We start from the raw sequence: 66951 nt of genomic DNA, 5'->3' as shown, positions 1-66951 counted from the left end.
TTAGCTAAACTTTTTCCAGCCCAGTGAAGCACCCCAACATCTCTTTCAGGCAATTGACAGCAACACAGCTGTAAATATCAATATGAAGCAGATTTTTATTGTAGATCACACAGAGAGAACAAAGGGTAAAATATTTAACTGTAGCATTGTTTGACTATATCCTAAACAGAAAACCGGAAGTTATTTTCAAGGTCCACCATTTCTTACTTCTTTTCAGTTGGGTCAAGTTTCTAAGTTTTCTAAATCTCCATTTTCTGACTAATGAAAAGAAACTAGGATTCTACCAAGTCCCTCTCTACCTACTCCAGGACTTCTGTGATGGTCAAATGAGAAAATGCTTCACAGACATTTGGTTAAATTGTGAAATGTTTCCACCTGGCTATAAAATTAGTCAAGTTCCTGAGCTGAAGAAACTCCAATTAAGCTAGTCACTAGGGAGAGGAAGCTGGGTGTTGCTACATGACATCATTATCCAATGGTTGGACACTTAGCATATTAACCAAATATATATATATATATATATATATATATATATATATATATATATATATATAGAGAGAGAGAGAGAGAGAGAGAGAGAGAGAGAGAGAGAGAGAGAGAGGAGAGAGAGAGAGAGAGAGAGAGAGAGAGAGAGAGAGAGAGAGGGAGAGGGAGAGAGAGAGGGAGAGGAGGTAGTGAGAAAGAGAGGGAGAGCGATAGATTGCGAATATCTATCGTACAGAGAATCACTAGGTCCTTCAGAGCTAGCGGCTCGATTAGCTGGCTATATAGAGTCCGTTATCTCAATGTTTCAGCTACTTATTCGCCCTCTCGTACTTGCTAGTAGCTATAAGCTTCGCGCTCTTCTCTGTTCTCTCGCATATCTCTAGTTCTCCTTATGCTCTATCGACTTTCTCTCTCCTACTTACTCCGCCCGCGTTTGCTCATCTCTCGAAACTCATCGCTAGGCTCGCTCTTCGGTCATTCACTCTCTCTCTCCATCTCTCTCTGCTCTCTCTCTCTTCCTCTACTCTCTCGCTCTCATCTCCTTATACTTCTTTCTCTCCTCCTCTCTACTCTCCACGCCTCTCTCTCTCGCTCTACCTTTCGCTCCCTTCTCTTCATATCTCGTCTCACTCTCTACTCCTTCTCACCCATCTATCTCCGCCTCGTTCCCGTTTCTCATCTACTCTTCTCTACTCTCTATCTCGCACTCCTCTCTCTCTCGTCATACTCTTTCTCTCTGTCTCTACTCTCATCCCTACCATCTCCTATCTCTGCTCATCATTCGCTCTCTCCTCTCTCTCTCTCCTCGGCTCCCTCTCCTTACTCTCATCCTCGTCTCTCTCTCTCTCTCTCTCTCTCTCTGCTTTCTCTCCTCCTCTCATTTTCGGCTCTCATTCCCTATCATCTTTCGCTCATATCCTCCACGTTCCCTCTATCGCTCTCCTCCTCTTTCTCTCCCTACCTCTAATCTCTCGCTCCTCTCTCGTCCCTGCTCTCTCTCTCTTTCTCTCTTCCTCTCGTTCTCTCTCTCTCTCTTTCCTCGCTCCTCCTCTCTTTTCTCTCTCTCTCTCGGCGTCCTCTCTTCATCCTCTCTGCTCACTTCTCACTCTCTCTCTCTCTCCTTTCTCCTCTCTCTTTGCCTCCTCTCTTTCTCTCTCTTTCTCTCTACTCTCTACTCTCTTTTCTCCGTTCTCTATTATATTTCTCCTGCTCCTTTCCGCTTCTCTCATCTCTTTTCATACTCTTACCTCTCTTTTCTCTCTCTCGCTCTCTCTTTCTCTTCGTTACTTCTTTCTAACCCATCTCTTCGCTTCGCGCTTTCTCATTCTCTCCGTCTCTCTTCCACCCCCCCCTTTCTTTCCCCTTTCCTCCCCTGCCTTTTTCTCCTCTCTTCTTTGTCTCTGGACCTATCTTATTTGTCATTTCCTCTTGTTCATTAGATTCTACAGATGAGTGAATCATGTGATATTGTCTTTCAATGTGGGTGGGAAGAAGGCACAGCTGTAATACTTTCAACAATAAAGATAAATTAAAAACAAATAAACATATTCTCTGGTGATGACTTTAAAAAAGAGATCATTCTGTAAATTCATGTCTAATCATTTTATGTGTGTCTATTATTATATCAGAAAAAAGTGATAGAGGAGAAATAAAATACAATCTCTTCCCTCAAAAAGATCATATTTGGAAGATAGATAAGTAATTTCAGATAAATAATTACAATAATAACTCCAATCTAACGAATGTTTGCTAAACATCTATTATATGCGAGGTATTTTCCTAGTAACTGTCCTTGTTACTTCATTTATTTCTCTGTAACTGGATAGAGCACTACAGGTGTTGAGATTGATTGTCATTGGATTCATGAAATGTGATAGTAGCATCCCATGGGGAAAGACAGTTTAGTTGGAGAGAGAGAGGCTGGACACATGAAGATCCTTTCTTGTGTGGTAAATGCCAGCAAGGTATGCCCAGCAGACCATGGGGAAGGGCTCCTGTGTGGCCTTGGGACTGAGTCTGGGAGTAATTCACAAATTTTCATTAATTTTTGTCTCTAAACTCCAGTGTAGATGGTTAAATTGGTCATCAGTAACATCTTCAGTCTCTTCCATAGACATTCATTTACGTACCTTCCCCCATCAATTGCTGTTGGACTCTCCCCACAACAGTTTCTTTTTAAATGATGGTTGTTTTTTCTCTCAGACCCTTCAAACCACTGATTTCTCAGACATTATACCTTCATCCATCCTAAAAATCCACAACTTTGAATAGGATGGCCTTTATCACCCATAACCTGCCTTGCTGAGGCTATTCACAAATTCTGGGTCACTTTATTCCCTGAAGACATTAGCACCCTACTCTCCTCAGAGGTCTTCTTGTTCTTATTCTTGCCAATGTTCGTATTTACACGGAACATTTCCATGGAACATCCCATTTTCCTCTTCAAAATGTCTTGTTCTCCACCCCCAACCTCAGGTCACAACATAGACTCATCATTAATAATTGTTAGGCCTCTATAACCTCCATTTCAAGTGTTCCTCTCCCTGATACTTGCCTCTTATCAGCTTACTACCTAAAATACAGTAATTTTAATTACCATTATTTAGTCATAGAAGCTCATACTGATCCTATCAAATTTTCAATTATTCCCCTCTACACTTGCATTTTCTCACTTAAATTTTATTATTATTCATTATTATCACTCTCTTGTATATGACTTTAGTACTTGCCAATCTCTTTGTTGTACTAACTCTATTCCCTAGTTGTACATACACAGCTCAACATCACTGACAAAACACAGCTGTGCTGATTAGCCTCACTCTCAAAGGAGAGTTTAATGATTCTTGACAAGTATATTATATTTCTCTAGTCCATTAAGTTTCCCATTCTTCTTGAAAACAATTTCTTAGTGTTTCCTTTTTACCTATAATCTCCTCCTTCAAACTCATTCTCAGATGAAGACTGGAAAAAACTTCAGCAAGCAGGAAACAACTTTTATGAGTTCTCTACAAAGCACCTACCCACCTGTCTTTGCAAGAAATAGTAAGGGATATATAGGTAAGGTAGTCACAAAGCTATCATAGAGAACATAGGACCCAGGTAGGACTTATCAGCAGAATCTGAGAAAGGACATGGAAGAAAGAGAATTGACATATAACAATCTCACCTTATGCACATGGAACATGTTCCAAGACACACAGTAGATGCCTGAAACCATGGATAGTACCAAACCCTGTATATCTGATGCCTTTTCTTATGTTTATATACATACCTTTCATAAATTTTAGTTTGTAAATTAGGTGCAGTAAGGAATTAACAATAATAATTTATAATAAAATAAAACAACATGCTATTATGAAAGTTATGTGAATGTGGTTTCTCTCTGTGTATTATAATCAGATAGATACTGAGAGACAATGAACAGGTAGCCTGTCTATACACTGTGGATACACTGGACAAAGGGATGACTCACATGCCCAGCAGAACAAAGTGGGAAGGCACAAAATTTCATAACAGCACAACAGCACATAATTTAAAATTTATTAATTATTTTTTTAAGATGGTGGCTGGCAGGATGGCAGTGAGGGAGTGAGTGTGAATGAGGGAAGGAGCAAAATGGGAGAGTGTGGATGTGTGGGGTATCTGTGTGTGTGAGTGAGGGACGGTTAGATCACAGGATATTTAGGGGTTGTGCAACTGGGCTCGCATAGCTGGATAGCCTCTGCTACTGCTGCAATTAAATCTAGGGTGGCTGGCTCTGCCACCACAGACACACCATTTTGAAGGACAGAGCTGCTGTGACTGGGATCCCAGCCTGACCACAAGCCAGGGTGCCCTCAAACACCACCTGGGAACCTATAGACACTCTGGCCAGGGACCTGGACCTGCAGACACTGAGACTCGAGGCTCCCTGGCTGTGGGCTCCTGTAAGTTCCATAGCATGCTCCCCTATGTGGCCCACCACTCTAGCCTTGGGCGCCATGACTGCAGGAGCCACTACCAAGCCCAAAGCATCAACCCTGGACCTGGGACTGGGCAAAAACTACTACCAAGCCCTACACATCAACCCTGGGTTGGTGATTGTGCAAGTCACTGCCAAGATTGCTGCTTCAACCCTGGGCCTGCTGACCACATGGCCTGCTGCTTTGACCATGGACAATGCACAACTTGATGCCTAGATCCTTCAGTGAGAGGAAAAAGGGGAGATAAAGAAACAACCCCCAAAGGAAAAGAAAGGAGTACTCAACAGGAAAGGACTTAAATGAAACAGAGGTATGCAGTATGTTAGAAAAAGGATTCAGAATAAGAGTTCTACAGTTCATAAACCAGATAGATGAAAAAATCAACAACTTATGTAAGAATCAAGAGGAAATGAAGACTTATATAGCTGCAATAAAAAACACTAAGGAAGGTTTCAACAGTAGACTAGGAGAAGCAGAGAACCGAATTAGTGAATTAGAAGACAGGACAGAAAAACACATTCAATCTGAACTGCACTTCATAGTGAATTGTCAAGTGGTCGTTCTGGTCGGCCCGCTGTTAGAATCAATTTGCATGTTACCCTTTATCATATAGGATAGAGGCCTGGTGTGTGGGTGTAGGCCAGCTGGCCTGCCCTGATGGGGAGGCCTGCTTCGACTCTGCCTCGGACAGCTTGCCAGGTCCCGGCCCAGACCAGCACGCTGGCTGGCACGCAGGGGAGTGGGTCTCCTCGCTCCTTGCAGACAGCCCTGGTCAGCCCCTGCCCCACCCTTTAGCATTGACAGAGGAGCTGCTGGCTGTGGGGTCTGCCTCCCCTCCCCAGGCGGGTGCCACAGGGGGCAAGCCCAGCCAGGTGCTCCCGGGTCCTGCAGAGGTCTCCGTGCTGCCCGGCACCCTCCCGGGGGTGCCTAGCAGAAATCAAGGCTCTGTGCTCACCTGTCTCCTCAGAGCCAGCCCTAAGCGGCCACTTCCTCTCTGCAGGGCAGTCCCAGTGGGTGCCCCCAGGCAAGGTCCCTCAGCACCCCCCCCTCCCCCCAGCACTGTCCACAGGCAGCTCCAAAGAGAGAGCGCGGCAGCTCTGTCCCAGCCTCACGGGGCTGCGGGTGCCCCAGGCCGGCCCAGCACTCACTGCAGTTCCTGGCGCTGGCGTGTGGGTGCTGAGGGCCCTGCTCTGAGGGCGTGTGGGTCTGAGGGCCCTGCTCTGAGGGCGTGTGGGTCTGAGGGCCCTGCTCTGAGGGCGTGGGGGTGCTGAGGGCCCTGCTCTGAGGGCGTGGGGGTGCTGAGGGCCCTGCTCTGAGGGCGTGGGGGTGCTGAGGGCCCTGCTCTGAGGGCGTGTGGGTGCTGAGGGCCCTGCTCTGAGGGCGTGTGGGTGCTGAGGGCCCTGCTCTGAGGGCGTGGGGGTGCTGAGGGCCCTGCTCTGAGGGCGTGTGGGTGCTGAGGGCCCTGCTCAAAGAGGGAACTGGTTTCATTCCTGCCCCCAGTGCACTGAGTGCCCCTGGATTCCTCCTGTGTCTTGGAGAGCTGCCCTGTCCCTGGCTCCAGGGATGGATGCCACCCCCGAAGGGCATGCGAGTCACAGAAGAGAAGGATTTCATTCCATCGGTGGAAGCCATGTCTCTGTCCCAGGGGGAGGTGTGTTGCATACTGGCTGCAGGCTCACTAACTGGCCCTGCGCTGGGCCGCAGCTGCAGAGGGGGAGGCTGAGGTGCAGAGGCAAGTCCGCAGCCCGGGGGAGGGGCTGGGGGGGGAGGCGCAGAGGGATCATCCGGTCCCACAGGCGGGTCTTTGGGAGAGAGGCCTGGATCTTAACGACACAGACAGACCTTACAAACCAAGGCCACCAGATGAGTGGTGCATCAGCATTGGTACACATTAAATCACACACTGAGTGCACATATTTAATACCTTTACTGAAAAATACATCCAGTATATGTTAAAGCATACATAATGAAAGAGCAAAGCACAGTTATCCTAGGTGTTAGAGACAATGATGACAGCAATGAGGTTTCTCCTGACCGTGTGAGTTCACATCTAAGACCTGTAACACAGTTCTGTGCTTTCTGTGCCTGAGCGGCTCGCACACGCACTGTGAGCTCTGGGCGGTCAAGACTTCCTGACTCTGGACACCTGGGGATGCCGCCCCTGACCTCTAGCAGCACGCTGTCTGCCCGCCACACTCCCCCGCCGGTCCTTCTCTCTGGCTGTCTGTCCCTCCCTCTGGGCCTCTCCTGGACCCACTGACTGTGAGGCACCAAGAAGGCCCCTCTCAGCGCCTTAGGGAGACAGGCATGTCTCGCAATGTCACAACGTGCACACGTGCAGTGAAGAGCGACCTTTGGCCTCGGGTGCTCCTGCACATGCCCTCTGTGCACAGCTGTTGTCCAGGGCGACTGCCTGCTCCTGGCTCTTCCCCGCTGTGCTCGGCTCCCAGGGGACCCTGCAGCTGAAACATGGACCTAGCCCGACTGGGTGGCTCATGGGGAGCGCCATCCTGTCCAGTGCAGGCTGCGGGTTCGATTCCTGTCAGGGCATATACAGGAGGCAACCGACTGGTGTTTCTCACATCGGTGTTTCTCTCTCTCCCTTCCTCCCTCTCTAAGAAAATCAATAAAAACATATCCTGGAGTAACAATTAAAAAAATGATCTAAGTAATAAATAATAATAACAGTAACAGTAATAACAACACTAACAGAATGTTAAGTCTGGCCAAGAACTATTGTAGGGACTTTATTCATGTAGTGCCCCTGAAGTGGGTATAGTGATAATTTTACAGCAGAGGAAGCTGAGGCATAGATCCACTAGGAAAGGGTACAGGGTTCACAGAAGCAAGCAGCAAAGCCAGGACTTGGGCTCACGCATCCTGGCTGCACAGCTCACACCAAACCACCAGCCATGCTGCTCTCACCGCAGGCATGTAACATGTAACCTAACAAAGCGAGCAACTAACGATCCTTTTTTGTTGCCTAGCGGCTGATATGGTCTGGCACCCATCCTGTTCGTAAATATTTGTGTAAAATCAACAAATGTGTTTGACCAATTTGGAAAGATCTGGAGAATTATTTTAATTAAAACCTGTGTTTATCCTCAAAGGTAGTTGTTGGGGGTTGCCTTTGAGAAGTTCCTACAAACCGGCCCCGTGAAGCCTGCCCAGCGTAGAGCCGAGGCAGCTCCAACCATCCGGGCCTGCAGCTGTGGCCGGCCACACGCAGACACCGGAGCCTGGCCCTGCAGCGCAGCTCCCCATGCCCAGCCGCAGCCAGCGCCCCAGCACTGTCCCGGTGTTGGAGGTGGTGGCTTATGTGCAAGAGTGACATGTGGCACTGTGCCTGTCACGATGTCCCCTATTGGCTCATAGAAATGCCCTTTCATAAACTTAAAATCCGTTAGTTCAATGGGTAGCATTCAAAACGCTGACAGTTGTGCCTTTTGGTAAGGCACGCAGCCTGTTGATCATTCCCAGCCCCGTGAAGCTTCCTGGTGGAACTGGGAGCTTCATGGTGGAGCAGAGCATGTTGCATACCCAGTTGTGGAATAGGAAGAGATGGGAGAGCTACTTCTGTAGCGTCCAGAGTCTCCTGGGGCCTAGGAAGCTCGCTGGGGCCTCCTCCCAGCAGCCCAGCCCAGCCCAGCGAAGCTTCCTGCTGGAACCAGGAGCGGGATTTCCGTGGAGTGAAATGGAGGCACCACGCCCATGGCTGGAGCAGGCTCCTTCCTCAGCCCCCGAGCTGGCAGCTCGGCTACAGACTTCCCTAAGGGCAGTTTCCGGCAAGCACCGGCTCAGCTTCGCATTCACCTCCCCGTGGTGGGGCCGTTTTCGCAGGCATCAGGTAAAGAAGGTTTTTCCAGAACCTTGAGTTATATGAGAGAGACTGGTCTGCCTTCCACTTAAGAACCCTGTGAGATTTCAAAAGCTCTAGTGATTGGGGCAAGAATGTGAAGTCCCTGACGGGTGCAAATTCAATTAGGATTATTTTAATTTTCCTTTCCACCAGTGCTTCATGGAGTCCACTTTCAAGTTCATACCTCACTTCGTTAAACATGTAACTGGTACTTAGGACGATGATTAGTCTTCGGCTTTGCTCTATCAGTGAATGGATTTCATCAACAACAGCTGAAAATGCAAGGCATGGAATATTAATTTAAGAGAACTGAAAGAGTGAGCATGAAGCAAAAATCATTCCGCACAGTCTAACTTTGTATTATTTAACTCTGAAGCTCACAAATAAGTTTTTTCTTAAGACAAACCATGTATTCTCAATTTTATATGCCTATTAAAAGCAATTATCAGGTAACAATAATAATGAGTAATTTCTTATCACTTCCTCTGTGCCACACCCTTTACTACTTGTCTTATGTATATTAACTCATCTAATCATCATGATCCCTAAAGAAAATACACCCCGTTTTACAGATGAAGAAGCTGAAGCACAGAGTGGTTGAGTAACTGGCCCAGAGTCACACAGCTAGTAAACGGCAGAAACAGAATCTGAAGCCCCTGCTCTGTCTGGAGTACTGGCTTCTGACTGTGACACTGTCTTCCTTCCCCCACACCTGGAGGAGCACCCTGACATCAGAATTTGACAATAAAACCAAAACCTGCCATTATTTTAGACCAGAGGCTGACAACCTTTTTCTGTCCGGGACCTGATAGTAAATATGTCAGCTTTGCAGGTCACACAGCTTTTGTCACTGCTCACTCTGCTGTGGGCACTGAAAAGGCACCTGCTGCAGGAGGCGAGGTCTGGGGCGGCTGGGACATTGCCCTCTGCTCTAGACCTCGATGTCTTTCCAGACAGAGGCTGTAAGGGAAGCCCATCACCGCGGAGGACACACCTGCTTCATTTTCACAGTATTTAGGAACTAAGAAAAAAAATCAAATTTTCAAAACGGCTGCTAGAAACCAGTGATAAATAATAAAACGATGTGAAGGCCAGCTCCGATGCTCTCTACATTCTAGGATGCATTAACGCACAGGACACAGTATCCCTGTGTCTGCAGCTGAGGCTGCCCTTCCTTCCGGAGTTGTCTGCCAATACTGGCAGCACATCTTCGCTTCCTGAAAGAGGAGGGAGAGGACGGGCACTCTGGTTCTCACTATTGCCACGTCTGCAACGCCCAGTTCAGACCCGCACACCGATGGCGCCCAGAGTTTGAGAAACGAGGAAGGGACGGTGACCTGGTCACACTGTTGGTGATACAGCAGCACCATGGCACCCACTTCCAAACGCTTGCTCTTCAGACTTCAGAGAAAACAAGGAGCTGCTTCTCATGATCGTTGATTCTCACTGTGCTTTGCTTCAAGACATGCATGATGACCATTTGTATTCACATATAAATTTAAAAACTGCACTTTATAACTCAAACATGATGTGAGCCACCAATCTCCTTTTATCTATTTTTCCAACATCCCTATTCCCACCGAAGCACTCTGCCCAGGCAGCGCGGTGGGGGGAGAGCACCGCTGTCTGTGCTCACAGGAGCATGTGCTCCGCTCCGTCTACTGAGCCAAGAGTTCTCAGAGGCCCTTCTCAGTGGCTGCGAGACCGCCTCCTGAGGTGCCCACTGGCCTGCTTCTAAAGATGCTGCCCCCATCTCCACCCACCATCGCACGAGTGGCAGGTCCCCACAGGAGCGGCCAGCCTGCCTCACTGCTCACTACGCTGACTTTGTCGGTAACTTCTGGCAACAGGACCAGAAAAGACTGCTCGTTTCTAAGGAAAGCAGGGCTAGCCTAAGCTATCATCCTATAAGAGAAAGTGTCTCCACGAGTTTCCGACCTGCCAGGCCCTCTCTCACCTCCTCCGGGCGCCACGTCCCTCTCAAATATGCACAACTTGTACCCGAAGCGCCCCTCCAGCACCCGGGGCAGCACCTCCACCGCGAAGGCGCGCTCCTCCCCGGGCTCCGGCCGGCTGCCCTTCAGGTAGGACACAAAGGCGTCGTATGTCTTCCCATCTAGGAGGCAAGGTTTGTCCCTTTAATTAGTGCGTAAATAAAAGTTTAAGTTCACATCTGAATAAAAGTCACGAAAAACGAACATGAAGTTATTGAAAAAGAAAAGTTAAATATGGCATCCTTGTGTCCACACACAACAAATTGTAGAGATTAAATATGCACAGGCCTTTGTTTAATAATTATGCCTCAACAAAGCTGTTAAAAAAAAAAAGAAAATATTTTTGATAGGAAACAAATTGAAAAACAAGACTGTTTGGGTAATCCGTAAGGTCCCTACATAGTCTTTGGTTTTATTATTCTTTTTTATGCTTTACTAGAAACTCATGCACAGGGAGTGAGGGGGATGAGTCCCTCAGCCTAGCCTGCACCCTCTCCAATCTGGGACCACTTGAGAGATGTTCCATTGGGGTTGGGCCTTAAAGGGCAGTCGGACATCCCTCTCACAATGAAGGATTGCTGGCTCCCAACCACTCACTTGCCTGACAGCCTGATCACCCCTTAACCACTCCCCTGCCAGCCGGATATATGCCTATCTGCTCTGCTGCTGGCTTGATTGCCCCTAACTGCCCTCCCTTGCAGGCCTAGTCACCCCTAACTGTCCGCCACTGAAGGCCTGGTCCCCCACAACTGCCCTCCCCTGACGGCCATCTTATGGTGGCCATCTTGTGTCCACATGGGGGCAGCCATCTTGTGTGTTGGAGTGATGGTCACTTTGTATATTACTCTTTTATTAGAAAGGATTTTTTTTTAATCTCTGAATTTTAAAATGTCAATAAAAAATGATTATATTCAATTATCATTAAAAAACAAAAAATAGCACCCTCAAAGTTCATATGATAATTGAGCAATCAATTAGCAAGTGTTTTTACTTTTAAGCATATGCATTGAGACTCCCTGTTTGACATCACAGAGGGACAGAGAGAAATTCATATCACAGGTCAGAGAAACAGCAGAGTTTAAAGGTAACAGAGGACTAAGTAGCCCAAATTCTAGTATGTGCTGGGCCCCAGTTAGAAAGCAAATGTCACCTCGGCTTATTCCACTTCAGTCATTCAATTCTATAACCATCCCATGTACACCTTCATACCTCCCCAGGAAGTGGTGGTAATTGTCGTTACAAAATAGTCTGGGGTGTGAAGCACAGCTGGGGACGGAGTCAGTGATGCTGTATGCACTAGGGGTGTGCCAGGTGGTGCCCGGAATGTCGGGGTCACTTCACAAGGCATAGGATTGTCTAACCACGTTGCTGTGCTCATTAAACCAATCAAACCAATGTGATTGTAAACTGTGATTAAAAAATAAAACAAATTAAAAATCAATGCGGAGTGTTTACACTGGAGAGTGGGAGGAAACAGCTGAGCGAACGGAAGCTGAGGGAACCACGCTGGTACGGTGAGACGTTACAGAACGCCACTGCCAGTGCGGATACTCCGTCAGTGGGAAGGTCTGCATCGACACATCTGCTGCTCTTACCCCCGACAATGAAGCAGTGCTGTGGATGCGAATGACCAGAGACACATTCAAGAGGAATGTGCTACCTAGAAACTAAGACCATTCTACTCACTGCATTTCTAACAATTTATTTACATGTCTTTCTTCTACCTTTATCCATTTTGTCAGAGACGAGTTCGCAGACGAATGCAACAACTTGAAAAGTTTACAAATAACACATCAGCAGACACAACAAAGTGTAACACAAACAAAACAAAAAATAATCTGGTCAGAGAATGCGGAGTCCCCATGGACAAGTGCTCTGAAAGGACATGTGTTCTAAATAACACGCGAGTGAGGGGCCAGGAGAGGAGAGGGGGCGCTCCATCCTTATCCCAGGGCAACTGGTTAGCTGATGGAGGAGCCAGATGTATGCTCGGGTCCAGGATTGGGACTGATAAGTTTGCTTCTGAGTTGAAGACTAAGTAATATTAGTTCCTTTATTGAAATTTAATAGACGAAACCATAGAGCCCACATATTTGAGGCACCAGTGCTCAACAGCCTGGCCCCATTCCTCACAGCATCCAGGTTCACAAAGAAACCGTTTCTGGCAAAAGCTGCTTCAGTGCTGCCCGCAGCCTCCTGTCCTGAGTGTGAGTCAGAGCCCACTGTGGGTGTATTGCAAAGCAATCGCTCTTCAGAAGACATGCATGTGAATGACAGGGCATTTTCATCAAAGTTGCAAAATTATCATGCTTATCCAAAGTAGGTTACAAGTTGGAAAAATAAAGCCAGTTGTTAATAAAGTAAGTGGTCCCTGGATAGTTCTGTCAGCCTGTCTTGAACTGTGCATTAGGAGGAGAGCTAGTGCTTCCATTAGCAGAGCCATCATGTCAGTGAGTGAAACAGGCATCAAGATGCAAGAAATAAATGAGTACACTTTGTGACAAGGTATATTTTTTTGCATAATCGGAATGTACTACTTGCAATAAATTGGAAAGATACATCAGTCAAATTTATATAGTGATATAGCTTTCAAATTCATTTTTATGCAGTTCTCTTCTTGGTTTAGCAAATATACTAATCTATATTAAATCTTTTTTCAACCCAAGGAATGAAAGCTTTGGTGGCTGAAATAACTGATGAATACAGTGAGGTGCCACGCTAAGCAAATTGGAAGCTGATAATTTTGTTCTGCGTAAACGAAACCAGCCTGTGAGGATGTCTGGGGCCACGGAGAGTCAGGATGCTTCTTAGACAAGCTCTTGTGAACGTGGCCATGTTTTAGCTTTAGTTTTGTTGTTGTTGATTGATTTCTTTCATTTTCAATTATTCATAAACCAATAGCTGAACATGTTCTTGGGTAGTGCAGCAATATTAAATTGCTCTAATGTAAAAGACTTGATTTTCGCACTCATTTCTCCATTTTTATTTTGCAGGCCGCTCTCTGTCATGGAGCACGCTCTCAGCAGCACTGCCACGGAGTACGTCTCCGACTCCAGGCGCCACCCGGGCGCTCAGACCTGAGCTCTCCGCTCGGAAACAGGAGTTTAGAAAGCGATCTGTGCACTGGGTCACTCACAACTGGAGGGCAAATAGCACCTTAGTTGAAAACCGAAAGAGAGATATCAGTGAATGTCCATTCTGAGATGCATACTGGTCTGTGCCTGTGGAGACCTGGCGATAAACTATCCCACACAGACCATCAGCCCTGGCTCCGGTGGTTGGAGCCTCAGCCATGCACTGAAAGGTAGTGGGTTTGATCCCCAGTCGGGGTGAGTACGGGAGGCAATGGGTTGATGTTTCTCTCTCTCATTATTGATTCTCTATCATCAATAAAACATCAATAAAAACACTTCTTGGGTGAGGATTAAAAAAATAAAAACAGGCCCCCCAGTTTGTTGGAGCATCTCTCTCCATAGCAAAATCACACTCACATGCAGGTTCAAAGCTAAATTAATTACCTTTGCTAATTTTATATAATTTAATTAAAAGATGTAAATGTGAATAATTAATTTTTTAAAATCTCAAAAAATATAACAATTCCTTTGTAACTAGAGCACCATAAGAGAAAAATAAATGTGAATACATTAAAGAATATTCCACATAAGAAAGTCAAAAGACAAATAAACCTGGGAACAATATTTGCCTTTCATATTGTAGATAACAGGCTAACAACCATAAAATAGAAATTGCTCCTAGAAATAAGGGAGCAAAGCAAAGCAAACAACCCAATTAAAAAGTGGACCAGGAAGGAATGGCTCATTGAGAAAGGAAATACCTCGAGACTCTGAGAACTCGAAGCTGCCCCTGCTCCTGCGCAGGGAGGGACACGCAAGGAAAACCACCCTGAGCTACCCCTGTTACCTGGCGTTTGGCCAGATGCCACAGGTGGTGGGTGAGCTGTGGGAGCAGGTGTGCCCTCCTGTGAAGGCAGGAAGTAGGAGAGCAGCGGGGAGGGCAAATTGGCAATATTTTAAAAAAAAAATAACAACAGCATCTGAACTTTGTATTTCCAGCAATTCCACTATGGGGAATTTTTCCTTCAGTCACACTACACACTTATGAAATAATGACAGCACAAAGCCATCTGCCACACCCTTCATGTAATGACAGAAGGTTACAAACAACCAATGTCTATCAACACTGAGCCGGTGTTGCTCAGTGGATAGAGCATCAGCCTGGAGATTGAGGGGTCCTGGGTTTGATTCCAGTCCAGGGCACATGCCTGGGTTGTGAGCTCAGTCCCCAGTAGGGGTGTGCAGGAAGCAGCCGATCACTGATATTCTCATCATTGATGTTTCTCTCTTCCTCCCTCTCCTTTCCCCTATAAAATCAATAAAATATATAAAAGGTGACTAAATAAGCAGTGGCATATCCACAGAAATAAACTTTTGCAGGGTTTTATTTCTATGGATAAAAAATGAGAGACTTTATAAACTCATGGCAGGAGATCCTTAGAAGAGTGAAGCAAGTTCAGAGCAGTGTGCGTTATACAGCAAGACTTGTTTTTAACAGAAGAGCAACACTTTCGGTGAGGTGAGGTGCGGTGAGGCATGGAAAGGCTGAGAAATTTCCCTACAATTTGTTAGAGTGTGCTTTGAATGTATGTGTCCTACACACATCATATACATACACACACACACACACACACACACACACACATGAAAACAAAAGCAAGTACAACAGGTTAGACTGATATTTTAATTCAGTAATTATATGGAACCTAGAGGACTTTTTGCTGCTCTTAATAAACAGGGGAACTGTTTAGACAGAGTCCCAGAGAGAAACAGTAGTAAAACCTGCCAGTCCTTCAGGCACCCATCAGCCTCCTTTGCCGGTTAGAATAAAGAGCCATCATACAGTTCAAATCAACTTACATGGCCTTTATTGAGTGCCACATTGTGCAAGGTGCCTGGATGGTGGCAAACAGTGATGCTGAGTCCCTAGGAGCAGGCATCTCACAGGGCGGTTAGGAGGACACGACATACACATACATGAAACAATTAGAGGACAATTGGGGCAGCATCTAAGTACAAAGAAGGTGGCATAGACAGGAGGCATAATAATGATGCACTCAGAGCCATGTTCCCTCTGGAAACCCCTACCACACATTAAGTCACAACCTACTGTAAATAAGATGAAGGTTAATGTTTTTTTTATCAGGTTTCCTAATGAAACCATAGGATAAGAAATCCCAACATTCCGATATTTGTTACCTGTTAATGTTTCATCTCTTCTCATGAGATGTCTACAAAATAGAGCCAAGTCAACTCTACAAATAACAGCCACAATCACTAGGCTCAGAACTACCCCTGAGATCACAGCAGCTGTGATCATTCCTCCAGTGAAGACATGGCCTGGGATGTCCCTCCGATCTAGAAGGAAGGAGAAAACGGGAAGAATTAGTCACGGACATTGCTGTCCACCATCGGCCTGCAGATGTCCGCGTTCACCGGGAACACTGACCAGCTGTCGGGCCAACAGTCCATTGAGCTGCTCCATGTTCCTGCCTTCAGTTTTGGGGGGTGATCTTTCTACTCCCATTTTTAACAGATTGAAATGTGCACAGGGATATTCAGAGCCTGAACTGAAAGCATCCTATTGTCACCTATCCCTGTGGGGGGGCAGTGGGGCTCTAGGGTTGGAAGATGCTGGGTGAAATACACAAGCCTTGGCAGCAGCTGTGAACGTAAGTGGAGGCGGGAGTCTTGGGAGAGCAAACACTTAACCAGACTGTCTGGGCTCCCAGCCCGAGGCTGCACTGCTTTGTGTCCTGAGAAACGCCCCGATGCCCTCAATGCTTAGTGTCTTAATCTGTAAGGAAGCTACCAGCACTCGTTGCTCCCCTCAGGGCTGCCTGCTGTGGAGTTCCATGAGACCTGGCGCAGCAGCTGAGACAGCGTCTGGCACAGCCTACGATGTTAGTGCACTTTCTGTAAGCCCTCTGGGGAAACTGCAGTTCTCAGATTGGGTCAGTGCATGCTCAATATGGAGAATACAAAATAGTTCAAAAGAGTAAAAACTATAAAACACTTTTTAACAACCATCCCACAATGGGGTGTTGGGCATGCTAACAAGCTAGAATGTTTTGTTTTAGGTTTTTATTTCCCTCAAAATATTGACTTTGGGGCCAGAGGGTAGACACTCTTTCTTGCGTTGCAGTCTATTATGAGCAGTTCCTATGCCTGTGCAGTTATACTTCACAATGTCCCAGTACTTAGGCTGATTGTAACGTTTATAAATTTACCAATGCTCCATCCAACAGCTGCACAGACCACATGCTTGTGCTTGGTGATTCTGCTAGAGCAGGTTCTAAACGCTGAGGGGTTTCAGGTTAAAAAGTAGAAATGTATAAAGCTCTTGACATCTTGGCACACATTTTAGGAATGATCTTTCCAGTGACATTTACTCCTAGGATATAAGTAATCGACTGCATTTGCTAAGTGAACTTCGAATAAAGCCAGTCCCTGGATCCTGGCCTGTGAAAGGCTGGCCTGTCCTGACTGTGCTGCATGCACACGTGCGCGTGCACGTGCGCGCGCGCGCGCGCACACACACACACACAAACACGTGCACACACACCTATACACACGGGTGCGCACACCCATATATACACATACGAGCACACACACAAACATGTGCACACATATCTACACCCCCCCGCACACACATACACATGCGCACATGCACACACATGCATACACACGCACACGCGCGCACACACACACACACACGTTCACACGGCCGCACACTCCTGCGGGGTCATGGTGCAGTGGGAGGCCTGTGCCAGGTGCCATCGGTGAGCAGACAGAGGGGATGGCGGGGTGGAACCCTCTGTGGCAGGGACAGGACATCAGCACTGACAAGAGGGGAGGTGGCTGGGGAGCCATCAAAAACCCAGGCATGTGATGAGCAAGCGGAAGCATGTCGGAAACCCTCCCCACACATGCCGGTGGGCCACGGCACGTGTGCCCCTGAGGCGGAAGGGCATCGTGACGAGCCTACAGGAGGCAGGAGCCTGAGCTCAGCAGTTAGCCTCACCGCCCGTGGGTCTCACCCCCCACTGGGGTCTCACACCTGTGGGGTCTGGCTCTGCTGTCTTCAGTTGTGTGACGTGTGGTGCAGGTCAGGGTGAGCGGTCGGAGCCTGGCACGGCCTGTGTGAATGAGCGTGAGGAGTGCCAGGCATCCTGAGTGCGGGCAGACCGATGGTCTCCAGGTGAGTGGTGGACGGGAACCAGGACTCCACACCCAGGAGGGGGGGCTCAGGCTTAGGTTCTGTGCCCCTCACTCTTTCAGTTTCTCACCAAAGCCAGATAGCACACACTCCCCCCACCCCCTCTTCCTCTCTCTCCGATCCCAGTCTTTCCTTGCATGTGGGTGGTGCCGGCCTGGGAGGGAGTGGTAAGTGAGGAGTCATGGGAGCACAGCTTTCCGCCTGCACACAGGCATGCTGGTGGGCAGAGGTATTGGTGGGCCATTCGTGGGAGATGGAGGCCGCTCAGGAAAAACTCACAGGGTCCTCTGACCAGGCCGTCCATTGTCCACTCGCCAAGTTTGGGGACTGGCCCGAGGCAGGGAGGCCTCTGTTAGCCATCACTGAGGAATGAGCACCCTGGCCATGCTTGCCCAGCAGCAGGAGGCTGGGGCCCTCCAGTGCCCCTGGCTGCACCCTCTCCAGTGCCCCTGGCTGCACCCCCTCCAGTGCCCCTGGCTGCACCCTCTCCAGCACCGCTGGCTGCACCCCCTCCAGTGCCCCTGGCTGCACCCCCTCCAGTGCCCCTGGCTGCATCCATGTTGAGCTGTGCTCCACCCACCCCCAATCCCCTGTGTCCTGGGGTGCACACCCACTGGCTGCCTCCCCGGACTCTCCTCACCATCCACCTGCCTCCCTGCTCTGAGCCCTGGCTTCTACATAGGATTGGAGCTGAGGACAAAAGGGGAACTGTGTGCCTCCTGCTCTGCTTGGGATTGGGCCCCAGGGGTTCCAGCCAGGCTGGCCCTGTGTGCATACCTCGTGGGAGCAGTTTCGCGTACTCAGAGAGAAAGGGGTGATCTCTGAGGGGCCCCTCAGCAAGTGTTCAGATCCCCAGGCTTCCCAAACCAACATTTCTCAAACCTTTTGTCAATAAGATGAAGCGTTTGGTGTCTTGGCCTTTCTCGCTGGACACAGTGCAATTATATGAAAAATTTAGGTTTTTTTCATTAATATTCTCAATTCTCAATATTCTTGAAGCATGCCATTTGCCTTCTGAAGTCCTGTAAGGGAGGAAGGCAAGTTAGCAGACGCTTCGTTCACTGCAGCACATTCCCCGGAGCCCTGCCCCCAGGGCCACCTGCTGCCCAGGAGCCAGCCCCCGAGAGCAACTACCTAGAACTGGAAATGCGTGGCAGGACATGGCACTAAATCAAAACACAGGAAACATTCCCTCTCTTAGATCTCTGTCCTGTTCTCCTCCCCACCTGCTCAGCGCTCCGCTCCTGCAGCCAGGCCTCTGACAGCTGTGGCTGCACTGTGAGGGCGGCCTGGACCACGCTCACAGCGCTGCCGGGCAATGCCACGGTCCCTGTTATTCTGGTCAGTGTTTAAAGCCATTTTACACCACACTGTGCCAGCACCGCCAGGGAGAGGTCCAGGCCGCTGCCCAGTGAGCGTCAGGAACCACAACCCCTCAGGAGGCTCCTCTCGGCCTCAGGCTCACTCACTGTCCACACCGGGTGAGGGCAGCCCCCGCCCTTAGGGGCTCCGGCAGGCGGAGCGCTCCCAGCCTGCCTCCCCGCCCCTCGCAGCAGGTGCCCACCTGGGGCTGTGCCCACTGTGGCCCCCAGCATCGCGGAGCGGCGTCACCAGCATAGAAACACCTGCGCTCGGACACTCAGACCAACCTGGAGAGGCCCCGGCTACGCAGAGGCCCAGCAACGACCTAAGAGGCTGGTGCCCCACAGTGAGAGGGACCTCCTGGCATAGCTGGCTCCAGCCCCCTTTAGAGCCTGCTCAGCGGCCTGCGGCCTCGCCAGGAGTCTGATGGGCACTGGGGGAGCGCGGCTCCGTGGCCCCCGCGGGGGAGCAGTGGCCAGGAGCGAGGTACCCGCGCACCAGCAATGGCCACGCTGGCCACACACTTGGCGTGTTTGTTCTCCGCAGCCTGGCCACTCCTTATGGAGAAATAGAGGTGGCCCAGGTGTTCTGCACCAACAGTGCCTCCGAGATGCTTATACCTCATCACTTCCTGTTCGCTTTTTCTTCCTGTTCTCACTGTGTTTCTAATTTCCATGAATGGACTTTGACAGGAAAATAGTCAGTGTGTTCCATGTTAATCCAGGTGACTGCTGATTTGCTGAGACAATCCCTGGAACCTTCCATAGCTGATACAATCCCTCAGTGCTCTGCTAATTTCTTAGGAGGTGACCGCTGCCAGGTCAGCTCCCATACGGAGCCACGAGCCGCCTCTAAAGGGCGGGAGCCGGTGGCTATGTCATAGGCAATTCCCAAAGCACACAAGTCACTGCGTTTGCACGACTATTTCCTTCGCTGTGATTTTTAGGATTTCTCAAGTGTCTCACGACGGATCGTTTTCAACCATCAGACAGAGAAAGCCTGCGTGTGAGGACAGGTGGAGACGGCCGGCAGCTGCACGGCCTGCGGGGCTGGGATGCGGAGCCGCTGTGCACACAGACCTGCCGCTCGCAGGAGGCACGGACACGGCGGGGACACCCTCTGTGCACAGGCCCACGCTGACTTGCACATGTCACAGGCTCCGGACCTGCCTTCACTCTGGCACATTCGCAAAAACAAAGCCCTTAACAGAATCTTCCCAATCTTCCCAATCCGAATACTGGTGGCTGGTTGCCACTCCTTTGTAAGAGGCGCAGGTTCAGCCTCGGTCCCTGTCAGCTGGCGGACTAGGGCTACTCTTGCGAGGCGATGCTAAGAGCTCCTTGATGTTCTTTCCTCAGGTAAATCTCAGCAATGAGTTTCTGCACCACCCAATCTGCACAGAGTGTGGGGATTGTAATTATAACCGTAAATTACAACTTATGCCAAACATTCCGTTAGCTCTTCAGGTGTCCGGAGTGTTCACATCAGCCCGGATGAGGCCGGGACACTCACACATGTGATGCTGTCCATCGCACGTGGCGTCTACACACCTGGCCTTTACCTCCTCCCCTTCGTGCTCATTTGGCTCCTGCCCGTCCTCTCTGCGGAAGGTCCAATAGATGAGGTCCTTTTCGTTCAGCGCAGCGGAGCAGTTGAGCTGCACGTCTGTTCCTAGGAGAGGTTGACAATGCTCTGATTTTATTGTTTTTGTTTTCACATGTTCTCCATTGATTTTAGGGAGAGGCAGGGAGAGGGAGATCAATGTGTGAGAGAAATATCTAGCAGTTGCCTCTCATAAGCATCCTGACCAGGTCTGGGGATCAAACCAGTGACGCTTCCATGTATGGGTTGGTGCTCTGGCCACTGAGCAACACTGGTCAGGGCCAAAGTTCTGATTTTAGAAACTCATATTTAAGAGTTTTAACTTAAGATAATCAATATATGCTAATGGATATATAATGCGAATATATTGCTACTTCTAGAAAGAAAACAGACATGCTTTGTTTTAAATATGAAAAGCATATCAATCATAGAAATTAGGTACATATAACTCATCACCAAAATACGAATTGGTTTCTCTTCAAGTTTATGTTAAGTAAGTGATTAACACATAGGTGGCCCTCAGCAGAAATACAGCAGATAACCTCAACACATACACAGCAAAGCCCTGGCCAGAGGGCTCAGTTGGTTGGAGCATCATCCCATGCATTGAAAAGTTGTGTGTTCAATTCCTGGTTGGGGCATCTACTGAAAGCAACTGATATCTCTCTCTCTCTCTCTCTCTCTCTCTCTCTCTCTCTCTCTCTCTCTCTCTCTCTCTCTCTCCTTTCCCCTCTCTCTAAAAGTCAATAGGAATATGCCCAGGCAAGGATTAAATATACATAAAGCAAAAATTGACATAACTAAAGGATGTATAGACAAATTGGCTATCCTAGATATGTTAAATCTCTCATAGTAATAGATAAGGAATGCACACAAAAGATTAATAAGGATATAAATGACTTATCAACTTCACCTACTTGACATTAACAGGACGATAAAACCAAAACGTGCACACGATGCACATTTTTTCAAATGCATTTGAACATTCATCAAAATACACTGTATTCCGCCCACTGGAGTGGCTCGGCGGCTGAACGTGGAGCTGGGAACCAGGAGGTCACAGTTCAGTCCTGGTCAGGGCAGGTGCCTGGGTCTGGGCTCCATCCCAGTAGAGGGTGTGCAGGAGGCAGCTGTCAGTGATTCTCTCTCATCATTGATTTTTTTCTATCCCTCTCCCCCTCTCCCTTTCTCTCTGAAATCGATTTTAAAAATACACTATATTCTAGTCTTTAAGCAGGTTACTATGAGTTTCAAAAGATTAAAATAATATAGTGTATAATCTTGGATCATAATAGAACTAAACTGGACATCAATTACAGAAAAATAACTACAAAATTGTCCAAATATTTGGACAGTAAAATCCATAAATGAAAGAGGAAATCATAAGAGAAACTTTCTTTAAAGTTTTGAATGAACAGCAATGAAAATCTGGTGTTTCGGTACTTGTGGAACAAACAGCTAAAGGTGTGATAAGAGAAATAGAGCTGAAATTGCATATACTGCAAGAGAAAGTAACTGGAAATAACTCCCTAACTCTCTGTGCAGACAAATGGAAATGAGGTGCAAATTAAGCCCCAAACGAGGAGAAAACTAATAAAGCAGTAAAGTAGAAAGCAGGAAGCCACAAACACAGCAGCAGGTGCCCGAGCAGCACAGAGCGTGTGGTGAGCAGCCGGCCCGCGGCCGGGTGGGCCCAGACCAGCAGCCTGAGCCCGCCTACACCATGGCCACGGCTTCGCAGACAAACACTGAACCTTTCTGAGCTCCAGTCACTTCTTCCTGACGCGGAAAGACTCCAAGATGCTAAGGAATTTAACTCATTAGCATATTTCAATCACCTCACCGAAAACTTGGTGTACACTGTAAATGTCTTCTTCCCTCCCTTCCTTCCTTCCTTCCTTCCTTCCTTCCTTCCTTCCTTCCTTCCTTCCTTCCTTCCTTCCTTCCTTCCTTCCTTCCTTCTTTCCTTTTCTTTTCGAAAGAAGATGCTGACCCCTCCAGATCTCTCTAGACAATTCCGGATTGCGCAGTCAAGTCAGGGCTCAATTCGTTAATCAGACACTCAAGTCAGACAAGTCTGAATAAGGTCCCTGACGTTCCTACTGAGTTTTCACACTTAAAAACAACCATGGCAACTGTCAGAGAGAAGCCACAAGCAGGGTGACTAAAACCTTGATTTGCAAACCACAGGCCATCCCAGGCTGTTCTTTTCAATCAGCTAATTGGCAACACCCAGCCCATGGCGGCTGCTGCTTCTGTAGGGTTCCTCCTGCGTGTGCGGTGTGTTACACACAGCGCTGACCATAAGGACCAGGCTTGGCCGTGGCAGACTCTGAAGGCCATTCATGGGTGCAGATATAGCATGTGAGAGCATACCTAACTCCACTTCCACATGGCGAACCTCGGGTCCGAGGATGACTGGAATGACAGTGCTGGGGCCTGAGGCGAGAAGGAAACGTGTGTTGGCATTGCTCCTGCGGGGGAGGCCGAGGTGAGGGCCCGGTGGTCCAATCCACTCATTCCGCCCGCACAGACCCGGCCACCGCGGCCTCCCTTTCAGTCCTGCTTGCATTACCTGATGGTGCGGGGACTACTCCATCCCCTCTGGGCGCACAGGGCTGAGGAAGCTCACCGTTAGCTCTCCCTCCAGTCAAGCCCCGGCCTCTGCTGCTGTGCTCGGTGGAAGGGAGCAGGGGGGGAGCTGCTCATGGGGGAACGGAGGCCAGGCCACCGGTGCCTCCTGCTGGGCCTCCCCTCCCCCCCCCCCCGGGCGGGGGGGGCTCCTCCACTCCCTCCCAGCCTCTGCCTTGGTGCCTCTCCCCAGGCTCAGCTCTCCTTCTCTCCCTCGGTGACCTCTGCCCGCCCCTCTCCCCCCAGATGCTCCCCTCTAGTTTGGCTATTCTCAGGAAGGACCCCCGGAGCTGCTGAGGATGCCTGAGACCACCTGAAGCGGCTGCTCACTGCAGAGCTCAGAGCCAGTCACACCTGGCCAGTACAGGATCGAGGCCTGCTGCTCCTGTGATGGCACTGTACCCCCAGGCTGACCCTGGTGCACATTTGGTGTTGGGGACGTTTACACCTAAGTCCGGAGCGGCCTTTCTGCCCTCCCGGCCCTCAATGAGGGGGAGGGGGGAAGGCTCCCGCAGCACTGCCCACGCCCCTCACTCTCACCGGGCAGGGCAGGTGCCAGGGAGAAGCGGGTGGAGCCGCATGTGGGCAGGAACTGGAGAGTGAAACTAGGGCAGGGAACCCCCAGCAGGTCTGGCTCCTCTGAGATCCGGGCTCGCAGGGCAGGTCTGGAATCCCCGGGGAGCTGACTCGACCCCAAAGAGCCGCCTCCTGGGCTGGGATGTGAGGCAGGAGCCCGGAGCCCATGCCAGGACACAGGGCGGCTCTGAGGCATGGGAAACGCGAGAGATCTGACTCAAGACCCCGTGCTCAGGTCCTGGCGGCTGAGAGACCTACAGCCTGACGGGGTATGGGTGATCCTGCTCCACACCGACCACGGAGCTCAGTGTCCCATGTCCTCAGGGGAGGTCAAGATACTTCCTAGTCAGGGGGCAGTGCGGGATGGGAGTGAGGCACTGAGATGGTGCCAAGTCAGGGAGAGCATGGGCTGGGTCTTCTCGGGGGCTGCCAGCTGTCCCTCAGGACTCGGCTCCAGTGCCTCCACCTGTGTGTCCATACTCTCATTCCTGTCTCGGCTTGCTGCCAGAGCGTGGTCACGTGTCTGCCTCTGCAGTAGAATGAGACGTTCTTGGAAAGAAGGGATCGAACTGATCCCTCACCTTCCATCTCCCACACAGACGCCTGGCACTTGGTCATAGGAGGTGCTTAGTACATGCCTGCTGAGTGGATTAGGAAGTGTGATTGTCCAGCTCTAGAAGCATGGTGCAAACATCACCAGCCAAAGGAAAACGGCCAGGGAGGCTAAGAGCCTAGACTTGTGGAATGAGGCTCACTAATCCTAGGAGGCATCCGAGCCACAAACAAGTTTTAATTCACCCGGGGCTGCTGGAAGAGCCATGAGCTGATTCCATTCTGGCACCCCAGGATCTCCACAGGAACGCAGTCCTTCTCAGACTTTGATTTTATCCCGGTCAAACCTTGCTAGACTCCCATTTGCAGAACCATTGGAGAAGTGATTTCTGTTGTGAGGGGACAGCGGGCGTGTGGCAGGTGAATGGTGAGCAATGCATGCAGCACAGCTACGTCAGTGGGTAGGTAACACGAAGAGGATCATGTGGCCGCAGCCCAGCTGCTCTGCTTCCTGAGTCCCCGCTGGGGAGTGAGGCGCCACGAGAGTCTTACAGACGCGGGAGGCATGTCGAGGGGAAGCACGTTAGGAGGGGCCAGCCCATCGGTGTGTCACCGAAGAGAGGCTCATGAGGCTTGTTGGACTCAACAGGGAAAATGACTCAATACCAAATAGTACAATCCGGGCCTCTGGGACCTGGTGGTGTCCATGGTCATCACCCAGACGCACTGGACGAGCTGTCCTGGGCCACGCAAGGGACAGCTTCCCCGGGAAAGGTTAATCACGTCCTCTCTCAAGCCTCCATCACTCAAAAGCCCAGGCTTGAGATTTTCCACTGTGTGCACTGGGTTCATGATAAACCAGAGCGAGAGCCATCATCTCCAAACTGCACCCTCCCACCCAGGCCTGGCTCCTGGCACCCTCTCCTCAATCTCCGGCCTCCTGCCGCCCGTCACCCGGAGCCTGAATGGGCGGCAGCCCCTTCGCCTCTCTTCGCTCTCAGCCCTCCGGTGACTCCAGGCTCTGAGCAGCTGGCCCTGAACAATGAGGTCCGAGCTGCATGGCCCCTTGCATGCAGACTTTCTCACTAAATACAGCAAATGCACTTCCTCTTCCTTGGGATTTTCTTAATACAGTGCTTTCCCTCTAGCTTAATTAATTGTAAGAACAGAATGCATATGACATATAAAATATGTGTTATAAGTAAGGCTGCTCTCCAAGACCTAGCTGTCAGTAGTTGAGTTTTGGGAAAACCAGAAGTTACCCCAGGATTTTGACTGTGAGGCGATCGGCATCCTCACCCAGCTTGTAGCTCGGTGAGGCTCACCACTTTCCTGGTAAGATCAGGCTCTTGGGAGACTATGTTACTCACTTCCTTTCCCGTGTCCCTGCTCCCACCCTCCAGTGCTCAGAAGTTATTAAATGCAGGCACCCTCAGTAAATGTTTGTCGAGGGAAAACATATGCTTCACAAAAAAAGACTGGCAACTTATTCAAATACCGAGTAAGGGAATGGACTCAGGGAAGTTCGCCTTTATGAGCTTTAATTCCCCTCCCCAGGAATCTCAGGCAGAGAGCACAGCCCCAAGGCTGGGAGCCTTCCGTTCCAGTGAGTGGTGTGGCCCCAGCGCCCACTAGCTTGCCTCTAGCTTCCTGTACTGCTTTAGGAGAAAAAATAGTCTCATTTGTTTCCTCCCAGATCTAAAATTTCTCTTACCTTCAACTATTGTTATTTTGTAGGTGCTGGTGACATTGAATAATTTTCCGTTGTGATGAAGGAAAAACATGCAGGTGTAATACCCCTGGTCTTTAAACTCTGCATTCTTCTTTAAAGATGGGTTTTTATTGTTCTCTATCTTCTCACAGTCCTGTTTTTAAAAAGCAAGTTAAAATATTTTAGGTAAAAGCAATGTTATAAGAACTCAAAATTTTACATAATGACAGGGGGAGGGGAGGGGCACGGGAGCAAGTGGCTCCAAGGACGGAGCACTTAGCAGACACCCCGTTCGATGTCCTGCACCAGGAGACAGTGCCTGATTGGAAATGCGTGGAGACTATTCAAGTCCAAGACACACGCGCGCACACGCCTCTGCATCTCACACTTCCACCTATGTCAGAGGGATTAACAACAGGAACGCCACCTTGGCAATCCTCTTCACTCAGGCAGGTTATGAAGCCACCTCAGAACCAGCTGGGGAAAAAGGAATTGAACTGCTGATCCTGACTGTGTGCCCCTGTCCCCGCAGCTCCTCTCTCAGAGCGGCCCAGCTGGTGGCCCCTGGCAGAGGGCGCAGCGTGGGTGGGAGGCACCCATGTGATCTGGCGGCAGGGATTGCTTCTGTGGACACCGAATGTTTATGAACTCAAACTGACCCTTCTGAAATATCAACGACTCTTACTTTTTTCCTGTCAGTTGTTTATGGAATCAGCTTCCTTGCTCCCTCCCTCAAGGAGGTCAGGATGTGTAAACAGGTTGGGAAACTGAGCCGAGGTCATATGTCCAGCTACGAGCACCCAGCTCCATCCTCTAAGCCACTGTCTGCGTGTGGAGATTGCTGAGACCCGCACGCCGAGCCTCACATGTCATGTGCTGCACACATCTGCACGCTCGGCAGGAAATGGGGTCAAGTCCACTGCAGACTGGCTCAGACATTTAGAAAACATTTTGCATAAGAGCTGTCCTTGAAAAACACAGTGTTCACGCAAAAGGAACAAACAAAAGTTTCTAGGAAATTGGTTTCATTTTTCCCAGGGTCTTCTGTTCAGACCAGCCTCTCTCAGCTGTGCAACGCAACCACGGCCTTCACGCTTGTGCTTCTACAGAAATAATATAATCTGGGTTATACATGTGCGCGCATGCTATTTATGTATGCGTGTATATTGTATTTGCATACATGTGAGTATACAAATGCATGTGTATATGTAAAATACATGTATGTATACAAATCTCTCTCATCACAGCAGCCCTGGCGGCCACCTCACTCAGAGAGGCCAGTGAGTTGCCTGCCTGAAGTCACACAGCTCATATGGCCCCAGAACAAAATGCTCCACAGCCACCAGACCCTCATTTGGGAATTTCGTCTTTTCTACCAGGTCAGAAGTTAAAACATTTTGAAAGTGTTACCTTATACAGTGCCGTTCTGTTGACCAGGTTTTGATAGTAACTATGGTTACAGTCCACCTGCAAAGCCTTCCCAACTTCCACAGTTTTACTAATTACTTGTTTTTCAGTAAAACAGTTGTGTTTACTTCTTCTGATGACATTTAATCTCCATTCATGAGTTTGATTTCTATGACATAAAGGTTTTAAAATAATATTTTATAATTAGTACAGGGACTTTGCAAATACCATCACTGAGTAACCAATGCAACAAATATTTTTTCCTGTTTTTGTATAAAGAGACTCATTTACTGATGCCCAAACTCTGCTCTGCTCTTTTAGGTTCAGCGTAGCAAGAAATGTAACTGTCATGGGATGGGGGAAGAAGGCGGGAAAAAGATAAACCTGAGCAGGTCTGACAGCACACACACACACACACACACACACACGTGGCGCACACACACACACACACATACACACACACACACAGCCTATTGCAGACCAGAAATTTTTTAAATATCAGCGATTTTGGCAATGAACAAGTTCAGGGGTTCTTAACCCAAGACAGGAGGGGGCGGTGTCTTCTGAGGCCAGACCTGCTCTCTGAAGTCTGAATTCTCAGGGCCCTTAGGGCGAAGCCACAGGCCAATGCTTTCCTCTCACTGTGATGTGGGCTGCCCTCAGCGGGTCCCTTAGCACTTACGTGCCTCGATGAGCGTTTATTTGAATAGATATTGTTGTTCCTTCTGATTAAAAATTAGAAATCTAAAAGAAAGAAATCTTGCAATGTTTTTAGAAGAAAACTGTTCGCAATCTAACGTTTGCTTAAACTGTGCAAGCAGTATGTAGAGTCCTATCCCAAACCCAGCAGTTCCCCCGTGTGTGTGAAAAGTCTGCCCAAGAGGGCTCCGGCTGCCCAGAGCCACTGGCACCCTGGTCCAGGCTGCACGTGAGGGCGGGCTTTCCGAGGGAAGTGAGCAAGTTCGCCCCCCAGTGAGTTCAGCATCTCCCCGGCACACGCCTGGGAGGCCCTGGGCCGGGAGGCACCCCGTCTCTTTGGTCCTGAAGGCCGGAGGATTTTGGCAAAGACTGTGTGATGACCATCAGTGCGAGCCTGGCCCTTCCCCGGCGTGTGAATTTATACAGGACGGGCGGGGCTGGGAGCAGAGGCGCGGGCAGGCCTTCCTGGTCCTGGGTTACAGGAGGGTCAGGGCCATGGCAGTGTGGAGCTGCGGCCTCTCCCGCCCGCGTGGCCGGTGCTCCCTGCTGGCCGCTGCCCTGGGCGGGCTGGTGGGGGGTCTCTCTGGGAAGCTGATGACCCCGCCCCAAGCTTCAGGTCAGACTGTTTCCTGCTCTGCAGCCCTCGGCCCTGTCCCTCAGCAAGCTCTCCCCTGCTGCCCTGCACCCCAGGCCTCGTCTGAAACAGGGCCGCCCTGTGTCTCCAGGAGCCACGGGAGCTGCGGCTGAGCCGGACCCAGAGGGTGACGGCCAGGGCCCGGCCAGGGCCCGGCCAGGGCCAGTCATCCGGGTGCGAGAACCACCCCGGCGACACAGGGGTGGGAGAGACCGGCCCCTCGCCAGGCCGCGCAGCCCACCGCTGTGCCCGCGCCTTCACGCTGACTCTGACCGCAAGGACGCGCCTGCATCCTCCTTCTCAGGGGGTTTCCTCCTGAGAACGTTCCTGGCCCAGGGGTTCGCTGCCAGAGTGGAGGGGCGCCTCCAGGGGACCGTGACCACCAGCCAGTGCTTCCTGGAGACGCCAGGCTGCACCTCTAAGGGGACGGCCCGGGAGCGGGGCCCGCAGGACAGGTCCCTCAGCGGCCATGGGCCTCGCTCACCTGCAAGGCGCCCGCTCCACGTGCACACACGGCACTTGAGCCACCTTCAGAAAGTCTGTGCATTCAAGGTTCCCACTCACTTTCAAAGCCACGGTCAAGCCTGCTCTTCCCACCCCTCCTCCCCCCGCTTAGTCTTGTCTCACTCACCGGCCTCCACCCCTGAGCGCCTGGGCTGCCGGCTCCTCCTGGCCTCCAGTCCGCGCCCTCTGCCACCAGACTCAGATCCCACTTCTCCCCCTGATGCAGGCGTGCTCTCCACCTTCCGTGTGGGAGACAGCCATGCCCTGTCCCTGTCCGTCTGTGTGTGGCGAGGGAGAGGGGCCCCTCCCGTGCCCTGTGCCCTGTTCGCTCAAAGGCTCCTTCCGGCCCAGGCTGGGGTGCGTGCTGGCCACGCTCACGCTCCGACACCCTGAAAAGTCCGGCTGTGACTCATTTCTGGAATCAGGTCTCCTGAAAGGTCACATACGTTTCCTGGGTTAAAAAACAAGAGTCCTGAATTTCTTTCTGACTCTTGGGTGCCTACATGTAAAAACAAACCAGTGTCCTCACCCCTAAAACCACTGGAGTGACCCTGGCTCACTGGGCCTCTCACTGCCTTCACCGCGCCCATCCGCCAGGACTCACCCCAGGTGCTCCCACACTGGCACCGGCCCTGAGCTGTTTCCTATAGGTCGGTCTCAGGTCTCTATAAACACATGCACACAGACACCTCGGTACATACACAAGATTGCCAAAGTAGTCGGTAAACACGGACCGCCATGTCGGCAGCAATCCCGTCACAGAGCACTCCTTCTCCAGCACCCGCCCCCCCCCACTCCCATCAAACAAGGACAGAGAGCGCTCAGCAGCTAGCACGTCCAGCGGTTCTCTCCTTCCCTGGACAAGTTCTGACTCTGGGAGCCAGCAGGCTTGGGCCAGGAGAAGGCTGTGCCAGGCCCTTCAGTGCGCCCCTCCCCCGACCCTGGGCAGAGCTCTGCCATCCACTGCCACACACACCTCCTCCACCACTGTCACCGGCCTCAGCAAACACCTGGGGATAGACCGGGTGCACCTATACCCGTCACCCCCTCCGCCCGCGCCCGCACTGCCGGGAGCAGGCACTGGCCCTGTTCTCGCTCACACAGTCTGTCCCAGCCCAGCCACACACTCCGCTCTAGCCACAGCCTCCACTCACCTTTGGCAAGAACACCCTAAAAGGAAACAATTTAAAGGCAATCTCCTTTCATCGTCTTCATCTCATTAAGACCATTAAGAACATAAACACAGGGGCAACATCTAGTTTGATTCTTCAATAATGAAGTATTTGTTTCTGATTGCAAGAAGAGTAGGACAAACACAGTGCTTGGGATATCTGACCTTTCAAATTACTGTCCACTGTTTATATGAACCAAGTCCTGGAGTGCCGTGGAATGCACTAATGCGAAGAGCAGGATACTCACCCCATTTGGAAAAAGTAAGATCCATTATCATCCAACTCAACTGGCCAAAACTCCAAAGCATAGCCATGCATAGTCACTCTGGGGGAACTGCTTGGGCGGAGCTCAGCTTGTCCATGTGAGCCATTGCTCTTGAGCCACTTTGTGGTGCTTGATTCATTCTCAGGGATTGATGAGCAATATTTCAGAAAGAAAGGTTCCCCTTCAAGGGCATTAATATGAGGACGTGTAGTACAGGCTTCTTCAAAAGATTAGCAAAATAAAAGAAAAAATCAAACGCACGGTGACATTGGCGATTTCCCGATGTGGAGGCATTTCCAGAACATCAGCCAGGGCAGAGAAACCATAGGCCCTCCCCAGGAGGAGGCAGGGCTGGCCCCGCCCCGGGAGAAGGCACCTGCAGTGTAATTTCTTAAAAGTGTTGTACACGACAACTTCCTCACATGGGGAGCCACAGAAGACAGGGTTGCCACACCTCCCCGAAAACATCCTTACTGAGGAGTCTTTGTAGAGAAGATGCCAGAAACCCAAAGACTTCAGAGGGGCTTCTGCACTCAACCAGTCTACTCAGCCAGCAACTGCCCTGGTAGGCATGGTGGTGGGTACAGATGCTGCATCCCACGTACTGAGATTTGATTTCTGGTCAGGCACATGCCCAGGTTGCAGGCTCAATTCCCAGTAGGGGATATGCAGGAGGCAGCTGATAGATGTTTCCATCTCATGGATGATTCTCTCTCACTCTCCTTTCTTCTATTTCTAAAAGTCAATTTAAAATATTTTTTTAAAGTGATCAAGCAGTCACTGCTAATAAATTAAAATTGGTATTCCACACCTGCCATAAAGCTTCCTTGACTTCCCTGGCCTAAGGTGTGTCTTTCATATATACTGGTAGTTGCTCTGACTAGAATATTTTTCTTAATATTTGTGAGGTGTTCCCACGGACATCCTTCATGCCCTGAATTATGGCATGGGACTTTGCCTTCATTTTGGGAAGGAGATAACTTGTGTAAAATGTTCTAAAAGTCAGTAAAAAGTCACCTGTGACATATTCAGTTTCAAACAACAAGAAGTAGATTCTCATCAGACAAATGTAATTTATTTCAGGCTGTAAGGTTTCACACTGCTCTCTCTACATTAACTCAGGGGCCGCCTTTTCTTCTTTCCAGACAAAGCCATATGTTTCTTTATTTGATCCCACTCCTGTGGGTGTTTAGTCTCTGTGCCAGAGCAGAGACACCAAAACATTAAGTAACTCTCTAAACTTAAAATCACCCGTTAATTTTAATAAATTCAGCATCTTCTATAGCCACCTCCTAAAATAAGCAGCTAAACCTTGCTATGACTTACCTGAGGTGTCCCTAAACATAAGAACCAAAAGCGTCAAGGACAGTTGTCCCAGTTGCATATTTTAGGGTTCTGCTTCAAAAAGGTTTCCTGGAAAACAGAGTAAGTCAGGTTGTTAGAACTTTCACATAAAAACATATTTGAAACATCTTCTGGCACACAGAGCTTTAAAAATGGACCCAGAAAATGTTCATAGACCTCCGTCTACTCACCAAGTCTTCTTGGAACTTTCAGGCAAGTAGAATTAATAAAATTTCAATGAAGTTTGGCATTGAAAGAAATCCCTGGTAATACAATTCTCTAATGTGTTTTAGGCCTGGTCTACTAAATCTTGCCTCCAAGAACAAAGTTGAGGACAACTGTATTAATAGAAAATCTGCAACCTACTGAAATATGTTTGACATCCTGCCCCCGTAGGAGTGTGTGTGTGTGTGTGTGTGTGTGTGTTCCATTTGTTGTTTTCTCTCATCCATCTTCTTCAGAACACAAGTTGCAGAAGTTAGGAACAAAGTCTACTTTACATAACTGTCTCCCTGAAGTTCAGCACAATGGTTAGCACATCGTAAGAATTCATCGATACTCATTAATGAGAAACAGGTATGTGGATGTGTGTGCATATTTCTGCACTCATTTGCCCATATGTGTTTATTTTAGGAAAATGGAGAGACAAAGTGGGAACTGCATACATTCCAGACAGAAACAGACTCAAAAACTCAAATCTGAGTTGTCTTTCGATCTTACTCCAACCCAAGTTTTTGTCCTACTAATTACGAATTTAGAAGTAGAATAAATAGGAAGGGTGCGTTTGGGCTCCTATACCAGGTCTGAGGGTTTTTTTGTTTGTTTGTTTGTTTGTGTTTTTTTTTTTATAAATAATCCCATGTTTCTTTTATTTAAAAAATATTTTTATTGATTTCAGAGAGAAATGGGGAAGAAAGAGAGATAGAAACATCAATGATGAGAATCATTGATTTGCTGCCTCCTCCACATCAGCTACTGGGGATCAAGCCCACAACCCAGGCATGTGCCCTGACTGGGAATCGAACCTTGACCTCTGGTTCATAAGTTGATGCTCAACCACTGAGCCACGCCAGCCGGTCAGCCATCCCATGCTTCTTTTATACCAGACACCTCGAATTACTGTTTGAGGATGCGCAGCATTATGGAAAGGGATTTGTCTCTGGGGCACATGACAAACTGTGCAACCTTGGGCAAGTTACTTAAAAGTCTGTCTGTTTGCTCATTCCAAAATGGAGATGGTAAGAATGTCCGTCTCCAAAATTACTGAGCAATCTAAGAGCTAATGTTTGTGAAGACTTCCTGGGTTGGGTGCATGAAGCCTCTCAGCCCAAAGTAATTCTCTCACCAGTTACAACTCACCTCCCTCACTAAACAAAGCAAAACAAAAACACACACAAACAACAACAACAAAACCCATAAATGCCCACATTCTGAATAACATTCAATGGCTAAGCTGCCAAGCCATTTACATCAATCTTTATGAATAAATCGCCAAGTACTTGATGTCATTTCCGAGAGACAATAATCAATAATGTAAAGGAAGTATGGAAAGTACCAACTGTTCATAATGAAATTAGAATATTTCTGTGACTTACAGCAGCCCCTTCATACGCGCATGCACACGCACACACGTTTGTTGTTAGCTATCTGTTCTTTTATCTAGGGTAGAAGGAAAAGGCTGCTTCCTCTGGCTAAGGTTAAGGCCGCCTTGAAGAGCGCTGCTGCTTTCTTGGTCTGCGGTTTTTTAAATGTTCAAGGTCTCCTGAGAGATTAAGTTATTATGAGATGACTCATCATTCTGATGACTTAACTCAGTTTCAATATGAAACATGTTAAGATTCCAGTATACAAATTAGTGGGTATCTGCCCTACTCTATGCATATGTATATATAAAATTTCTAATATATTTGTTGCAGATTTAAAAGATTAAGATATTAAATTAAAGTTAATTTCTAAAAGAAAAGTTATTCTGAAAAATATCATTATAAAATATATGTAAGAGGATAGAATATTAAATTTCTTGCATGTGGAAATTCTGGAGATTTTTCTAATAATATCAACATCAAGTAGTTTACTTGGATGTTGATATTATTTCTTGCCTTTACATAATTTTAAATTTTCTTCCTTTTCTTTCTTTTTAAAAATGTTTCTGATTTCTAAAGTAATAGATGCCAATTATAGGATATGTATAAAACGAAGATTGAAAAGAAAATAATACCAACATGTCTAATACCTTAGTGTGCTTTCTTGTACTTTATATGTTTTCAAATAACAAAGATACCTTTAAATAATTTCCTATCCTGCATTTTCCTGTTTCGCAGCAATCTCTGTCAACCCCGTTTAACTGTCACACCACATTCTTCCACACGGGCAAGTTATAATTCCAGCATGTATTTCATGATAAATGGCCACAGCCATGTTCCCGTGGAAGGCCTCGGGGTCCGCTTCTGAAACAGGGCCTCGCAGCCAGCCTGGTGGGATTCACAGTCACGCTTTCCTCCTCACCAGCTAAATGGTGCTAGGCCAGTTACCCTCGTCTCTTGCTTTACTCGCCATGGAAGGGGAGAGCAATACCACTGCCCACAGCTGGTGTGAAGGTCACAGAAATGGCTATTCCAACATGCCTGGCGAATAATAAATGCCACTTAGAGGCTAGCTATTATTACTTATCTATAGTTCTTACTTTCTTGGTGCACGAAGAATACATTTTGAACATTTAAATGCATACAGCATCCCAGAACTGGGGCAATAATTCATTATTTGCCTACCACACCCAAGTAAGCACTGAGCATTCTCATTCTTCAGTTAGGTATTCAGATCAGAACAGTGTAGCTCATGATTTATATGCATTTCTATTGGTATAAAGAAAGCAAAGCATTAGTCATGCACTTTGTAGCTAGTTTCCTGTTTATGAACTGTCCTTTCATGCTTTTTGTCCATTTTTAGAAGTTTAGTGTTTTCTACGACTGTCATTTAGTTTACCTTTTAATTCGTCATTCGATGTTTTATAATCTGGAAGAGTTTACTTTGTACAGCCACCCCTGTGGGGCCTTTGCTTTGTGACTTTCCCAAGTACGTTATCATTTAGGACAGGCCTTTCCCCTCAGTGGTCAAATGCATACTTACCTGTATTTTCTTTATTTTTATGGTTTAGTTTTCACATTTAATTTGTTTCATCCACTAACATATCCTTTTCTTGTTTGGTCAACATCACTTATTTTTCCCAACTAGTTACCCAGGACCCACTTGTGAAGGATTCACAGCACTCCTCCTTATGGCAAGGCACCCCCGCCTCCTGCTCCTCAGGGCGTCCCCTCCCTGGACCCCTCACTTGGTTTTCCTATTTATAGCGCTTTCCACTCACTGACATGCATTTTTATGTCTGCTCGCCGGTTTCCTGGCCATTAATGACGGTGTCACATCCATGAGGGCGGGACTGTGTGCTCCGAGCCTCTCCGCGGAGAGGGAGCACCGGGCGCGCTGCTGTCTGCTGCCCGCACACCTGTGGGTGTCCTGTGGGTGTGCCCCTCCTCACTGGGGAGGACAGCGGGCACCTGGGGGTGTTGCTGGGGCCAGAGGGCGGCTCTGCCCCCCTCCCCCACCCCCCACCCCCAGCCCAGGGGCAGCTCCCCCCCAGCCGCTGGAGCCTCAGATCCAGGTCACCCGATGCCGGTCCCGCCTCCCCTTCCACCTCAGGGTCCCCAGGAGCAGCCCCGCAGGCGGCACCCCCTTACCGTCTGAAACGGTTCTGTTTTCGGAAAGCCTGCCTGCGGCGGGCACGGCGGGGAGAGGGGGCGCAGCGGGCGGTCCTTACCTGGGCGGCGGGCTGGGCGCAGGAGGACCGGGCGGGCAGAGGGCCCGGTGGGTGCGGGGAGGGAGAGGCACCCGGAGAGTCCGCAGAGAAGAGGACAGAGATTGGCAGGAAGAGAAGCGGGTGGCTCAGTGGGCGGTGGAGCGCTGGGAAGGAGGGGCGGGAGGAGGGGCGAGAGGGGGCGGGGGGAGGGAGGGAAGGCTGCTGGGATCCAGGCGTGGGCCTGGGGCGGCGGCAGGTGGCGGTCCCAGAGCTCTGGCAGTGGGTGGAGCCGCGTGACTCTGGCTGGGAGGCTGGCGGGGCTGGGAGGCAGGCTGGTTGCTGCGCACACTAGGGCTGCAGAGCTGTGAGCACCTAGGTAAGGAGGGAGCCCCTGTGCCCAGCCCCATGTGCCCAGCCCCCTGTGCCCAGCCCCCCTGTGCCCAGCCCCCCTGTGCCCAGCCCCCCTGTGCCCAGCCCCCTGTGCCCAGCCCCATGTGACCAGCCCCCTGTGCCCAGCCCCCCTGTGCCCAGCCCCCTGTGCCCAGCCCCATGTGCCCAGCCCCCCTGTGCCCAGCCCCCTGTGCCCAGCCCCATGTGCCCAGCCCCCCTGTGCCTAGCCCCCCCTGTGCCCAGCCCCCCTGTGCCCAGCCCCCTGTGCCAAGCCCCATGTGACCAGCCCCCGGGTGGGGGCACCTGCACGGAGGGAAGGGCTTGGAGCACGCTGGGGCAGGGTCCTGAAGTGAGCCATAGGTCAGGAGGAGGTGCCTGTCAAGCCCCCAGCTCCCTGCAGAGCCCAGTGGGGTGTGGGTGGGGAAAAGAGGGGGCAAGGGGTAAGAGGGAGGTTGTGGTCGGGAAGCCTTGGAGTGGCTGCTGTGTGGAGCTGAGAGGAAACTGCTTAGCGGACAGGCTCGAGGAGAGCTGCATGGTGGGACAGAGGAGCACATTTCAGACTGGTCTGTGGGTGAATCTTTCAAACAAAAATGAAGAATGAAACCCTGCCTTTTAGGAAAAGGATTTAACAAGACTAATTTTCATTAATTTATACAATGACTAGAGGCCTGGTGCATGAAATTCGTGCACTGTGTGTGTGTGGGGGGGGGGGGGCGGTGTTCTCAGCCGGGCCTGCGCCCTCTCCCAGCTCGGGAGTCCTTGGGGGATGTCTGACTGATGGCTTAGGGGAGCGGGCCTAAGTCTCAGTTGGACATCCTTAGCACTGCGGCCTGGGGGGAGAGGCTCTCACCATCCGCTATGCTTGCCAGCTGTGAGCCCCACTTCTAGCTGAGCAGCACTCCTCCTGTGGGAGCACATTGACCACCAGGAGGCAGCTCCTGCTATGAGCAGAATCTGGCCAAAACCAGCTCCCTGACATCCCCCATGGTCCAGGATTGTGAGAAGGCACAGTCCAGGCTGAGGAACCCCATGGTGCATGATAGGTGTCGGGGAGGGACACGTGGGATGGCTCTGGGGCATGTCTGGCCCATCTCACTCAGTCCTGATCAAAGGGATCCCAGTAGCAAGCTTACCTACTAGTCGGAGCATCTAACCCTGGTGGTCAATGCACACATAGGGAGCAATTGAGTGGCCTTAGCATATCATTAACATATTATGCTTTGATTGGTTGAATGGATGACCGGACACTTAGCATATTAGGCTTTTATTATATAGGATAACAAGTCATCATGAGGTAAATATAACATAGAGTGCCAATATAATATTATGTATAATAAATATAATAAAAGGAAAATCATATGATTAACTTGATAAATACAATTTAAAGATTCTTGATTACTAATTCTTAGAAAACCACAACTAGGAGGGAACATCTGTAAGAAACCTACAGGCAGTCTCATAGTTAACAGGGAAATGCTTTGCTTTTGCTAAGATAAGGAACAATATAAGGACAGCTCTCAAATAGGACAATCAATTTGTATCAAATAAAATAATGAAAATAGGAGGCCTAAAGATGGGAAAGGAATGAATAAAACTACTCTTTTTGACAGAGGGCATAATTTTATGTAGATAATTCATTGAAATCTACAAAAATCTACTGGAAATAATAAATGAGTTTAACAAGATCATGGAATACAATGTCAACACAAAAAGAAATTGTAATTCTACACAGTCTTAAATGGAAATTTGGAAAATAAAATTTGTTAGAAATACAATTTGCAATAGCATAAAAATTAAATACCAAAGTATAAATTCTTTGAAAAATGTACAAGATATCTTCTATAAAGTCTACAAAACACTGCTAAATAAACGAAAGAATGTACCATGTTTATGGATTGGGAGATTCACTGACTATTCTTCACAAACTATAGAGTTTATAGTCCATACATTTTTAAATTCAGTAAGTTATAGAGTTCATATATTTCATGCAATCCCAATCCAAATTTCATTAGGAATTTTCAAATAATTTGAGAAGCTATTTCTAAAATTAATGTAAAAACACAAACAATCTAGAATATTCAGAGCAAGCTTAAGAAAAGAAAACAAAGTAGCTTGAAATTTTACAATAAAGCAATAGAAATCTTTACAGTGTGAAGATTCCTATTTTCATTTGTATACTCTTTTGCATGAGAATATAAATGGAAAATAATAGACAATGATAATAAATCCACACATACCTAGTACCTTTATTTATTTGTTTGTTTATTTATTTATTTATTTATTTACCAAAGAACTATTTCAATTCAATGGGGAAAGAAGGGTCTTTGACATATGTTGTTAGAACAACTGAATATCTATCTCTCTAGAGAGAGAGGGGAAAAAAGAACCTTGACCCTTACCTCATTCTATATACAAATATTAATTCACCAAGTATTACAGACCTAATCAGAAAAGTGGAACCAGAAATATTTCATAGTCCTGTCCAATGCTGCTCAGTGGGTAGAGCCATGGCCTGAACACCTAAGGGTCTCAGGTTCAATTCCCAGTCAAGGGTGTGTACCTGGGCTGGGGTTCATTCTCTCACATTGACATATCTCTCTCCCTCTCCCTCCTCCCTTCTTCTCAGAAGTAATGGAAGGAATAACCTCAGGTGAGGATTAACCAAAATAATTATATTTCATAAAAATACATAGGAGATGGAGAATCAAGTGGCACCATAATAATCTTAAATGCTAGTAACTTAAATGCTCCAATCAAAAAGCATAAGGTAGCTGAATGGATAAGAAAACATGACCCATATATATACTGTCTATAAGAGACCTACCTCAGAACAAAAGACTCATACAGAATAAAGTGAGGGATGGGAAAAAATTTCCATTTAAATGGAAATGAAAAAGTAGCAATACGTATCTGACAAAATACACTTCAAAATGAAGAACATAACAAGAGACAATGATGGCCACTTAAGGGATCAATATAGCAAGGGATAAATATAGCAAGAGGATATAACTCTGGTAAACATATAGGTACCCAATACAGGAGCACCCAAATAGATAAAAACACTTCTGGAGAATTTTAAGGAAGAGATCGGAAACAACACAGTCATACGTTGTAGGTAACATTAACACCCCACTGACATCACTGAATAGATCTCCCAGACAAAACCAACAACAAGGAAACAGGGCTCTAAATGACACACTGGATCAGATTATTTGACATTTATAGAATATTTCACCCCAAAGCTACAGAATATACATTCTCAAGTGCACATGGAACATTATCAAAGATAGACCACATGTTAGGACAAACTAAGTCTCTAAAATTTCAAGAAGATTGAAATCATATCAAGCATCTTCTCAGATCACAATGGCATGAAATTAGAAATCAACTACAGTAAAAATACTAAAAAAAAATTCAAACGCATGAAGGAGAAATACAAATGAATGGGTTACTAAAGAGATAAGGAAGAATTAGGAAACTTCCTGAAAACAAATGAAAATGAACACACAACAACCACTAATCTATGGGAAACAGTGAAAGCAGCCCTAAGAGGGAAGTTCATTGCATTTTAGGCCTACCTCAAAAAAATAAAAACTTCTGATAACCTATCTAAACCTACAACTTAAAGAATTAGAAAGAGAACAAGAGGAAAAGCCTAGAGGAAGTAGAAGGAAGGAAATAATGAAGACCAGAGTGGAAACAAACTACGTAGAGACTAAAAAAACAAAAAACAAAAAACAAACAAACAAACAGCAACAACAAAAAAAATACAAAAATCAAGAAAACCAAGAGCTGGTTCTTTGAAAAGATAAACAAGGTTGATAAATCTTTATCCAGACTCACCAAGAAACAAAGAACATTATTAGAAATGAAAGAAGTGAAGTAACAACTGACACCACAGAAATACAAAGGATCGTAAAGAAAATACTATGAACAACTATAGTCTAACTAGCTGGACAACCTGGATAAAATGGACAAATTCCTAGAAAAATATGTAATCTTCCAAAATTCAATTGGTAAGAATAAAAAACCTTAATAGTCCAATAACTACTGATGAGATTGAAGCAGCAATAAAAACTCACAGCAGGCCAGCATGGCTCAGTAGTTGAGAGTTGACCTATGAACCAGGAAGCCACAGTTCGATTCTGGGTAAGGACATATCCTGGGCTGCAGGCTCAATCCTCAGTATGGGGCAAGTAGGAGGCAGCCAGTAGGAGAGATTCTCTTTCATAATTGATGTTTCTATCTCTCTCTCTCACTCCTTTCCTCTCTGAAATCAATAAAAAAATATATTTTTAAAAACTCACAGAAAAAAAAAAAAAAAGCCCTGGTCCAGGCAACTTCTCAGGGGAATCTTACCAAACATTCAAATAAAAACTAACAGCTACCCTCCTCAAACTATTCAAAAAAATAAATAAATAAAAATTTGAGGCAGGGACACTCCCAAGCTCTTTCTTTAAGGCCAGTATTACCCTAATTCTAAAACCAGATGAAGACACTCCCAAGGAAGAGAATTACAGGCCAATATTCCTGATGAACATAGATGCTAAAATCCAAAACAAAATCAGATCCAGCAATATATTACAAAGATTATACACCATGAAAAAGTGGGATTTATTCTATGGAGGCCAGTTTGTACAATATTCACAAATCTATAAATGTGACACATCACATAAACAAATTGAAAGACAAACATCACATGATCATATCAATTGATACAGAAAAAGCATTTGACAAAATCCAACACCCTTTTTTTTTTTTTTGATAAAAACTCTCAGCTATGTGGGAATAAAGAGATCATAATTCAACATAATAAAGGCCATATATGACAAACTTACAGCCAACATCATACTCAATGGCAAAAACTAAAACCATTGTTCCTAAGAACAGGAACAAGACAGGGATCTCTGCTTTCATCACTCTTATTCAACATAGTGCTAGAAATCCTAGCCACAACAATCAGACAAGAAAAAAAAGCCATCCTAATTGGAAAGAAGGAAGCAACATTTTATTATTCACAGATGACATCATATTGTTTGTAGAAAACCCTAAAGACTTCATCAAAAACTATAGATGCAATAAATGAACTCAGTAATGTTGCAGTATACAAAATTAATACCCAGAAATTGATGGCATTTAAAAAATATATATATTTTTATTGATTTCAGAGAGGAAGGGAGAGAGAGATAGAGATAGAAACATTAATGAGAGAGAATCATTGATCGGCTACCTCCTGCACTCCCCTTGCTGGGGATCAAGCCTGCAACCTGAGCATGTGCCCTTGACTGGAATCAAACCCAGGACCCTCCAGTCCGCAGGCCAATGCTCTATCCACTGAGCCAAACCAGCGGGCTTGATGGCATTTTTATGCACCAATAATGAGCTCCAAGAAAGAGAAACTAAAATAAAAATAATCCCATTTACCACTGTAACAACAAAATTAAGATACTTAGGAAAAGCTTAACCCAGGAGGTAAAAGACCTATACTCAGAAAACTACAGGATGTTGAAAAAAGAGTTAGAAGAAGATATAAATAAATGGAAGAATAAACCCTGATATTGGGTTGGTAAAATCAACATCATTAAAATCTCCATCCTACCCAAAGCAATCTACAAATTTGATGCAATCCCTATTTAAATGCCAATGGCATATTTCACAGACCTAGGAAAAAAGTTCCAAAAATTTATATGGAACCAAAAAAGATCCTGAATAGCTTAAGCTATATTGGGAAGGAAGAACCAACTGGAGGGATCACAATACCAGACAACAGTTATACTACAAAGCCACCATAAGTAAAACAGCCTGGTACTGGTACAAGAACAGACAAATAGACAATGGAGCAGAACAGAGAACCCTTGAAAGCAACCCAAGCCATTACACTCAGTATTTGACAAAGGAGGCAAGAGAACACAATGGAGTAAAGCCCATCTCTTCAATAAATGTTGCTGGAAAAATTAGATACATGCAAAAAATGAAATTAGACCACCAACTTACACCATACACAAGAATAAACTCAAAATAAGTAAAAGATTTAAATGTAAGCCATGAAACTATAAAAATTTTGGAAGAAAGCATAGTTAACAAAATCTCAGACATTTCTTGTAGCAATGTTTGACCATACTTCTCCTGGGACAAGGGGACCTAAAGAGAAATTAATGGGGTTATATCAAAATAAAAGGCTTCCATACAGAAAAAACAAACAAACAAACAAACAAACAAAAACACACACACACACACACAAAAAAAACCATCAACAAAATGAAGAGAGCCCATTCCATGGGAGAACATAGGTAGTGATATATCTCATAAGGGGTTAATTTACAAAATATATTAAAAAATTCATACAATTTAATAAAAGGAAGACAAACAATCTAATTAAAAATTGGGCAAAAGACCTAAATAGACATTTCTCCAAAGTGAGCATACAAATGGCCAAGTAACATATCAAAAAATGTTTAGTCACTAATCATCAGAGAGATGCAAATTTAAATGACATTGAGGTGTTACCTCATACCTGTCAGAATGGCTACCAACGACAAGTGTTGGAGATGATGTGGAGAAAAGGGAATGCAGACTGGTGTAACCACTATGGAAAACAATATGTTTTCCTCACAATTTAAAAACTGGAACTGCCATTTGACCCAGCAATCCCACTTCTAGGAATATATCCTGAGAAACCTGAAACACTAATCAGAAAGAATGTGTGTACCCCTATGTTCATAGCAGCACAATTTACAATGGCTAAGATGTGGAAACAGCCCAAGTGTCCATCAGCAGACACGTGGATAAAGAAGCTGTGGTACCATTATAGCATGGGATACTATGCAGCAGTAAAGAAAAGGGATCTCTTACCCTTTGAGGTAGCATGGAGGGGCCTGGAGAGGATTATGCTAAGCAAAATAAGCAGTAAGAGAAGTATCACAAGGTCTCACTCATAAGCTGAATCTAATGAACAAAATAAACTGTTGAACAAAATAGATCCAGAGACATAGAAGCATGGAACAGACTGATGAATCTCAGAGGAAAGGGGGGTGGTAGTGGGGAGAGATTAACCTGGGACTTAACCTATATGATAAAAGGCTAGTATCCAAATAGATTGAATGGCAGAATAACCAAACAACTGACCAATGGTTGCTACGACATGTGCTGGCCACCAGGGGGTGAGCATGGAACATGGCAGGCATCAGCCGCGGTGGGGTGCCAGCTGCTGTAATCAGGGTGAGCCTCTGGTGGTTACTGAAAATTCTTTGCTCCCCTGTGCTGTGGTCCTGCCTGATGCTTGTGCCTGCTGCTGGTTCCTGGCACTGGCCCCGATCGCTTGGTGCCATCAGCGGGTACCAGTAGTGGCTGCCAGCCATGATTGCCCCTGAGGCCTTCTCCACCTCCTCCTACTCCTAGCAGAGATCAGGGTGGCAGCAGCCGCCACTTGCACCCACTGACAGTGCTGGCCCCACTCACAACCGCTGCTGGCGCTGGCTCTAATCGCTCCACGGTCAGTGGATGTGAGCGGTGCTGGCACCGTCAGTCATGGGAGCAGCGGCAGCAGGGCTGCCGGCAGACAAGGGACAGAGGGCTGTGGTGGGAGGGGCCGGCGAGGGCGTGGAGGATGGGCTGAGACTTGCTCCTATACTCACCGCAGCCTTACAGCCCACAGTTCCTTTCAAGGTGCACGAATTCGTGCACTGGGCCTAGCATGTATATAATATATTCATGGTCCACGGACAGTGACAATAGTTTGGTGAAGGCCTGGCAGGAGTGGGTGTGGGGTGAAGGGGGTCAATGAAGAATAAGAGGAGGACATCAGTAATACTTTCGATAATAAAGATAAATTTAAAAAATAAATATTCACCTTCACAAAATGATATGTGAATGACCAACAGGAGTGTGGAAAAGGCTCAGCATCATTCGTCATCAGAGAACTGCAAATTGAACCACGAGATTCATTCTCACCCACCTATAAGACAAAGGAAGCCTGACAAAGCAGGTCACGGTTAGGAGGGCAGCCACAGAAGCCTCCAGTGTGACTGCAGGGGGTGGAAAACCGTACAATCAGCTGGCAAAACAATTGGTTGGTTGACTTTTTTTTTTTTCAATGTTAAATAGATACCTATGACTTCTCCGAGGAAGTGAACCAAAAACTGTGTCCACAAGAATGTCCGGAGTAGACATATTCATAATAGCTACACTCGGAATAGCAGGGTGCCCGGCAGCAGGGAAGCGGCCGGGACACTGCTGTCAGCCGCACACTGGAAGCCGCGGCGACACGAAGGAACGAAGTCGGGTGAGCCTCCAGACCATGACATTCACTTGGGAAGTCAGGAGCCACACTACCCTCTGACTTCATCGATAGGAATATCAAGACCTGGCAAACTTAACCCGGACATGGGAATCAGACCCGTGCTTGTAAGGCCATCAGACACTTCTGTCTTGCGTGGGGTGGTAACTTTATGGTGTGTAATTGTCAAACGAAGCAGCTTAGGACCTACATTTTGTTGCAGGCAAGTTTAACAGAACTAGAAATACTTCTGTGTGTGTTTTACTCACAGGAATTTTCAGCACAACCACCTGGGAGGCAGTCAGCAGGTGTGCTGGATTTGCTGTACCCACAGGGCCCTGTGTGGGCGGGACCCCTCCTCTCCCGCGGGAGAACACAGGGAGCGCTGGTAGGCGGTTCTCAGCTCTGTGTGCAGCTTGATCGCCAGCCACGGAGCTGAGAAAGCACCGCAGCTCTTCTCCCCGTTCAGTCGCAGACCCTGGGGCCCAGAGCGCCCAGGTGCCTGGGGAATGGTGTGCAGGTCCAGGAAAAGGAACGACGGAGAGAAGAGCCGAGTTTCCCTGGGACCAGCCCTGCCTGGCCTCTCTGCCTCCCAAACTCCCACGTGGGTGCTACATCTCGTAAGAGGATGAGGAGTGTGCCTTTCTCACTTCATCTCCTGCCCTCCCAGGGAGATACTCAGCACATGTTTAGAAAATGTAAAGTTCCTTAAATACTTGCAAAGGAGTTTATAATATAGAGAGTTAAATATATTTTAAAATAAGAAATATACGTCAAATAAGGTAGCCAGATATTATTACAAATTCATCATGATACCCTCTATATTTGCTCTAGAAAGATTGCAAATCTTACTCTATGCTTTCAAGAAGCGAATGAAAAGGGAAATAAATCAGCTCCTAAAAGCCTTGTTGCCCTGGCTGGTGTGCTCAGGAGGTAGGCTCTGCCTGTGCACTGAAGGGTCGCTGGTGAGATTCCCAGGGGAGCCCAGGCCCGGGTTGCAGGCTGAGCCCCAGTAGGGGTCGTGCAGGAGGCAGTGATTCTCTCACCATTCACGTTCCTATCTACCTCTCCCTCTTCGTTTCTCTCTCTCTAAAAATCAATTTAAAAAACATTATTAAAAAAATCTTGTGTCCAAAATCAGTAGGCTTCTGTCGTTCAAGGAGGGTGGGGGAGCAGGAAGAAAGCCCAGCTTATTCTGACAGCGAGGCCCTCACTGAGAGGACAAGGAATAGAATCCACTCTGCAAGAAGCACAGGGATGTGTCCTCACCACTGCTGCCACTTTTGAATTCTTACTGTAGTCCAAACGCCAGTACTTTTCTTTTCATTTGATTAGTACAGAATGCAAAGGGATTTGGTATGATTATTCTCATTTACCTAACTTGTTCATGATTTTAGAGAGTTCACTTGCTCATGGTTACACAGCTGGCAGGTAATGGAGGATGACTGGTTGATTCCAAATTCTGTGATGTTAATCAACTATACACATCCTTTTCACTGGCTAACTTTTTAGTAATTAAAAAAAAACAACAACCCCCACACACAGAAGTTACCACATAAAAGTACAATAATCTACAGAGTAGGGTAAGCAGATTTAAGAAATAAAGATACCAGATGTCCAAGTAAATTTTAATTTCAAATCAATTTTAGATGGTATTTCATCCTCTGAATTCAACTTTCACTTTATCTGGCAACCTTAATCCAAAGAGTCACAGGGTAGGGTACCTGGAGGGATGGATAGCTGTAGGGTGTTTATTATAGGATATCTAGAGGGATGGGTAGCTGTAGGTACTTAGAGGGACTAATAGCTATAGGGTATTTATTATAGGATATCTAGAGGGATGGGTGGCTGTAGGTACTTAGAGGGACTAATAGCTATAGGGTATTTATTATAGGATATCTAGAGGGATGGGTGGCTGTAGGTACTTAGAGGGACTAATAGCTATAGGGTATTTATTATAGGATATCTAGAGGGATGGATAGCTGTAGGTACTTAGAGGGACTAATAGCTATAGGGTATTTATTATAGGATATCTAGAGGGATGGGTAGCTGTAGGTACTTAGAGGGACTAATAGCTATAGGGTATTTATTATAGGATATCTAGAGGGATGGGTAGCTGTAGGTACTTAGAGGGACTAACAGCTATAAGGTATTTATTATAGGATATCTAGAGGGACGGATAGCTGTAGGTACTTAGAGGGACTAATAGCTATAGGGTATTTATTATAGGATATCTAGAGGGACGGATCGCTGTAGGTACTTAGAGGACGGGTAGCTAGAGCTCCTCTAGGTGACTTTCCAGACATAGGGTTTCTTCATGGGTGAGATTCTGCAAGGCTCAATGGAGCGAGTTCGAGACTGCACTTCCTGGCAGAACTGCAGTCCCTGTTGGTTTGTTTTTATTGGGGGGAAGGTGTGTGCAGCTTAATAAAACTCATACCCTTCACTCAGCAGCTCCACTGCAGGCAGAAGCGCCATCCCTCGCCAAACCTGTGCCCTGGCAGGCCTCCCAGCCACGGGCAATCTGCCTGGGTTTGGGGCCTGCTGATGTCACAGAAATGCTACAAGTAGAGTTTCTTAAATTAAAAGGTCTTTTTTAAGTAAAAGATATAAGACAGATAATAAATATTATCTGAAGATCCAAGATGGCAGCTTAGGTAAACACCTAAACTGCTGCCGCGCACAACAATTTCAAAACTACAACTAAAAACAAATCCTTTATCACCCAGAATCACAGGAAAACTGGCTGAAAGGAAGCTCTACAACTAGATTGAAAGAGAAAGGAGGAGCATTCAGGGCACAAGCGCTGAAAAACTGAGGCACAGGGGCACGAGCGCGATGAGGGCTGGCAGTGGATCCCAGCTGGCAGAGGGTGTTGCTTTCTTCAACCTGAAGAGAGACAAGCTCCCAATCTCTCTGAAATCCAGTTTCTGGAAAGAAGCGGGACTGTCTGCCATCAGGTCTGAAAGTGAGGGTGGCTTGCTTGCAGAGCTGTGTGCAAGAATAATTGTTTGCTGTGCTGAGCAGGGACACACTCAGAGAGGCAGAGAAGGCTGACTGGCAGCCATTGCTGTTTGCCACTCTCTAGTCTAGAGACACCCTGAGACTCCACCCTGAGACTCTGTCCTGCACAATCTACAAACACACCCAAGCTCCAAGCAGCGGCTTTTGCATATGAATGGCTTTCTTTATTGCAGTTTAGCCTAGCAAACTTGCAACCTGGTGCAGACAGCTCCAAAGCCTCCAAGCTCCAAGCAGGGAGGAGAGGACTGTGGTTCTCACTGTAGCTCCTACAGGGTGGCCTCAGACAGTAGCTGAACTGCACCCCATTGAAGATCCAGAAACTAGTGTATCTAGTGGTCGGTGTGAGATGACACCAGATTTCAACTACTCTCATAAGGGACACATTCAAGAGGCAGACTCAGTGAGCACCAAAGCCCTACAGGAACAAGTCCTCCCCCATAAACATGTCTCCAGCACAGCAATTATTCCATTATAGACACAGCAGGTCCTCACAGCCAATTGGCCTGGAGGTCAACTCCTCCCAGTGACACCAACAACAATCAAGACTTAACTATACAACAAGGCTGTACACACAGTCTACAAAGGAGTGAACCAAGAGTGTCCACATCAGGCAACTAGAAGTCTGACCCATTGAACCATATAGGACATCCAGGCCCACAAAGCTACTCTATCAACTCAGGGAAGCAGCGAAATGGCAAGAAAAGGAAGGAGATCTCAAACAAAAGAAATGGAGGAGAACAAAAGACTGGATATAGAGTTCAAAACCATAGTTATAAGGTTGTTGTTTTTGTTTTGTTTTTAAGAATTTCCTACAAAAGGCTGATAAATTAAGCAAGACTCTCTAGAATACAAAAAAGAAATTAAACCAACTAGAAATTAAACATAAACTGACTGAAATAGAAAATATTATACAGAGACCCAACAGCAGACTAGAAGATCACAAGAATCAAGTCAAAGATTTGGAATACAAAGAGGCAAAGGACAGTCTTCCAGAGTAGCAAGAAGAGAGGAGAATACAGAAAGTTAAAGATAGTGTAAGAAACCTCTGGGACAACTTCAAGCATACCAGCATCAGAATTATGGGGGTGCCAGAAGAAGAGAGAGAGCAAGACACTGAAAACCTATCTGAAGAAATAATGTCAGAAAACTTCTCCCACCTGGTGAAAGAAATAGACTTATAAGTTCAGGGAGGGCACAGAACCCCAAACAAAAGGAATCCAAAGAGGATCACACCAAGACATATCATAATTAAAATGCCAAGAGCAAAAGACAAAGAGAGAATCTTAAAGCAGCAAGAGAAAAACAGTTACCTATAAGGGAGTATCCATACGATTATCAGCTGATTTCTCAACAGAAACTATGCAGGCCAAATGGGAGTGGCAAGAAATATTCAAAGTGGTTAATAGCAAGAACCTACAACCAAGATTACTCTACCCAGCAAAGTTATCATTCAGAAATGAAGGGCAGATGAAAAGCTTCACAGATCAGAAAAAGCTAAAGGAGTATATCACCACCAAACCAGTATTATATGAAATGCTAAAAGGTGTTATTTAAAAAGAGGAAAAAGAAAAAAAAAAGTAAAGATAAAAATTATGAACAACAAATACATATCTATCAACAAGTGAATCTAAAAGTCAAGTGAATTAAAAATCCGAGGAACAGAATAAACTGGTGAATATAATAGGATCAGGGGCATAGAATAGGAGGGGATTGATAATTATCAGGGGGAAAGGGGTGTCTGTGTGAGGTGTACAGGAAGAGACTGGACACAAATCATATACCTATGGATGAGGACAACGGGGGATGGGGGAAGGAGGTAAGGGCAGAGGGTGGAGTGAGGACCAGGTGGAAGGGAGCTATGGGAGGGGGGGCAGAGAAAAACAATTGCAATAATCTGAACAATAAAGATTTATTTAAAAAATAAATAAAAGATATAAGACATACTGATATGGTCATTGCAGAATTATTGTAATGATGACTATTTATATTGGACACAAGTTATATATTTACAGTATGAATACTTTAAGATGTTAAAATTTAAATGACATTTCAAGTACTTTGATTATGATGTGAAGTTGAAAAAATATAAAAAGTACACACTAAGTAATCTTAGCTATATAAATGGTATGTTTAAGTATGAATTCACTTTTAAAAGCAAATACACAATTTTAGAATGATAGATCTATGAATTATTTTTATTTATTTTCTTCTTTTATACTTACTGTTCTATTGACAATATTTTTATAGACATAGCAATATATGAAAGAAATTATACTTATTTTTTAATAAATATTTATTGATTTCAGAGAAGAAGGAAGTGGGTGAGAGAGATAGAAACATCAATGATGAGAGAGAATCATTGATTGGTTGCTTCCTGCACACCCCCTAATGGGGATTGAGCCCACAACTTAGGCATGACTGGAGTCTAACCGAGGACCCTTCAGTTCACACACCTACACTCTATCCACTGAGACAAACTAGCTAGGGCCATGAAAGAAATTTTAGAGCTGAAAAGAATCCTATATAATAAAAATGTAACTTGCAAATGGTTGTTACATCATGAAGCATAACGACCAACTGTGTAATGACCAGATGGCAGATCAGCAGGAGGGTGGGGCATTGAGCTACAAGTGGGCAGTGGAGAGCTACAAGAGGGGGCAGGGCAGCAAGCTATGAGGGGGAGGAGGGAGCTACTCAGAAGGCAGGGCAGCAGGCAGAGAGCTATTGGAGGGTGGAAGTGAGGTATTGGCCCATGGATTCATCCTCAGGGCCACTAGTTTGATTATAATGGCAATTGGGTAAGATAGTCCAACACATTAGGCAATGATGAAATGATAAAACTAAGCTTCGATAAAATGAAACATAATAAACTAGAGGCCCGGTGCACAAAGTTCGTGCATGGGGAAGGGTTGTTCCTCAGCCCAGCCTGCACCCTCTCTGATCTGGGACATCCCTCTCACAATCCAGGACTGCTGGTTCCCAAGTGCTGGTCTGCCTGCCTTGCTGATTGCCCCTAACCGCTTCTGCCTGCCAGGCTGATCACCCCCTCACCACTCCCCTTCCAGCCTGATTGATGTCTAACTGCTCCCCTACTGGCCTGATTGCCCTCAACTGCCCTCTTCTGCCAGCCTGGTCACCCCTAACTGCCCTCCTTTGCAGGCCTGGTGCCTCCCAACTGCCCTCCTCTGCTGGCCATCTTATGGTGGCTATCTTATGTGCTCTTGGGGGCAGGATCTTTGACCACGTGGGGGCAGCCATCTTGTGTGTTGGAGTGATGGTCAATCTGCATATTACTCTTTTATTGGATAGGATTCTGGCATGTGGAAAGAAGATTTATTAATAACGTTCTGCACAAGGGAATCTGAGTGTTCTTCCAGCTTACATAAATTTAACTCTGAGACTCAGTTGATGTTCAAATGTAGGAAATGGACGAGGACTTAGGAGAGGCGGACAGAAAGAGGGCGGGCACAGTGAAGAGACCCCCAGCCAAGGAGAGAGGGAGAGGTGGTGGTGAGAGGGGCGGGAGGAAACCTCTGGAAGCATTGGTACCACCCAGGATCAGGAGGAGGGGTGGGCTTCCGGAGGAAAGCTGAGGAGGACACCCCCTTCTCCTCCCCCGCCCCGCTGCGGGCCAGGCGCACTCTGCACATGTGCACTAGTGCTGCGGCCCGTGGGGAGCCGAGGGGGGCGTCCCCCCCGCGTGGGAGGTCCCCCCTTCGGAGGAGGTCCCCCCTGGAGGTTTGCTGGGCACCGGCATGTGGTAGCGCACGCGCTTCCAGAACCGGGAGTTGAGGGAGTGCTTGTTGGCCACGTGGTCCTCCCTCCAGCGGAGGGTGCCCTGCACCTGCACCAGGTGCTGGAGGGCTTGGGGCAGCGCGGCGGGCTGCAGCCCGCGCCCGCCGGGCCCTGGCACCTCGATGAGGATGGCCTTGGCGTCGCCCCGCACCAGGGCGCTGTGCAGCGCCGCCTCCTGCTCGTAGGCCGGCTCCGGGCTGTCCGGCGTCAGGACGAAGATGTGCCGCCGGCTGCGTCGGAGGTTGGTCTCCACCGCCGTGGCCACGTCTGGTGAGGAAAGACATGGAGAAGGTTGCCTGTCTGCATTCTGTTCTCACGGCTAATGCTCTGCTCAGCAATGTGCTGACCTGAAGAGTGCCATCCTCTGTGTGAGATCCGGCCCCGCAGTTCCCCTGGGGAGAGGCCTGTGCTGGGCGGAGCCTTTCACCCGCCCTCCTCCCCCCAGGTGGCTCAGTCCTAAGAATTCAGGCTCATTCGTTTACATGTTTTGATAGAGATTAGAAGTTTCACTCCCTATTAAGGAGTGCAAACTCAGGTCTGGCCAGTTGCGCAGCTGGTTGGAGGACCATCTCCTACAACAAGGCTGCTGGTTGCATTTCCAGTCAGGGCGCATGCCTGGGTTGCAGATGCTATGCCCAGTCAGGGCCAATATGGGAGGTCAATGTTTCTCTCTCACATCATGTTTCTCTCTCTCTCTCTCTCTCTCTCTCTCTCTCTCTCTCTCTCTCTCTCTCAAAGGAAAAAAAAAATCAATGGAAACATATCCTCTGTGAGGATAAAAAGAAAACAGGAGTGCAAACTCGGGAGCCCTTGTGTCTCTGATGACTAAAGTCTCTAGGAATTCCTGGACGCACTCCGGCCCATGCTCCCTGTTAGAAATGGGTGTGACCCAGATGAGAAGATCTTTAGGAAGACAGGTCCACATCTGGGTGGGCTTGGATAAACAGTAAACCCAGTTCTCACTGCAAATGTGATGCAGGTTAAGAAAGCCCAGCCAGGGGCAAAACCACTCCACGTATTCCCCAGAATGGTGGCTGAGAGACTGCAATTTACTGGGTCTGAAATAAGGAAGGGCATGTTTAATAGAGCCAGACAGAGACCTTGGGCCAGTCAGGATCCTAACAGAAAACATGGCACACTCAGAAGGACTGATGAGAGAGAGTTGTGGGGGCAGAACCAGGGAAATTCATGAGAGGTGGGCAGACCCCCAGAACGGGCGATATCAGGGAGCGACTGCACCCTCCAGTGTGTGAGGAAGAAAGCGGTTATGAGAAAGCAGCCGAGGAGTGTAACGGCCTGGACAGGAGCCCTGCTCCAGCCGAGAGAAGGGCAGCTACCCTGGCAGCATCCCCCAGGGGCAGGACCTGTGCCGGTGCCTCCCTGACAGAGGCAGGAGGAAGCAAGAAAAAGCATCTCCTTCCTCTGATCAGGCCTGGAATAGTGACCCTGAGTCTGTATCCGCTGGAAGGATGAGACCCCCCACCCTGAGCCTTCTGAGGAGGTGCATTACTGTCCTACACGTATGTTGTAGTGTTACCTTCTCCAGGTAGCAGATCTCGCCCATAAATGCATAAGTTATAGCCACATTTATTTTCAAGAACATCAGGCAGAATGTGGTGAACAAAGTACTCTACAGAAGAGGTCCCCTCCGAACTATCTTTGTGGGTCCGTGGATAGATAACATAAGCATCATAGATCTTTCCATCTGAAAATGAGAGCAAAAAGTACAATTTTATTATTTGATTCTAAGAAATTAGTATTCACCAGCAAGTTTTATGGTTATTAATGTATTCAACACCCCAAAATATTGTAGAATCTAGATGATAACAGTATACTGCCACAAATGTCATCAGAAAATCAATCTTAATTCCAAAGTTCTCCTTTTTACTGTCCAGACTGAATGAGAGAGAACCGGCAAGAGGTTGGCAGTTTTGTTCAAACCGTATTGTCACATTTAATCAGTACTCTGTTAACAAGCATGGATAGTCATGGATGAGGTAGCTGTGCTGTCAGAGCTCCATCTTATCTTTTGTTTGCCTGGTGCTTCCCCTGGGGAAGTAGGATTGCTAAAGGCTAATGTGGCCAGGGAGTAAAGGTTTAAGGGAACCGAGTTTCCCACAGCTCCAGCAAGCAGCCCGGGTGGAGTGGCCCCATGGACGAGCTGAAGCCCAATTCACGTCGGTGGCGAGCTGTCTGCTTTCCTGTGTGCGCTCCAGGTCTTGGCCAGACCCAGCAGCAGGGCCCTGAGCGCTGGTGGACCTGTCTGGCCTCTTCACATCTGGGAACAGGAGCAACTTAGATAAGGTTTAAATTCCACAATGTTTTCCAAAATGTGTAAACCTTTCTGGGCTTTGGGCAGAGGCCGTCACGGGCTTCAGTAGGAAAGGCAATCTTTGGGGAGGCAGTCTAAATTGTTAAGTTGCATCTTAGAACCACAGGTGTGACAGGCAGGATGAAGAATGGCTTCTGAGTGGACTCAGCAAAGTTTGCGAAGTACATGATGCTAATCAAAAGGAAAGCTGGGTTTGCACCACAGCCAGAGTAAGACACAAGTGCCAAAGAGCAATTAGGTACCTTTTTTTTTTTTTTAAGAACTCAAAACTTGCCACTCACCGTTCCTAGCTTTGTAAGGCCTCGCTATGTCCCTCCAGAGAAGAATAACTTCGATCCAGAACACTTTCAGCATTATCATCATGACATAAATCAGCATTAACAGTATGCCAAATCCAGCAAGCATGTAGTAGGTGCTCTGACGATCAACTATTCAAAAGATAGGGGAGCACAAACATTATTGTGGAAAGGAGTGTATAAGGCACAGAGACACGTGGCACGCAAACGTAACTAAGGTGGGAGATAAAAGCCTGGTTGTAACTACAGATGCTTTAGAAAGAGTGCGCACTCCGTGGACTGGGAATGAAGACCTCCTGCGGGAGAGGCCTGAAGGAGGCGAGATTGGGATTGCTGCAAAAAGAGCTGTATTGCTCCTGGCAAGAGTGAGCACAAGGGCAGGGTCGGGAGTGTGTTTTCTGAGGAACAGGAGTAATCCAGTTTGGGGAATGAAGATAGGATAAGGATCCAGGCTACGGCTAAGGCGTTTTGCCTTTATTCTGAAGGTCAAAGGAGCCAGTGCAGATTGTTGAGTGATGTGTTAACAATGAACGTGACTTCCAAACAGAATGAATTTGATGGCAGTGGAAGGCTTGTTTCTGTGGAAAGAAACTCGGGGGAGAGTGGGCAGGAAGTGTCTGCAGCTGAAAGTAAGCGGTGAGGAGGACTCTAACCGTGCAATAGTGAGAAAGGAGTGGACAGCCCAGTGTAGGGGCATTAAGGAGAAAGCATCAGCAGGTCTTGGAGATTTCTGAATGTGGAGTGGGTGGCCTGGAGAAGTGGGAAGAAGCAAGAGCCATGTAAGCCTCTAAAGCTTTCTGGGGGAGAAGTCTAAGCTCTGGGCTCCAGGTCCCACCCAGACCCCTTACCTCTCTTATGGTGAACATTACTTAGCCATCACTGAACTGTGTCCTGCACTCACTTCCCCACAAAATACATGCATGGTGGTCTTCATCTTTAAGGACAGGTATGTGCAAATGGAGCGTAAGAGCTGTGACCATTGATGGTCTTGGTGCTGTTTCAGATTTATTTCCCCCTCTGGAACTGCTAACTACCATGTTTTGCAAATGACCCCACATGAGAAGAATATCAAATGAGAATTGGTTATATAATTCTCCTCTGATTTTCATCTTAAATCTCAAAGCATGAGCTCCCAGGTTGACAAGGAAAAGCACAGGCCCATATTAAAATTTCCCTTCAATTAATTGATCACCACTTCCTGAGCACCCAGCACTGAGACCAAGAATGACCAAGGCAGACTGAGGAAGACAAGCACAATGGACTTCACTCAGATGTGGACTCTAATGAATAAAATGAGCTAATAAGCAAAATAGAGACAGACTCATCGAGAGAAGGTGACAGCTGTTGGGATGAGGTGGAACAGAGTGTGTGGAGGGGAGAGATTGAGCAAAAAGGAAAAAAGAAAATTCATGGACATGGACAACAGTGTGGTGATTGCCGGGGGAGGGGGCTGCAGGGAGAGGGAGTAGGGTAAGGGGGATAAAAGGTGATGGACAGAGACTTGACTGGGGGTGGTGAACACACGGTACAGTGTACAGATGATGTGCTGGAGAATTGTGCACCTTAACCCATATAATTTTGTTAACCCTTGTCATCCACCCCCCCAAAACACCAGAAGCATATCACGATGCCTCTAGTTGAATAATATTTAATAATATGGGGATTCGGGCCTTTTAAGTTTTTGTTTTTAAAATTAAAGACAATGCTGTAATTCCTTTTATTCTATGATTAGAGGCTTGGTGCACAAAATTTATGCACTGGGGTGAGTGTCCCTCATCCCAGCCTGCACCCTCTCCAATCTGGAACCCCTCAGGGATGTCCAACTGCTGGTTTAGGCCCATCCCTCTCACAATCCAGGACTACTGGCTTCCAACAATTGTCTGCCTGCCAGCCTGATCACCACTCCCCTGCTAGTCCAATTGCCCCCAACTTCCCTCCCCTGCCAGCACAGTTGTTCCCAATTGCCCTCTCCTGCAGGCCCAGTCTCCCCTAACTGTCCTCCCCTGCAGGCCTGGTTCCCCCCCAACTGCCCTCCCCTGCCAACTTGGTCACCCCTAACTGCCCTCTCCTATATGGCTGGTTGCCCCCAACTGCCCTCCCCTGCTGGCCTGGTTGCCCTTTAACTGCCCTCCCCTGCCAGCCATCTTGTGTTGGCCATCTTTGACTACATGGGGACGGCCATCTTATGTTAGGGTGTGAAGGTCAATTTGCATATTTCCTCTTTATTATATAGGGTGAGAAATAAAGGAATTGGTCATGACAGTACAACAATAGCATCAATTTTTGTTTAATTTACACAGTTGTTGAGATAGAACATAACCACGTTGATTTGAAGAAACAGGGGAAAGGTACCAAATACAGAGAAACTAGAAGGAACAAAACACCAGGTACATGTAACATGAAAGCAGTTCTAGCCCCAGTTGCCAGAGAACATTCCTAAAATGGCAACATAAGCAACACATAGGAATACAATTTTCTTACAGGAATGAACAGAAATTAAGTAATTCACCATTTCATCCACGTTGCCAGCTCCACTAACAAAATGTGTGCTTTTTATGACAAAAGAAATGCATTATAAAAGGGACAGTGTTTATGACATGTTATAAAAGGTAACAAAAGAACATGTTCACAGATTGCTGTCTTCTTTCCCACACAGTGGGCCAGAGAGGGCTGTGGAGGCTGGAAGCAGGAGGTCCAAGGAAGACGCTGGTGTGGAACCAACAGGGGAATGGGACCAGAGCAGAGGGTGGAGTGGGCAGGCAGAAGAGAGCAGGGGAAGGGAGAGGTAGAAGCAGGAGGTAAAGCAGTGGAGAGGCTGCCAGACACATTGGGAGGTGGCCTGACTGCAGGGTCTGGTGCTAGAGAGGAGAAGTGCCTTTGCTGGGAAGCCGGTGCTGTCTTGCTGGCCAGACCCACCTGCAGCACCTGCTCTCTAAGAAAGCTGGCTCTCAGCTCACCGCCCGTGCAACAGGCTGGTGACAGCGTCTCAGAAACACTTCTTACTTGGCTTTCTCCTCTTGAGCCTTAGCGAGTGACTTCTCACGCCATGCAGATTCAGAGCCAGGCAGTTGTACTTCAGCAACAAATCCTCTTCTCTCACATCTGCTATTCTCAAGACGGAGCTCAGACAGGCCAGCTCGTTGCTGGAACTGAGAAGGCAAGTGGTTATCTTCAATGCTGTTTTACAGTTGCAGTTGTGTAGGAGGCCAAGGAGGTGTTTTGACTTCAATATGAAAATACCTTTGATTTTGCTCTTGCTCCTCCCAAATTCTTGCTTCACTCGAGTTCCCCACTCCTCTTCCATTGACCTGCCATAGGACGACGGCCAGGAATTGCGAGCCTGTCCCAAAGCAAGCGGAGCAAGTGATGTTCACTGCTTCCCCTGCAGGAGAAGACATTCACCAGTAAAGTTTAACACTGCAAATGGTATTTATTTAATGTGAAGACACGTCGATGACTCCTCCCCTCTCCCCAACCCCCAGTCTGTGCCACCCTCCCCGCTGTCTTTGAAATAAGACATTAAGAATATTCATCTCAGGTAAAAACTGCTGTTTGAATGTTAACCCTTCTAGTCTGGCTCCTGCACCTGATTAAACACAGGATAGTTATCTCAGCTTCCAGGTGGATACCTGAAGGCTAAGGCAATTTTCCTGTGTCTGGGACTAGCACTACAGGAGATTGATTCCCACTGACTCAGTAGCTTCAGGGGTAGAAACTGTAGATAACCTTTAGAGACTAACTGCTGGGCTCTGCTTCTGTGTTATCAGCTATCACAAGATAGGGCCACATTCCAATGTCCAGCAGAATGTGACTGGGGAGGACCCTGCAGGCTATTCCCAGCCTTTAGAATTTAGAATTTAGAATTTAGAACGAAGGAAAATTCTTTAAAAGGACTGCCTGCACCTGAAACAGGCGGTCCTGTGGAGTCCACCTGTGTGTGGTGCTCTTGCGGCCGTCCTGGCCAGTTTTTCAATAAATCCTTGCGTGCTTTTTTTTAAATCAATCATGAGCTTCCGGTGGTCTTATTTTGTACCCACAACAGTCTTTATGTCACTCACAGGTAGGCTTGGATCTCAGCCCCTTTCCACTCTCACCACATGAGGAAGCCCAAGAGACAAATGACTCCAGCTTCAATCCCACGTTAGTTACAATGGCCTATTCCCATGCTTGGTAAACTGGATTTTCCTTTTAACTGCTCTCCCGCACACATTTCTCTTCCTTTTGAATTCTATTCATCTCGCTCCAGGTGAGTGAAACTGCTTTACTGACCTGGCTACCATACCAGTATTTCATTGTCCAAGAGCCCTTTCTTTCCAATCTTTTAACGTGAGCCTTAGTCCCTTAGCCCCGAGGCCAGGCTGCCTCCCTCAGTCCTGAGGCAGGCTGCCTCCCCACAGGGCCCAGGGCTCCCTCTCAGAGAGTTCTGGGGGCGTGCATCCAGCCCCCTTTCTGCTCCTGCCTCTAGAGCTAGGTGTCTGGAGAGATAAAAGGAGCTCAGCATCTCTCCATGGGGACAGGGTGTAAACAAGCCATGAGCATGCAGGTGTTCTCTAGAGAGGCTGCAGCGGCATGGGACGCAAGAGGAGTCCTGCAGGGAGAGGTCTGCTGCCGGGAAAACAGACAGCTGTGCTCCCTGACAGCTGTGCTCCTGCTGTCCGCAGGCGCCGGGAGGCATGGGGCTTCGCAGAGGGTGCCTTTGAGCTTCATGTTGAGAGGTGAGAAGCAAAACAATGGGCAGAAGCAGGCCTGGAAGTAGAAGTGCCCATGTCCGTGTCACAGCCACGGGTGGCCGTGGGGAATGGCTGCAGATGAGCCAGGATGTGGGTGAGGACCAGTCGGGCGGGACATTTACATGCAAAATCTTATTTGCATCTCCCACCTCTGGGGGGACCAGGAAAAGTGAAGATGGCGAGTAGGAGTCTGGGTTCTGGCCTATCCCTGAATATTCACACCCTCAGGCATGTCATCGGTCCCTCTGAGCCTAGTACCCACAGCGGAGAGGAGACCAGTCTCCGCCCTGGGCAGAAGTGACAATGGCGCTGGAGTGGATACAGGAGTAGATGCTGTGACCAAATGTCCCCACTCTTAGCCAGAGCCCAGGCAGGGGCTGCCACCACCCCTCATGTAACCCTCAGGACACTGAGGGTCTGGGGGGAGGGGGCAGGGGAAGGGCTTCCAGGCCACAGTTACTGGGTGCTTAGAGTTTCCTTACCGACTTGCACGTCCTGGGTTGCATTTTGAAGAGGTGCTTTTATTACTGGCAACATTGAAAAGACATTTTCACCTTAAAGAAAAGAAGAGAATATACTGTTAGAACAGCTTTTGGGTGGTCATCAATATAAAACATATTTCAAATTTCTATCCTATTTCATAGCAATGTTTCTCAAATTTTCTGATGACAATGGCAGAAATTCACACAGATGCAAATAAACAGAACTTTAAGATAAAATAGTATTTTCCCCTACTGGTGATTATGCTCTTTGATATTTTCTAGTCTCTTCTACCTCATTACACGAATCCTAAACCAACCCATTAATTAATCGTATGACCTAACAATTATCAGAAAAGTACTCTTCAGGGAGGAGCCTTCAGAAGACCCGTGAGAATGATCACAGCGGGAGCCCCGATTCTGCTGGGCCTCCCCGTGGCCCAGCCTCTCGGGAAGTGCTGGGCCTGTGGCCTTGCACCCAGGGACCGTGCACAGGCGGCACCCCAGCCACTGTGTGCCCCAGACTGGGCCCCGCCACTGAGGCCCGTGGCCAGGAGCCAGAAGTTCGGCTGTGAGCGTGACAGCTAATGGAGTGTGGTCTGTGGCCCCTTTACCTGTGGGAACCGAGGGCCCACCAAAGCCTTTCCCCGAGTGGCTTTGCCCCAGGAAATCCCACACACAGTTGAGCTTCTCCACACCCATGGCCAAGCCAGGCCAAGGAGACCATCTTTGTCCACCTGACACTCTTGATGGTGATATCTTCCCCCTGAATGGGTTTTTGTGGTGTTTAAAATAAATTGGGGGGAAAATTGTAATTAAGGGACCTACTTGAGGCCTTTGGTGGTGTGGAAAGCATTGCAAACCAGGGCTGAGAGCCACTCGACAACACCCAGGTGTCTTTATAAAGCTGCCACTCAACTTAGAGCCCAGTGAGTTATATCAGAGACTAATGGACTGTTTTCTATCTACAGAACCTTTGACAACAAATTGTGGAAGAAATGTTAGTCTTGCTCTTCAAATAGTTGTACTGTGGTCAAAAACATTAAGTTAGCATTCCATCACATTATCTTTGAAAATTAAATAAGAAAAGGAAAGAGCAGGTGGTTTCGGGTGAGGAGCACCGTCTCCCTTTGAAATGTCTCAGTCTCCATAGTGGTGACGGCAAAGATCATGCCGACTGAGGGGCCACAGGAGGAGGGCGGCGCAGAACACCAGCCAGCAGGGCCGCTCCCCTGCAAATGTCCCATTGTGCTGAGTTCTGCCACTTACTCTTAAAGGCGAAGGATCTGGTTGCTGTCACACTGTAACTGACTCCATCTTCATTGTGATTAAATTTGCACGTATAATACCCCGTATCCTTGCTAGTAGCATTGTCAATCAGCAAATAAGTCTCTCTTTTGTAGTATCTTGGCCCTTGAAGAACTTGACAGTTCTGAAATACAATATGCCATTCCACTCTCAATAATCCCAACTCCTATCTATTTTGTGTAATTTTCATTTACTTTCCCCAAATTTCCTTTACCTTAAACCACTCAACAGGTGCTGTCCAATTGTAGAGGCCAATGGTAGGACAATATATTTTGGAATTTTTTTCTGATCCAGAGGTTGTTGAATATATCAGGTCATCTGGAATTTTGCAGCCTGGTTGTTTTTTATATATGGTGACATTCACATGTCCAGTCTTATTAGAGGTAGAACTATTAAAATAAGTCCGACAATTTAAAAAGTTACTCAGCATTATGAAATAATTTTACCTCAATCTTGTTTATATTGTGTATGTAGATCACAGATGAGGAAATTGAGGGACAGAGAAGCAACCTGCAAACATCCAGCTGACTAGTGATGGGGAAGAAGCTGAAACTGAAACTTGTCTGCCCTCAGGACCTAGGCACCTACATATGCATGTCCTGCCTTTCGGTGAAGTCCATCTGACTGCTGTCTGTACCAAATATAGGCACACATTCAAAACCTGTAGCAGCCTGTCCGTAAGGAGAATAATTTGTAGGCGCACTATCTGACATCCCTCCTCGGTCACCTGTCAGGTGTCAGGCACTGTGATGCCTCCTGTGCCACTCACAGGCCCCGGTGCCCACTGCCTCGCTTACTGTTTGCTGTGTGACTTACTCTCATCTCCAGCAGAAGTGAGCAGCTGGTCTCAGTTTTCTTGTCACAGGAAAAACAAGGTTTTTCCTAACTGAAAAGACAGGGCTAAAAATTAGTCCCTGCAGTTTCCCATCTAAGTAGTTAGTTCTTAACCACCTTCACCCCAACCTGAGGGGTTTCCTAGAAGCACTCTTTCACTCAAATCACTTTGTAAAGTCAATGGCACCAGGAAAGTCCATAAAGAGAAGGAAAGTGAGGGCATCAGGCCATCATCTCTGAAAGGAAAGAGCCAGCCTCCGGTCGGAGTGACGGGCACTACCTTCGGAGGATGCAGGTGTAGCCTCCGGAGTCCTCCGCTCTGGCTGGGAGGAACTTAAGACTTTCCCCTGCAGCAAGCACACGGCTTCCTTTCTGGGTGCTGATGAGTCGGTCGGTTTGTGAATCATACCAATCCACAGGGTATTTAGATCTTCCTTGTCTAGGACATCTCACAATTAGAGCCTCATTTTCCATCCCCACGGATGACTTGGCTGCAAATTAAAAATGCGAAATGATTCTGAAATGACCGTATAACGACTACAATGCTTATCATCTAGGACATCCCCCTCTAGGACTGAGCAATGGCCACGCTTTGTGATATTAACTGAGAAAGAAGTGATGAAGATCTTCTATGAAATGCTCTAATGGGTGCCAAAGATCGGAGCATCAATGTGGAGCTAAGTCCCCCAAACTGCTCCCCTGGGCGAGCATTTCCGCTGTGCAAAGCAGGCTGCCATCGGAGGGCGAGGGCAGCGCCTCCCCCCGCAGGCGCCCTGGCAGGCTGCGGCATCTTTGAACATTAAAGCTAAATGATGCCATATCTCTGCGGAACTCGTGTTCATGGGTTTGAAATGAAGATGACTGTAGAGCATAAATAAATTCCCAGGTTACAGTTCAACTGGAATGACTGTAAGCAAGCAGCTTAAAACCAGGCAAATGTTCTTGAACATTTTAAGTTACAGTTGCAAAGCAATACGTACTGATTGAAGCCATTGTGACATGGATAAGAACTGTTAGAATCGCCAGGCCCCGGAGTCTCATTCTTGGCTTATTAGCTGGAGCAGCGTTGCCCACTGATGGTTGGGATGATTCCAGTTGAATCCCTGGAGTATGCGGTGACGGCCTCCCAGGAGGCGGACGGTGCTCCTAGGGCTTATCCCTGGAAAGAGTGGTCAGCTTCTCCCTGAAACAAATCATACAGGCCACTTGTAAGATATTTACACCAGGCCTTCTCCTTGCTGATGACACCCAGGGAACGGCCACGCCAGGTGTTTCCGTGCAGAGACCTTGGAGGCGGCGGTCTCCCGAGCGCGTCCTGCCTGTTGACCTGAGAGCGACCTCCAGGGGCCATGCTCCTTCCCTGTCTGACGACAACAAACTGAAAGAAGCTAAGTTAAAAGAAAAGAAGATGAACTTTTATTATTGAAGAAATTAAGGCCCTAAAATGTGACAGACCCTGAAAAGCACAGTATCGTTGATGCTGATATAAAATTACAACCATCTGTACAGGCTGCGGCTGCGTGCACAGCGCGGCCACACACAGGCACACGCACAGCCTAGAACGCGCCGGGCGTGTGGCAGGGCCAGGGCAAAGCGCCACCCAGCAGCTGCCCAGGCACTGCCCGCACCCCCCTGGCTCGTCCCCAGGACTCCGGAGGCTTTCCACAGGCCCTGGAAAGGCTGTGGAAGGTGACGACACACTCTCCTGGTTTCCTGCAACAAAAGAGTCTTTTCTTTAAAAGTCAGGGGAGGGAGGGAACCAACATCGAATTTGACAAATATAAGAATAAACACAACTTTTAAGAAAGCACTCTCCCTCTAAACACAGGTTAGTGATACTTTTCACTAAGTGAGTAGGAAAGCTTTTGGCACAGCTTCCGGTAAGTGCTGTGCTCACCCACCTGGGACCGCTCAGGGCCGCCGCTGCGCGCTGCTCCCTGCGGCTCCTCACAGCCGCTCTTATCTCAGGGCGCTGCTCTGACATCTTCAGGCCAGCACCACCCCGCCCACCACCCCACCCACCCTCATCGTGGGTTCTGTGACAAAATTCATGACGTTCAAAAATACCGGTGCATCATGTACCAGGAATTCCTAATCTTGGTACACAAATATTTAAGCCTAAGGACAACATTCCTTTAGGAAGGAAGTCATCAAAATGCCTCCCTCTATTTTAGCGTCAGGTTTTCAAACTAGAAAGTGCTTGCCATTTATCACCCTGGCATTATTACCCTTTAATAATAAACTTTATCCGAATAAACTTCAAGTGCTGGAGCCTTGAACCCGTCCTCCCAGAGTCCTGGCTGCTTCTGGCTCAGCCAGCGGGGGCAGATGAGAGTTTCAAAAGCAATGCAGGACAAGCCGTGAGAAGCAGGCAGGCCCTGGAGAGAGCCTGGGAGCGCTTGTTTATGGTTCAGAATGTGATGCAATCTCATCCAGAACAGTCTCCAGCTCCTTAGATCTAAGTTCCTGCTGGGCTGTCAGTTCTGAGGGAAAAAGTATTTCTCTAAGGAGCTCAGGGAAGCAGAGGGAAGCTGCCTCAAGGGCAGGGCAGGAATACATAATCCTTGGGCTCCTGTGAAACAAATTTCAGCTCTGCATAGCTGGTATGGTTCTACTTGAGTAAATGCAACTTAATTTTGAAACTCTTCCCAGAAGGATCCGGGGACTAATTCCAGATCAGCACAAAATTATTAGGAATGACAACAGCTAAGCTTTTCCTAGAAATCTCTCTATGCCAGACACAGTTCTAAGTGACTCCATTCTCACCCAACGAGGCGGGTGCTGTTATTAGTATCACAATTTACAGAGAAGGACGCTCAGGCACAGAACGGCCTAGTCACTGTCTGAGTCACACACATCTAAGGGGTAGAGCAGAGCTTGAATCCAAGCCACTGGCTCCAAAGGTGAGGTGCCTAATCACTAGTCTTAGTGCCACCAGGTAAGGAAGGCAAGGAGCTGAGGCGCTGCCCAGGGTAGTCCACACGGGTTCCGGAGTGGACCGCCACCTTGCCCTCACCGCCCAGCCCAGCCTGCCAGCACAGAGCTGATCAGATTGTGAACCAGTCATGTGCTCAGATGGAAAAGACATTCCTGTCGTTACTGGAAGACCGAAGATGAGACGTTTGGCATAAATTTGGGGAATTATGTCCACTCATTGTTAATCTCAAGTGTGTTTTCAAAGTTCTTAATCCTGTGAGGGGCACTAACAGGAAGAGAGCCGTAGCTGTCTAACAATTACTCACCCTCTGACCACAGATGGGAAGTTTTCTTACAGACCCCGGGGCACTGGAGGAGGGAATGAGGCTGTAAAGAGATAATATGCCTCCATGCGTCCAAGACTCAGAGAGCAGACCCAGGGCAGGACGCGCTCTCACGTGCTGGCTGTGCCCAGACCCTGACCCCTCTGGGGGTTACCTCAGGACACTGACCGTCCTCGGGGCAGCGCGGGCTGAGCTATGGGTACAGTCTGTAACAGCACAGAAGGTCAGCGCCCGGTTATCAGACTCTGACTCCCGGAGGCTGCCTGTGGACCCCCTGCCTTTCCCTGCGGCTCCTGCGCTGCACTAGCTGTCTCCCCTCGTGTGTGACCAGCCGCTGGCGAGGGGGTCAGAGCAGAATGTCAGGGTGCCCTGCCGCTCCCCGTGCTGCTGGCAGGACTGGAATAAATGCTCACACAGGATTCAACCCTGCCTCATGGCGTTTGGTTCAAGCAGGGGCAGGCGGCTTCAGACCAGTTGAGTCTGGTTTTTTTCTTATTATCAAAGATCATATGCATTGTGGCCATGAGGCCACAGGAGCAGGAGCAGGCGAGCTTGGGACAATGTCTGGGAAACCATGAGCTCTACATAATGTTTTGCTAAATAAAATAATACAATCTTAAATGTTCTTGTACTTGAATATGGACTTATATTTTGTATCCTAAAACATCTTTTCAAAAATGTTATTTGGGCATTTATTCATTAAACTAGGCCACATTTACATTGTTTGTTTTTTTTTAGTTGTAAATTAGATTTCTTAATTTAAAATGAGGTCTCAGTTAGGATCCTATCTAATAAAGATGGAATATGCAAATTGACTGTCACTTTGCAACAAAATGGCGGCACCCACAGCCAATAAGAAGAGAATATGCAAATTAACATGACAAAGATGGCAGCAGCCAGCCCAGACCAAAGGTGGGAGGTGGCTCCCAGCCCCAGAGTGAAGGCAGTAGCCAGAGCGAAGACCTGGGTTCTGGGTGCCAGAGAGAACCTGGTGATGGCAGTCAGGGGAAGGAAGGCCTATTATTGCATGAATCTTCATGCATCAGGCCTCTAGTTTTAACATAATATCCATGAAATCTTATAGAAACATTTAATAAAACCTATTATTATAAAACTAGAGGCCCGGTGGATGAAATTTGTGCATGGGGAGGGGTTGTCCCTCAGCTCAGCCTGCACCCTCTCCAATCTGGGATGCTTTGAGGGATATCTGACTGCCCGTTTAGGCCTGATTCCGGTAAGATTGGGCCTAAATGGGCAGTTGGACATCCCTCTCACAATCCAAAACTGCTCACTCCCAACTGCTTGCCTGATTGCCCCTAACCAGTTCCCTGCCAGCCTGATTGATGCCTAACTCTCTTCTACCAGCCTGATTGCCCCTGACTGCCCTTCCCTGCTGGCCTGGTCCCCTGCAACTGCTATCCCCTGCAGACTTGGTCTCCTCCCCCTCCAACTGCCCTTCCCTGCAGGTCCAGTCACCCCCAACTTCCCTCCTCTGCCGGCCTAGTCACCCCTAACTGCCCTCTTCTGCAGGCTTGATTGCCCCCAACTGCCCTCCCTTGCAAGCCTGGTCCCTCCCATTGCCCTCTGTGTTGGCCATCTTGTAGTGGCCATCTTGTGTTCACATGGGGCAACCATCTTGTGTGTTGGAGTGATAATAAATTTGCATATTACTCTTTTTATTATTGTAGATAGAATAATTCAACAGGTAAGTCCTGTCATTCAAAGTACACTACTCTGTGATACTTACATCAACATCTTTAAATTTTACAGATGAAAAGGAAAACCCAAGGATGAGATCAGTGAAGTCACATGACCAAGTTCCCCAGTTGTGTCTGGGGCTGAAACCAAGCTTGTGGAACCTCAAAGCCAAGTTTTGTTTTGTTTTGTTTTCTGATATCAACTAAAAAAAAGTGAGGTTGGAGCAGTAAGTCTTTCCTTCTTATATTAAACAAAATGAACTCACCACTTTCCCTTAGGCTCCTTATATACCATGATACCATCCAATACAAAACTATATTACTGTAGTTTATTTTTGTTAATTCTCGCCCAAAGATATTTTCCCATTGATTTTTAGAAAGAGCAGAAGAGAGAGGGAGAGAAAGAGAGAAACATCAATGTGAGAGGAACACATCAATTGGTTGCTTCCTGCACATGCCTGACCAGGAGAAGCCATATATATTTAAGGACAAACTGGGCCAAAGAGGAGCCTGCAATCCAGATACCTTCCCATGACTGGAATCGAACCTAGGATATTTTGGTCCACAGGCTGATGAATGCTCTATCTGCTGAGCAAAACTGGCTAGGACTACAGTACAGTAGTTTATAGTAACTTAACAAGACAAAATGGGAAAGGCAAGAACGATTAATAAATCAGTAAAGCAG

The 66951-nt window shown here is 47.6% G+C and overlaps 2 protein-coding genes across 5 annotated transcripts; both read right to left on the bottom strand.

Moving 5' to 3' along the window:
• Positions 1 to 6383: 6383 nt before the first annotated feature.
• Positions 6384 to 35982, bottom strand: IL18R1 (interleukin 18 receptor 1). Of its 4 annotated transcripts, none has more exons than XM_045587292.1 (11): positions 35868 to 35982; positions 32036 to 32122; positions 30692 to 30929; positions 27439 to 27604; positions 26032 to 26182; positions 22935 to 22997; positions 20507 to 20627; positions 18477 to 18616; positions 15575 to 15733; positions 10265 to 10423; positions 6388 to 8579 (listed from the first exon to the last, which is right to left on the bottom strand). In XM_045587292.1, the coding sequence occupies exons 2-11, from the start codon at positions 32091 to 32093 to the stop codon at positions 8218 to 8220; spliced, it is 1617 nt and encodes a 538-aa protein (XP_045443248.1). In that variant the 5' UTR covers positions 32094 to 32122; positions 35868 to 35982; the 3' UTR covers positions 6388 to 8217. The 4 variants fall into 4 exon arrangements, with proteins under 4 accessions (XP_045443249.1, XP_045443248.1, XP_036309961.1 ...); XM_036454068.2 differs by lacking the exon at positions 35868 to 35982 and adding an exon at positions 32231 to 32430; XM_036454067.2 differs by lacking the exon at positions 22935 to 22997.
• A 15193-nt stretch (positions 35983 to 51175) lies between these two features.
• Positions 51176 to 63324, bottom strand: IL1RL1 (interleukin 1 receptor like 1). Its single transcript, XM_036454045.2, has 11 exons — positions 63211 to 63324; positions 62290 to 62492; positions 61590 to 61800; positions 60690 to 60864; positions 60437 to 60599; positions 59171 to 59242; positions 57199 to 57340; positions 56962 to 57107; positions 53944 to 54090; positions 52868 to 53035; positions 51176 to 51597 (listed from the first exon to the last, which is right to left on the bottom strand). Exons 2-11 carry the CDS (start codon positions 62348 to 62350, stop codon positions 51191 to 51193), a joined length of 1692 nt encoding a protein of 563 aa, XP_036309938.2. The 5' UTR covers positions 62351 to 62492; positions 63211 to 63324; the 3' UTR covers positions 51176 to 51190.
• Between the last annotated feature and the right edge of the window lie 3627 nt (positions 63325 to 66951).

This window comes from Pipistrellus kuhlii, unplaced genomic scaffold (genome assembly GCF_014108245.1).
Source record: "Pipistrellus kuhlii isolate mPipKuh1 unplaced genomic scaffold, mPipKuh1.p scaffold_m20_p_27, whole genome shotgun sequence".
NCBI lineage: Eukaryota > Metazoa > Chordata > Mammalia > Chiroptera > Vespertilionidae > Pipistrellus > Pipistrellus kuhlii.
The sequence above is the reverse complement of the archived record's forward strand: the minus strand, read 5'-3'. Positions and strand labels throughout refer to the sequence as shown.

What these genes read in the sequence shown, in the direction of transcription:
- IL18R1 (XM_045587292.1), bottom strand. Translation starts at nt 32,093, where the DNA reads ATGCAACTGGGACAACTGTCCTTGACGCTTTTGGTTCTTATGTTTAGG. An exon ending in TATGTTTAGGGACACCTCAG is followed by an intron (nt 30,930 to 32,035) that starts GTAAGTCATAGC and finishes AATCTTTTGAAG; the next exon opens with AAGCCTGTACTACACGTCCT. An exon ending in AAGAGATGAAACATTAACAG is followed by an intron (nt 10,424 to 15,574) that starts GTAACAAATATC and finishes CTTGCCTCCTAG; the next exon opens with ATGGGAAGACATACGACGCC.
- IL1RL1 (XM_036454045.2), bottom strand. Translation starts at nt 62,350, where the DNA reads ATGAGACTCCGGGGCCTGGCGATTCTAACAGTTCTTATCCATGTCACA. An exon ending in GAGCAAGAGCAAAATCAAAG is followed by an intron (nt 57,108 to 57,198) that starts GTATTTTCATAT and finishes TTGCCTTCTCAG; the next exon opens with TTCCAGCAACGAGCTGGCCT. An exon ending in GCTCAAGAGGAGAAAGCCAA is followed by an intron (nt 54,091 to 56,961) that starts GTAAGAAGTGTT and finishes TCTTTTGAATAG; the next exon opens with TTGATCGTCAGAGCACCTAC.